Source organism: Gouania willdenowi, chromosome 21, assembly GCF_900634775.1.
Source record: "Gouania willdenowi chromosome 21, fGouWil2.1, whole genome shotgun sequence".
Classification (NCBI taxonomy): domain Eukaryota; kingdom Metazoa; phylum Chordata; class Actinopteri; order Blenniiformes; family Gobiesocidae; genus Gouania; species Gouania willdenowi.
In genome coordinates, this window is record NC_041064.1 from 13,487,074 (window position 1) to 13,559,162 (window position 72,089).

Below are 72,089 nucleotides of genomic sequence, written 5' to 3' on the forward strand. Positions count from 1 at the left end.
GTGTGAAAGTTAGGAAATTAAGCATTACTAGATTTAGGTTTTTAATGTTTTTTTTTCCTTCTTTAATTTATTTTTTCCCATTAAATCATTTTTTCGTTGTATCTCTTGCCACATATTTCATCTTTTTTTCAGCCAACAATTTAAACATAAATCCAGCACGTTCATTTTGTGTTCTTTATTTGTTTTTACAGAATATGGTATAAGTTTCATTTATTTTAAAAAGTTTTCGGAATAAGTGAAGCCCTGCATGTTAATAGTATCTATAAGTTTTATGATAAGATTGGATCGTGTGCACAGGTTGTGTTAAAGCAGTGGTTCATATCCGTGAGATCCAGCTCACATTTCTCTGTCTGCAATGGAGAACTTGAACGAGGAAAGCTGCAAGTTTATTACCAAGGACAATAGACGTCCGATGGCCGCCTTCAAAAGGCCTGAACGACCCGCAGTCTGAGGATCCTCAATTTAGCTCCTCACACCCTAAACACGAAGGACGAAGAGCAGTAAATGGCACTAAAAGGAAACACTGAAAACTCTCCTTATCGCCTAAATGTTTGGATGAAATTGTCTGGGATTTCAGGCTCTAGTCTGGAGGCTCAAGTTCACAAAGATGAGCAGGTATGGGAGACATTCTTCAGCTTTATGAACTTGAAGCCGTGACCTGCACGCGGCACATGTAGACTAATATCTCTATAAATGTGTTAAATACGAAAAACAAAATCATATATTCTATGATTAGGTTGAGCTCTGCAGTTATTGATAGGATTTCAAACACAATAACGTAATATATAGTGCAGGAATCAACGGAATAAACAGTGTAAGGTGGTTTAAATTCATCTGCTCGCATTTAAAATGTGTATTTCTCACGTGCCACTGTGTGCACGTGCGTGAATCAAGAAAGGATGAACTGAGGTGATCTTAATTCATTAAAATATATATTTAAAGCTGTTCTAAACAACTGCATTGATATAATTTAAGCTCCAAATACTCTGCACGAAGATTATACAAACAATTAAAATAAAAAAAATTAAAATAAATAACCCATGTGCAACTATTCTATTTGCAGGTTTATGCATTAATACCGCTTTTAGAGTATTTAAAAAAAACAAAAAAAAAAACAATTGAGATTATTCATTATAATAATATTGTACTTTTTATCAAAGCACTGTTACCGTTTTAGTCTTTCTAACAAAGCATATTTTGTATATTCTAAACAAAATGCATTGGGTTTGATATCATGTCTCAGGATTTGCTCAATAATATGACCGTTTTTGCATTAAAAACATCAATTTTAATAATCAGAAACGTGATCCTAACATTTGTCAGAGCATTGCATTGTCTGGAATCTTTTAATGACAATATAGTTCTTAAATATAGATACATTTCTTTCTGTTTGGAAATAAAGTGTTACCAAATTACTAAAAAAAAAAAAAAAAAAAAAAAAAAAAAAAGATGTGCTTTCTGTGCTTCTTTACAATGTCGCCAAATATAATCATGTATCCCAAATTTAAAAAAAAAAAACAAAAAAAAAAACACGGTTGGAATCTACGAAAAACATTGATTTTAAGAGCAGCACAAACATATAGTGCCACGTATAATCATAACAAATAAAAAAAATGCAGTATTACACTAATAAAAGCCATACATTTCTATACATTCTTCTTATTTAAACCCTGATGTGGTCCATCTGTTCTGGTCTATTCGTTTGACCCCAGCCTATAAGTTTTATATACATCACCTTCCAAGCGCAACGTGTAATAGAGGGATTTATTTTTTATATGTGTAAGAAGCAGAACGGACTCAGTGCTTTACTCCTGGAAGCACTGACAGCAGCTGCTACGTGTCTGCCCTCCATAAGCTTATGATCTGAACAATAACAAACTACTCACTGCTTAGACTTATTTATCTGTGAAACGTTCAAGAAAACTGCCCACAGTGCGGATATTTAACAACAGATTCACAATAATCTGATTCATGTATAGGAACATTCCACAATGGAAAATGAAAGTCGAGAATAAAGTCAAAGGGATTTGGTCATTAACTTATTTCTTATGTTGGCATCAAATTAGAAATATTTGGTGAATATATGATGTTATTTTATTGGAATAAAATAAATAAAAAAATAAAATAAATGTTTATTTTCTTTTTTTAAAGGGGGATTTATTATTACTACACCTTTCTGCTTATATACAAAATACAATTGTACTTTGAAAAGAGGATCCCTTGCTATTATCAGTTCATTTATTAAAAAATATTGCAGTATTTTGTCTCCCTGACTCATAATAGCACTTTAAGATCAATTGTTGCAGAAAGATAATGAATATTATAATTAGTAGGAAGAAGATTAACAGTTTTTTTTATTTATCTCAAGGCTGCTTTTAACCACATTATTTCTGAATAAGGTCGTACAGAGAAACCCACGTTACCTCACTTACTTACCAAGGCTTAACCTCCTCATAGAGCGAGTTAAAACGTTAGACAGGGAAACATAAGCACTACTTCTTCTTTCTTTTTCTTTTTTTTGCTTTAAACTGCACGAAATATTCAAGTCAAGGTTCCACAGGTTCCGACCGTCAAATCGTCCAATTGTGTGTCAGAATTGTATGAAGTGTAAAATAAATAAATAATTAAAAATGACACACAACAAAAGGTAGAAAAGGACATTAATTGAAGTAAAATGGGACATCATGTTCTGGATCACTGTTGCAAAACATTTTCTCTATTTTTTCCCACCTTTTTAAAAAAAAAAAATTAAAAAAAAATATTTATTTTGTTGATTATCATCAAAATGTGACCATTAAATTGTTGAAAATGACAGAATATTTTTACATTTACTCTTAAACATTTACAGTTTTTGCATATTAGTTTACACCAAAGCATTAGATAAACATATATGTTGAATCTGAAACCCTGTTTAAATGACTTTAACATGCTCATATATATCTTAATAGTAAGACTATATCAAACTTGACCCGTACAATCCATTTGAATGAAAACAACACAGAGATGTGAGTTTGAATCGTAGCCAAACGTGCATTGTAGGTTAAAATGCTTCTCTGGGTTTCTCTTAATGCAGCATCACATCTCAATGAGCCCCATGTGCCTGAATAAAAAGGCTGACCATCAGGGTATATGTGATGATTTCGTCATTGCAGGGATTAAAACAGTTGGATGGAATAATTTCACCACCCACTCCACAACAAAATATGTATTTAAGGAGTTTGTTTTTTTTTCTCCCTTTGCAGTATATTGGCAGCAAGGGTGGGGCGGAACAACAGAGTTTGCATATCACGTGACCCTGTATTAACAAATCAACAATTACCTTGCCTGTGTTTTTCAGGAGTTGCTAAAAAGGCTTGTAAGACGCGTTTGCAGAGAGCTCTAATGGAAATGTGTGAGCGGAATCCTTTGAATCCTGCTTATGTTGGCTCATTGCTCAATTTTGCGCCACCGGATTCGCTTTATTTCTCCAACTTGCGCAGCAATGGAGCCCACATACCCGGACTGCATCAGCTGCCATACAATAGGAGAGAGGTGTGCACGCTCCCGTGGACTTCTTCAAGTTCGTGCGCGTCCGGGACTGCGGCGCAGCCACAGAGCCGCGCCTTTGGAGGCTACTGTCCGCCGTTTTTATCCAACTCAGTATCGATAAATACCAACCCCACCGGCGGCTACATTAAGGAGAATCTGGAGGAGAACGCGCGGTGCTTTCAGGGGAAGAGTGAGGAGGCAGGGCGGCAGGAAGGAGGCTACGCCGGGGAGCTCGGTGCGCGCCCCGGGTACTCGGTTCTACACAACCGGCCTCAAAGTTCTGCTGGGCATTGCGATCCGGATTCTGCTGGTTCTATGAGTGTAAACGGACCAAAACAAGAGCAGAATTCTAGTCATACATCACCAAGTGTCACATGCTCCCGGACGACTTTTGATCAAGGTTAATTAACTAATAATATATATGTTCTTTTTTTTCTTCTTTTTTTAATATTATTTTCATTAAAGTGGCTGTATAGTTACAAAATATTGTTTTGTATGAAAACCTTACAGTTAGTTTAACTAAAACGAGAGTGTCTTTTCACATTTAATCTCCTGTTGCGTCAGTATTGTTCTGTTTTTACATTTTTTTTTGTGGTTCACCATGTGTTTTTTGACTAATGTGATACAGTTGAACCACATTTCCTACCCACCCCCTCTGCTATTTCAACATCTAAAGCTAAATTTGTGGTTCACAAAATTAATTTTCACCAAATTTTGCTTTTGATTGCTTTTTGCCTTATTCATACGATCATGGGTGGCACACTTTCTCCACAATATTGACTTTTTTTTTCTATTTTCAGGAATACTGTTTGAACTGTTCTTATATTTAGCATAAATACAGGGACAAACTATTAATCACCACCATAATTACCTTTATATCGTTTAAGTTTCTGATATCTATGAATGCTATGCATTCTTAGGGTTAGGGTTAGGGTTCTGTGCCACAATTTACTGACGATATATGAGCTCAATTTTTGTAGTAGGAACAGAACAAGGCAAAATGTTTTTTTTTTCATAATATTGTGAACCACTCATATTTGGTGTTCCATTAATACAATGTGTTTGACCTCCCTCCAGGTGCTCCATGGTGCTCCTCCCAGGTGAGGACCAGAAAGAAGAGAAAGCCCTACACTAAGCTACAGCTGGCTGAACTTGAGAATGAATTCATGATGAATGAGTTCATCAACAGACAGAAACGCAAAGATTTGTCCAACAGACTTGATTTGAGCGACCAACAAGTTAAAATATGGTTTCAGAACCGCAGGATGAAGAAGAAGCGGCTGATGATGAGGGAACAAGCTTTCTCAGCTTACTGATGGTGACCTTTGGACTTGATCATGACCAGGAGCAGGACTGGAGATGCTGCGTGACGTGTTTCTATATGAAATAGCTGTGTATGACTTGTATGATACACGTTATTTTTTATTTTGTGGCAGTGCACCAGCACAGGTTTCTAAACATATCATTTTTATGCAAAAAAAGAAAAAGAAAAAAGACAAAATCATGACGTGCCAGACTGATAAACCTTGTTTGTTTACGCATTGACCGCACGTTGGTATTTTTTTGATTTTTTTAAGAAGTTTTTTCTTTGAAGGGTCTTTTTTTTATTAAACAGTGTACGATGTACAATGAAAATATGTCGAGCTTTACATTTCCTTTAATTTTTTAACTTTTTTTTTTTTTTTTTTTTGTAATAAGTATGTAATTGTTGACCACATCCGCCGGATATAAAAAGGCTTATCCAGTCTCCAAACGTTCATCTGTAAAATAACTCGTTTCATTCATGGGTTAGCACACTTTTTTTTTTACATAAAAGTTGTTTAGATTCAACGACTTTTGATGTTATAATGACATTTGAAAAAACAAAACAAAACAAAAAAACAACAAAAAATTTGACCAGAACCCAGTTATTGCTCTTTGATTTTCACATCAAAGACAAATAGAAACCAGTATAAAATGTGTTATTTATAGTTTTTACCCTGAAGAGCCAATTTGATGTTTGCGGAGGGTTCAAATATGTGCAAAATGTACAGATATTCATCAGAAATGCATGCACCAAATGCATTTGTCATTTAAGTAATGTTTCCCCTCTTTTATTGTACAAATCATACAACACGTATTGACTATGTTCACAAAGGAGAGCGAGGTTCTACTTTGATTAACCCTAAAATGGGGAATTGTGGATGTGCAAAAAAAAAAAAAAAAAAAAAAAAAAGTTATATAGCCTTTATGAAAAAATAACATTTAAAAAAATAATAATGAATCACGTGTAATTTAAAAACAAATCTGAAACTTGGATTGTCATTTTCCAACCATATTGTTACCAAAAGCAGAACTTCATCTGTGTAATCTTGTTTGCATATTGACTCACAGATTATTCTAAATATACATATATTTAAATGAATGTGTATTTTTACTGTGTTTTGTTTTGTGTGAAAAAAAAAAAGTATAATTGTGAGAATTTCTGTTGGGTTGTGAAAATTAGGCCCACTTACATGTTATACACGAATTTAAAAAAAAAAAAAAAAAAAAGAAGAAAGGAAATATACATGATTAAGATATTTGCATTTGTAAATAAAGATGTTTTTAAACAATTTGAATGTTTTCTTTTTATGTCAGTGTTTTTTAAAAAGCACATTTCTCTTTAGGCGCATCATAAAGAATTTTTGGACTTCTAATTTAGTTTAAAGCACAATAATGTGCGTATGTTAAAGGCTTTTTCCACTGAAGTTCAACTGTTTCTCACTGCAGTGTCTGTGCACTGAGCTGTTTATACCTCTACACGCTATAAACAGCTCTAGGTTACAAACTCCAGTGCTCTTAGAAATAAACACATTTTTAAACACGGGGCGTTTCTGTCTTTTGCTACAAATGTCCCCTCTTTTATATCTGTGCAAGTTCTGAACAAAATTTTATTAAAAAAAAAAAAAAAAAAAAAAAAAAAAAAACACCATGTGTTGGAGAGATAATATTCTAGATCTGATATTCAGTCCTGTCTGCACATTTCATTTCCTCACTATAGTTATTTTGCAGATGTTAGTGCTGTGGATAACTCTAACCGAGCCACTGTTTATATTTACCAAGCACTTAGCAGGTTGTGGTTAAAAGTGACCGCAGTGAGGGTTATAGGTCACAAGTGGCCAGTCTAAGTTTAGAAAAAAATTACCAGCAATGAATTGGAGAGGATGGTGCAATCTCACTATCTCATTATCAGGTCGTCATCATTGCAACACTAAAGCTTATAAATATTTCTGTAAGTCTGTCATGACTGTTTAAATCAGAAAACAACTCAAATGAGATTTATATTCACCACATTAAAGCAATTTTAGTTTGTTTTTCTTAGTTTTCACTCCTATGCTGCGGCCCTCCTGAGTCTTACGATACTGTGTCTTTAAAGGACGCAACACGTTTCACTGGCATTAGCTTTCATTGCTCCAAAGGCTATTTTAAACGCCCACAAAGGCTTTTCTCTGCCCGATACGCTGCATTTTCCTATAGGGTTTGTTGTTTTATTGGTTTACAGCCGATGTGCGTCACGTAGCTGCGGCTTTTCATGGTGGAGCCAAAACAAAGTTAAGGTCAAGTTAGTAGACTATGTATTCCCTATAGTTCTGAAAAAAAGTGTCGGAAAAGAACGAATTATTTATCATCTATTGAATGTGAACATATTCGATGTTATTATTCTACAATTTACAGTCATCTGATATAGTCAATGTAGTGCGTATAGAAAAAACGGTAGTTTTGTATTTTTGGAAATATTTTCGTCTAGCAATCACTCTTTCAAAAAGACTATAATAATAATAATAATAATAATAATAATAATAATAATAATAATAATAATAATAATAATAATAATAATAATAACAACATTTTTCACACATTTTACTTTTTCATTTTTTCCAAATTATATTTTTGTGCACTATTTTAGATTTTTTTTAAATTTATTTCATTTATTGTTTATTTAACAGTGACCATGTGCAATTGTCAACTGCACCACAGTTAGCAAATAGCTCATTTACATCTGCAGTTCCTGGTAAACAAGAAAAAACGAGGTAGATACAAGGTTAAAAAAACAACAAAAAAAAAAAAAAAAAAAAAAGAAAAGAAAAAAGGAGAGCACATAGTAACAATTGACAGACAGAATAAAGCACAATTGCACAATGAAGTTATAAGTGCTATAAAATCTATTTCATCATACATTTTTTTTATGAATAACAATGCAATCTAAATAAAATAATAATAAATATGTATACTTTTAATTGTTTAAGGCTTCGAATTTAGGGAACTACATCCCTGTAGCCTCGTGGGAATTAATCTGCATTTTAAAATAAAACCAAAATATAAGGTGAAACGTTGAAATCACTTAAAAAAAAATTTTTTTTTAATCAAATGTGAATGTCGTCTGTTCAGTATACATAATAACTGAGATCATATTGGCGTTATTCTCAAGCAAAAGGAGAAAAAAAACCGATTTTTTTTTGTGTGTGTTTGCTTTATTATTATTAGAACTTTTTGCAAACCTATAATGGCACGGGGAAAAAACAGTAGTTTAAGTGTGTGTGTATGCGGGGCGTTGGTACGGCACTATTTGACTTTGTTTTTATATCCTAGGAAGAGACAAAACACAAAGTAGCTTTTTTCGTAATAAAATGATTTGGCTGCGGCGTCGTTGTCAGATGGACATCAACTAGACCGAGGACGGTCAAAGCCATGCGGTTTTTGTTGTTTTGGACTTGGCAGTGCAGGCACAACTACACACACACACACACACACACATATATATATATCTATATATATATAAATATATACAAAACAGCCAAATAAGACACAGTATAGCCTTCATGTGTTATTTGGCTGTTTTTCTAAATGCATAATGAAAAATATCTACATTTCACTATACATTTAGGATTTAAAAGCACCTATAATGAGGAATATTACAGCACAAATGTACAATAATCTCTGTAGCGCTGTGAATGTGAGCTGATTTGTGCAATTTATGTGTTGCACTGATGCAGGCCCTGCAGTTTATTTCCACCAATGAGTTTGTGCGTGTGTTAATTGTGCCCCAGCCATGAAGCACGGTGATTATACGCTTTGAGTCCCCAACATGTATTTGCATAAAACTCACTTTTCTTACAGGGCTTCAGGTGTAATCGTGCAGCATGATGTGCAGTACATATATATATATATATATATATATATATATATATATATATATATATATATATATATATATATATATATATATATATATATATATATAGTCAATGCGGCCAATTTTTTCCCCTCATCGAGCCTCTAATTATTGCATTGAGCCAGCTTTAATCATTCTAAACTGTTGCCATACCAACACTCACTGCGTTACATATCATTACACGATCATGTTGTGCACAACGTTCAATTAAATATTCCATGGATGCTTCACAAATTCCGGTTTTCCTAGTGCTGTTGGGCAAAGTATAGCCTGTAGAGGACTTCCCTCTGCATCCAGGGAGCCAATGGAGGCTCGTGCATGCGCTCACATGAGTTTCACCGGACAGTTTTTAATGACTGATATTGATGTATGGTAATTTCTTAGCTGGATCACATGACACAATTATCCCCAAGAATCGATCAAGATGTATTGCAGGTCTGCCTCCGTGGTGTGTTTTTCTTTTTTTCTTGTTTCTTCTTCTTCTTCTTCTTTCCCTCCCTGCACACGCCTGTGATGCTATACATGGACAAAGTTGCACAGAGTGGAGCTGCTAATGCTAATGCCTTCCCTCTGAGGCAGGGCAAAGGGAACCAGAGCTGGACATAATGACGGAATACGATGATCGCGCCTGTGCAGCGTCAAATATGTTCCTACCGAGCTGCACTTATTACGTTTCGACCCCTGATTTTACATCAGTCTCCTCCTTTTTACCGCAAACCACTTCGTGTCAGGTTAATTTCCCCTATTCACCCAACATCGGCCAAGTCCAACCTGTTCGAGAGGTCGCATTCAGGGATTACGGACTGGACCATCCCAAATGGCACTACAGGGGCAACTATGCGTCTTTCTACTCCACGGACGAGCTCATGCACCGGGACTTGATCCAGTCCTCCAGCAGCTCCAGCACCAGGGCGGATGTGAGATTCAAGAACGAGGGTTTGTACGGCCACCCCGGCGGAACCAGCTCGCCGTGCAGTTTTTTCACCGGTGCCGGTCGGAATGGGGTTCTACCGCAGGGCTTCGACCAGTTCTTTGACACACCACCTAATAACGCAGAGAAAGCCAATAACGCAGAGGTGTCCAAACAAAAGACAGAGTCTGCAAGTGCTCCCAGCAACAACCAGGCTTTAACCAAACTGGAGCAGCACAAAGCAGCTGATCCGACCGAGGAGGACGTGGATGAGGACGTGTCCTCCAACTGCGGGGAAAAGATCAACCCTCAGAGTAAGTATAATTGTGCAAATGAGAAGAAGAAGTGCAAAGAAATAAATCAACCTGTAGCAGACTGCACCGTGCATGTCCATCGTCCAGGGTTATGTGTCCTTTTATATGCATGCAAAAGATTTTATATCCCAATAAGATCTCCTTTACGGTTGTAAAGGTATTTACAATGGGGGAAACATGTCAGGTAACCAGTAAAAGGCTTGAATGTGCTCATGTAAAAAAAAAATCATATGGAGTTAAAGTTCTTGGACGTTAGTAAAAACATATATTTAAAAACTGGCTTCTCAGATTTGGTTTTAAAAAATGCTGTAGTGCGTGCTAAAATAATACGAGATTATAATACAAGCTTGTATTATATAATTTGTATTATCTGTCTTATAATTTCTATAATACAGAAATTATAATTTCAATTTCAATATGTTCTCTTTTTCACAAAATAACTAAAAAAAAAAGAGGAAAAACACAGAAACGACAGCACAATACACAAAAGGACAATATAAATATGAAAATAACGACGAAAATACATAAAATGAGGGGAAAAAAATACACATAAATAACCCAAAATAATACTACAAGATGGCAACAAACAAAATACAGAATGAAACCAAATAACAGAAAAACAAACCAAACCCACAACAAAAACACACAAATAATATAATTTTTGTAATCACAGCTTTGCGTATGGCAAATAAATAGTGTAAATAAATAAATCTATACAATCTCATATTTACATTTATTGTATACGAATTTAATCTGAGCAGTGTTTTAAATTAAATGGAAAGTATAGCAAACATGATGCAATATTGTGTGCGTGTGTGTGTGTGTGTGTGTGTGCGCGTGTGTGTGTGTGTGTGTGTACACTTTCAACTAAATATTTACATTTATATTTATTCAATTAATTAAATATATACCCACCATTCACTTAACCAGCACAACATTTATGTAACTTGCTCTTTTCCTTTATAGAAATTCATCTCCTTTGGTTCTTTCTCTGCAGGTTCATCCACCAAGTCCAGGAAGAAAAGGTGTCCTTACTCCAAATACCAGATCCGAGAACTTGAACGAGAGTTTTTCTTTAACGTGTACATTAACAAAGAGAAACGTCTGCAGTTGTCCCGGATGCTAAACCTGACCGACCGCCAGGTGAAGATCTGGTTTCAGAACAGAAGAATGAAAGAGAAAAAACTGAACCGTGATCGTCTGCAGTATTTCACTGGGAATCCTTTATTCTGATGATATACCTGACCTATGTGGTTGCGCTCGCGCACGCACGCACACACACACACACACACACACACACACACACACACACACACACACACACACACACACACACACACACACACACACACACACACACACACACACAATTAAAAAAGTGACTTCACACATATATATATATCTTTCATTTTTTTTTTTTTTTTTTTTTTTTACAAAACTTGGTATAGAAATCTGCAGTGCCATTATTCTACAGTAATAATTATATTTATTTGTATCCCCATTTGATTGCCAATGAATATATCAGTACATTTTCGAGCTGTGCTTTAAATCTATTTATATAAAATATATGTAGACATCTTCCATGTGTATGTATACATTTGCAAGGCGCATGTGCTTTATGTTGTGGTGTGAAATTAATAATAATAACATTAATAATAATAATAATAATAATAATAATAAAGCAGCTATGTTACATGCTGCTTATACTGTTCTGGGGGAGATCAAATATCACCAATAAGACCCTATAAACAGGCTTGACTTTGTCTTGACTTTGTAGTGAAAGTATCTGGTCCTTTGCAGACTTGTATGGTCCCGTTATTTCCTTTGCTTTGAAAAACTGGATTGTTTACTAAACCTTGAACCGTCTAGACAGTATAATAAAAGTAGCAGTAAATGTCTAAATAGGGGGCTATTGGACTTTGTTGTCCCAACCCCCAGACCACATGAGTACCGATTCTCCTTCCTGTCTTAAAGCAGTTTTTTAACTCCAGGCAAGAAGAACTCGGGACAATTCAGCAGATTTGACTCAAAAAAAATCACTGCTTATCTTATTTTCACACACTGGGATATTTGTGATGCTGATTAAATTAAGGTCTTGGACTATATTCTAACTGGGAAACCATCATCAGGCATGGATGAGTATGTTTTTTTTTCTTCTTCTTCTTCCCCACAAGTTTGTTTCCTATAAATAGCATCGAGACGCAGTAGTTGAGTTGGTTTCTTAATCTTCTTTGAATTTGATGTGATGGGAAGTGTCTCCTGAATGTGCCCCTTTTCCTGCTTCATTAGTTTAAATCCACCCCAAAGCTGTCTTTGCAAGTCATGTAATGTCTTAATGCGCGCTCTTTCCCAGTGTGGTGTTTTTTTTTTAATCTGTTATTTTGGGTTTTAGCAACAGGGGTGGCAAACTAAATAAACTCACCAACTGCAGACAAAAAAAAAAAACAAGAACAAAAAAAAAAAACAATCATTTTACTGATAATTCATGTGACGCAGTAGGTTATTAGTTGTCAGCAGTATAACAATAGCCTTTGTTTGTTCTTCTTTTAGGGAAAATTAAGTTTGCAGAGGGATTCATGCTGCTTTCATATGTGGTGGATCATACCTGCAGTTATTTCCCAGAAAGGCAGTTGGAAATGTAAGGTTTCATTAAGCTTTTATTTGGCTTGTCACGTACGTCCTGCAGTGAAATTGCGTTACCAACTGTGTAGGGTATTTCAGTCTGATTCTCCATGTATCCACATGAGGGCACACTTTCAGTGCAGGTGGAAAACGCACAGTTCAGCCAATTTAACACCCACTCACAGTCTGCCTCTGGGAGAATAATCATTTCACCACACAGCGTGTTCTTCACTTTAACTTTTACTCTAATTATTACTAATTATGGTAGATTAAATTACACACCCAAAAACGTCCTTTTGATGACTTTCTTATTTATATCAAAAGGTTTAAGAGAGAAGCCTGCGGCAGCTTCATTCTCGATTAAAACTGCGACCCCTGCTCATTTATAAGCATGCTTTTTTTTTATGTTCGCCCGTTCCTTCTTCTGTATCAGTGTTAGTGTTATTTCACATTATTTTTGAAACGCAATTTTGTGATTTCCCTTCATTACAGTCAACATTTTTGTTTTTTGTATTTGTAAAATCCAAATTTTAGTATCCTAAAGCAGTGACATTTTTCCTCAATGGGATTTCAAGCATTGTGGTGTTGGTATATATGTTTGATTTTTGTCTGATTTTTTATTTATTTTTTTTTATAGCTAATTATCATAAAGTTGTCGTTGCCAGATCATCTGTCTGTTTTCCACACACACACACACACACACACACAAAAACGTCACAATTTGAAACTTGTTATGTATTTGTTTTGTGTTTTGATTGTGGACATGAACGAATCACCACATTTTATTAAAAAAAAAAAAGAAAAAAAAAAAGGGAAAAAAAGTATACATATTTGCAAGTTCGATCATTACATTTAACGTGTATCAACGGACCAGTTTTTTTTTTTTTTTTTTTTGAAATTATTCACTACCAGGCAAGTGTTGTATATGTTTTGTTTGTATGTATATGTATGTATGAATTGTTGATTTTATCTAAACAATATACTCCCTACATTAAAATATTTGTTATCATGGTATATTAAATAATTCCAATTACCTTTGCGCATATATGCTATTATTAAAAAGATGTTTTAAAAAAAATGTTATTTGAGTCTGATGTCGTCTTTGAATATTTTAGTATATAGGATTTTTTCCTGTGCCCGTGCGATGATTTACATTATGTATTTACGCATTCATTTGCGTGTGTATTTACAGCCTCGTATAAATAGCGTTGAAGAAAAAAATAAAGTCGTCGCGTGGCTGATCACACTCACAGGAAACGGTCTTTGTCAGTTTGCCAAATCAAAATCGCGGATGTCTTCACATCCTTTTCCTTCTTTTTATTTATATTCATGCATGCGTTGTTTTCGTTATCATTTTCGGGGCCTTCTTTAAACTATTTGTGGCCTTTTTCGTATTTACAATTATTTGTCTCTATTTTGAATACCTATAAAAATTCGCTAGAATTATGTAAAACAGTTTAATGATAGCAGCCAATAATCTACGGACTCTGCCCGCAATTACAAGATAGTATAAAAATGTTATTTTAAACACATGTATAATAATAATAATAATAATAATAATAATAATAATAATAACGTGGCTTTATTATGAAAACAACAAGGAAAATGTAAATGATTTAAAATTTAGAATTGCTTCATGTCTTCATGATTTAATATTTATATTTAATAAAAATAAATATCCTTGTTCTCATTGTTTATTTATCGTCTTAGTGGCTCCCCTTGCAAATACACTGATCTACCTTTTTATTTTCTCTGTATCTTGCACACAAGAGTTGTCTTTTAATTTCCTTGTGTACAATATAATTTTATTCTAAAAACACAATTTGTACTAATATATACGTTAATTAATTCTAATCAATATTTGCGGCACCACATTGTTTTTGAGAAAACTCTTTCGAAATGTATTTGTGAAATTATAATTATTCATTAGTTAGTTAGTTAACTTTCCTTAAAAAATAAAATAAAAAATACGTTCAAAGGAAAAGAGGAAATTCCAGGCAAATATTTTTGTTAGTGCTTTTAAATAGTGGAGAGGAGTTTTTTTTTTTTTTTTTTTTAAAAATGAAAACAAAAATAAATAATTAGCAAATCTATTGATTATGGCGGGGTTACATGTTTTAATGCATTATGCGGCTGCTGTGTTTCACTTTAAAATACACACACACACACACACACACACACACACACACACACACACACACACACACACACACACACACACACACACACACACACACACACACACACACACACATACAGAGAGAGAGAGAGAGATTGAAATTGAGCACAATATCATATGTCAGGTGATTTTTTATTTTTATTTTTATTTAATACAAGTGTGAACTAGTTTGGATCATGACCACGGTGAAGTAGTTCTGATGGCATTGGGACATTTTTTGGACATCGGTCCTTTTTTTCTTTTTTCACCCATTTTTTTAAATCAATCAGCCATGAAATCCCGCGATGTTCCTCCGCCTACGCGACTTTTAGCAAAATCATTTTCAAGTCCGTGTCGTAGGTGTCGCTGTTGACCACGAGTCTATCCGCAGCAGGCGCGCGTGCAGGGGGGGAGAGGAGGCTGCGTCTCAAGGCCATTTTCAAATCTCATTGGTGGGTTTGTCATGTGGTCCGGAGGCATCCTGACTTACAGATTGTTTTTCCTAGATATGTCATCTTACAAAGGACATCTCTCTCCTCTAAAGAACTTAAGCCCCTAAAAAAAAAAAATGTCCTTTCCTGGTTCTGCTGCTGGCTCGTCTGCGGCAAACACGTTTTTAGTAGATTCTCTGATCGGTGCGTGCAGGACGGACAGCTTTTATTCCAACAGCAACATGTACAGCATGCCGCCCGGCTCAGAAATGGGAACTTACGGAATGCAAACCTGTGGACTCGTGCCGTCGTTTGGCAAAAGAGCTGGGGATGTCAACCACCAAAATATGGGCATTAATGTCCACTCGTATTTACCTCAAATAGAAAACTGGACCGACCCGAGCCGACCTTGCAGAATAGATCCGCCTAATCACCAGATGTCAAATTGTACATTTTCACAGAGCATAAAGGAAGAGAGTAACTGCTGCATGTACACCGATAAGAGAGTCCACAAAGTCAGCTCCTCAGATGCATATTCTAACATCATTCCTGAATCTGGTCCAGATGGTCCGGAGATCCCAGTTCCGGGCTATTTCAGACTGAGCCAAACTTATAATGCCAACGGGAAGCACCAGGACAACTACTGCCATGACCCGCCGAGTCCAAACCCGACCCTGATGCAGCTCAGCCGGGTCACACCAAAGCCTGCAACTGCGTCCTCCAACTTCCCAGAGGTGGAGAAGAAACCAGACGACGCCCCAGAGCACCCAGAAACCAGGAGAAGCCCGATCCCAGCAGCAGCAGCAGCAGCAGCAGCAGCAGCAGACAGCCCGGAGCCTAAGTGTGGCATGGCAGAGAAAGTGTGCACAGAAGCTTCTCCTGTGTCCAGTCCTGAGCTGCTGCCCCACAAGGAAGGGAAAGGTGGGTTATTATTGGCTACAATGAAAGGCTTTTTTATCGCATTGGGGCTGTGCTGAAAAGGCTCCAGCATAATAAAAAGCCAAGTATAAAACACAAACAACCCTAAAGTCGTAATGTTTAATGAGAGTCTTTCTCAGGTTGCAGTAATAGGCGAGCAGTCAATGGTTTTACCATGCAACACGCTGCTGCTGCTGCTGCTGCTAGTGCAAGCTTCACCCTTTTTATTTGATTTGCTCGTGTTTAATTCGGTGAGAATATGAGAATGTTTCTTACTCAGTCTGTTGCTTTATTTTGGTGGAGGGAATGAAAAGAAGACGCAATAATGTGTCAAACATCTGGTCTCCATTTTTGTGGTAAGTTGATGCAGCCTTTGTGAAATGGTGCAGTGGGTGCACAACAGTTTTTGTTTTAAACTCATTTCAATATAAGTGTAATATAAATTAATGTTCTTGATTATAGCAAGTTGGTTTGATTCAAATGCTTTTTCTTTTTTTTTTTTTCCTTTAAAGAAAAACTTTTTTTTTGTGTCTGTCTATATATGTATTAAACTTTGTCTATTTCACTTGAAATAACTTCTGGGTTTGAGGTAATTTGAATGTTTATTAGAAATGGCGCGTGTTCTAATTGTTCAATTCAATTCAATAGTCATATTTGACATGCATCAGCTGCCTATAGGTTCCCAAAGTGGGGTACGGATACCCCCAGGGGTACACAAATTGTCATAAGAGTACGCGAATAAAAATTGAAAAACAGAGGGGTAGATTTGTTTTTCCAAAAACAGAGATTTGTTCCTCACTAAAAATTGTCAGTCGGCTAATTAATTAAATAATGCAAAAAAAATAAACAATAATAATAATAAAAAAAAGTGATATATAAGATGTTTTCTTGTGTGGTTACAGATTATTATTATTGTATATTATTTCTCAACAGGATAGGTTAACTTCAGGGACAAATTTCACTCATAGGGCTACATTGTATATTATTATGTTGTTTTTTTTTTTCTTTTTTTTTTAGCAGATGATTCATGGATTGATTTGAAGTTTCTGGTGTTCTTTATATTCATGTCTCTGATTTGAATCTTTGCAGAATCGAAGAACGACTCGCTGACAAACAACTGGCTAACAGCGAAAAGTGGCAGAAAGAAAAGATGCCCATACACCAAGCACCAGACCTTGGAGTTGGAAAAGGAGTTTCTGTTCAATATGTACCTGACCAGAGAGCGCCGCCTAGAGATCAGCAGGAGCATCAACCTGACCGACAGGCAGGTCAAGATCTGGTTTCAAAACCGCAGGATGAAGCTGAAGAAAATGAACAGGGAAAACCGCATTCGTGAACTGACCTCAAACCTCACCTTTTCGTGAGCTTTGAATGCCATCACTCATACAGTTTGGTGCTTTGGTGCCATTAGACATGGATATCTGAACAAAACTGTGACACATGTACATTTATCTTATAGAAGCATGTACGTGTTCGTGCGTTGTTGTATCCCATATTTGTTTCATCACAGGGTAAAACGTTTTTGGTCTTAAATTATTGGTAAAAGATCACGAAAATTCACATAGCTGTAAAATAGAAAAAATAGCTGCATTTCAGGCGAAAAAAAAAAAAAAAAAAAGCACATTTGTTTGATGTATAAAGTTTGCTTTACAGTGAGTGCAGCAGGCCATCTGCTCAGTAGAAATGTAGATAATATAGAGTTTTGTGAGCTTTAAAGTGGCGAAAAGCCATGTTATTCTGTGAATCCATTGCATGTATGTAGCATGTATCGAAATAAATATATACACAAAGACGTTACATCTGTTGTACTGTAGACAAGACATGTCGCTAACTGTGTTTTTTGTTTTTCTAAATTACTGCAAAGCAACATTGTTCAAAACGGGATTTTATAAAGCAATAAAAGTCCAGTGCGAGTTTAAAACCACTCTGTTTAGATTGTATTATTTTTATTTTTATTCTTTTTTTAGTGTTTGTGTTGCATAAAGGATATTGTTATTAAAGCTTTTTATTTGTGTGCAAATGCTCTTTTATATTGTCAAAATTCAGGAAATTTCAGTTCGTGTGTTTGTTTGTCTAATGAGGAGCAGTGTATTTTAAAAAAATACATTTTATTTATTTACAAAAAAATAAACAAAAAAAAAAGGCTTTGAATCAAAGACAATTATTCACTCGTGGTTTGCATTTAAAGCATCATATTTGGACAAAAACAAATATAACACAAGTAATCCTTTTTTCACGAGTTCAGTATAAGAATAAAAACAACATAAAAAAAACAACATTCATTTAAAAAGTAACGTAATACTACGGTATGGATTAATAAGTGCGTAATAAGCTTGAAAGTGTAAAAATAATAATACTAAATGTGCGTATTTGTGCATGGGATACGCAGGAATTATGATTGACGTGAAATAAAAAGTGTCTAAAATTATAAAATCACATTACGTGTCGAAGTAGTGTGTATATTGAAAAGTAATTTGATTAATTGATTAAAAATACAATTCCATTGGAGTATTGTATTTGTACTTAAATAGTTTGGATTGTACGTTTTTGTGACTAAGCATTTATTTCAGAGTGCTTTTTAAAATATTTACATTTATTCAATTAAAAATTGGTCTAATATGATTATTTTCTTTTTTAAATAGATAAATGTAGCAGATTCATCCTAAATAACAAGAAAATTGGTTTACAACGTTTTGTCAAAACCTCGTGTAGTTTTCCTTAAGGCTATATTTCTTAAAAGATTAAAGTCAAATGGGATTTAACCTATATATTTGCGACTTGCAGTTTGCACACAGACGTAAGCACTTCACCAAAGCCTTCCTTTTTTTTTTTTTTTTTTTTGTTTTTTCCAAAATGACGGCACATATAATCACACGCACCTCGTAAAACCTTTATTGATGCATTATTGCGTTTCTTTTTAAATGAACAACATTTTTTGACAACAGTTATTTCCGGTTAAACTTTGAAGGAAATAAAAAGCGACACAGAAAATGTGTCCTTGCCAAAATAATAAGAATGGAAGAACGGAAACGGCGTCTGTTGGTTTTTTTTTTTTTTTTTTTTTTTTTTTTTTTTACAACATGTTATTATCTAATTTAAGAGGACTGTGTAAGTCTATAAAGCGTTTTACAAGCAGTGACTGTATCAGGACGATAATATAAGAGTTTTTTAAGGATTAGGATACAATAATCTAATCAGAGTGTTGATGCGTTGTATTATCCAGCAGACAGAAGAAAAAAACTGCACAAAGGCGATTTATTTAAGCGATGTTTTTTTTTTTTTTTTTTAATTATTGTCTATAGACACATCAGAATTGGCTTTTTTAATCATATGTGAAATGAAAAGCAGAATAAAATTTAAAAAAAAAGGAGAGCAGGGGCAGAATTGATTTACTCGCTGTATTGGTAAATATGACCACGTGATCCATGTAACCAATCCCTGTAGATGAAGCGCAGCAAAATACTAAGATTGTGCTCAGAGGAAGGCTTCCCGTAACAGTTCAACGCTTATTATATGACTAGGAAGGGATAAAAAAAAATGTCTTCCACTGGCACCCTTGGTAACTGCTATGTGGACGCTGTGATGGCCCAGGACCCGGAGGATGTTTACGGGGCTCGTTTTATCCAGGCTCCACACTCCATGACCTCTAGGCCGTCAGGTGCCGCGGACAACGGAGACTTTTCCTCGTGTAATTTCGCCTCCAAATCCGCTGTTTTCCCTTCGTCCTGGTCCTCGGTTCATCCTCAGGGGATTTATCACCCATACGTCCACCACCATCATCACCACCACCACCACCAGTCCCATCTGCCCACCTCGGATAGCAGATATGTCGGCGTGCGCTCCTGGATGGACCCTATCCCGAACCACGTTTCCTTCCCCGGGTTCCACTCCAGCAGCACCCGGCCGTACGGGACCAAACAGGAGGTTTTACCTGCAGCGAATAAGGCTCCAGAAGGCGAGTCAATGGAAGCCGAAGCTCGGACACTGTCTGGGGGTGAGTTTCCTCCCTGTGGAGGACCGGGGAGTCCAGAAAAGACGAGCAAAGAGCTGAGTGGCAGTGAGCTTTCCAGCCACAGCGAGCCCAAAGTCGAGAAACAACAACTTGACCCAAGTAAGTAAAGCAAATTCTTCCCCAAGTCACGATTTACAACCCCGAGAACTGTATGAGCATGGGTGTGTAAAACTGCAGGTTTTACTAACCTATAAAAGTGTCTCATACACTATACAGTGGCTCGGAAAGGGGGGAATATCCCGTCCTATAGTAGTTATACAGCAGATATTCTCATGTTTTCACTGGACACTCATCATATAAACACATGTTTTTTTTCTATTTTATACAATAGTTTACTTTATCTTTTGTTTTTATGACCCACCTCAGAAACCTTACAACGAAACGTTACTTTGTTAGCCCTGACGAATACATGCTTTTTAACGATTTTCCCATTATAATAAAGGATTATAGTATCTCTTTACTTATTTTGATATTTTTTATTTTGTTTTTTTTTTTCAAAATTTGGTGTGCCTGGTCTCCCCATTTTTTGACAAAAAATAAGTAAAAATAAAATAAGAATAACTGTATTAAGATTTTTATTTAATTTGATTAATTTACACTTTGTAAAAAAAAATGAAAAAAATAAATACAAAAGTCAAAAATGCCCACATGGTCATAATAATAATAATGATGATGATAATAATAATAATAATAATTTGATTTCTGTGATTTTCAGACAACCCTGCTGCAAACTGGATTCACGCACGCTCAACGAGAAAGAAGCGATGTCCTTACACTAAATATCAGACTCTGGAGCTGGAGAAGGAGTTTCTCTTCAACATGTATTTGACCAGAGACCGTCGCTATGAGGTGGCCCGCATCCTCAGCCTGACCGAGAGACAAGTGAAGATCTGGTTCCAGAACAGGAGGATGAAGATGAAGAAGATGAACAGAGAACGAGGAGGAAAAGAATAAAAGATCACTCCAGCAGCCATTCTCCTTTTTTAGGGGGTGAAAACACCTTTAACACTTCTTAGCCTTTACCTTTTCTTTTGGATGGAGCCTTTCGTAGCCGTGACTCTTTTTATTTTTTAGATACACTTTAATATGAAATGGCAGTATGGGGCTCCACCATGTGCAACGGATATTGTTCAATGTTTCCATTAGAACCCCACTTTTTTATTGTTTACATTTTACACGGACTTTAATGGAAACCTGCCTCGGTCTGTTCAGTGCTTTTTATATAGTTGTTAAGATTTTTGGAGTTTTAAATTGTATAAAAGGTTTTAACTGCTTTTGTTCTGACTGTCATGAGTATATATATATATATATATATATATATATATAATATAATATAAACACACACACACACACACACACACACACACACACACACACACACACACACACACACACACACACACACACACACACACACACACAGATAATACTCAATAAATTCAAAAAACACATAAAAAGCTATGTGAAATTAAATATATATATATTTTATACTTTTTAAATGCATTTTTCTTCTAAAAACCAATCGACACGTTCAGTCACTTTCAGACTCTGAATTTTTATACGTCTAATAAACCGTAGGTAGGAGGTGCTGCAGCGGAATTCCAATTTATTGTCCAACTTGTACGAACAATTACTTTAAAGCAGGAAGAAATGCGCACCAATAAAGCTATAGAAACGACTAGACGTCTGGCCTAAATTAGTTTACAGCCCTGGCCAGTAATTACAGTCTCTTTTGAAAAGCTCTCTTCTATAGGGTGTTTTTGCGTCTGTTGCTGACAAACAGAGACTATATAGACACTTTCCTGCAGGGTGTCTGCTCGATGGATTGTTTCAGAGGAAATGCACCATCACCTTAATGGTCACGTTTATTCATCAACTGCACTTCCTACTGATGGGAAAAAACCTTAACTTTGACTGGTGTGTGTGTGTGGGTGTGGGTGTGTGTGCACGTGTGTGTGGAGCTGGGCCTCATTTTCTATTGGTTTTCTGCAGGGTTTTACTCTAGATATTAACACTATAAAGGCTGTAAGATGGTTTTCTTCAACGTCACACCCTCAAACCAAACACCTGCTTTCTAATTCAATGAAGTTAAAGATAAAAACAAAACAAAAAGTCAATGCTTTTTTTTTTTTATTATTATTATTGCAGGTGTCTTTTGTAATTACCAGCATCGCTAGAGGGCGATGTTGTTCTTCAAGTCTACACAAGCTTAGCTCATAAACAGGCTGAAAAACGCAAAAAACAACAACGGTGGATGCACACTTTCCGGTTTAAAACGTGTTTTGCATTAAAAATACATGAATACTGTATTATTTATTATTTACCATTTGTAGGATAGAAAATCTGCTTTTTACTCATCATAAATGCTTATTGATCAACATTACACACACACACACACACACACACATACACACAAATATTCCCTGCATGTGGTTGGGGAAAAAAACCAAAAAAACAAAAACCTATTGATAACAGCAGCTTTAACCCATCTCACAGAAACTATTACTGTGTTTGAATTTAGAGTAAAGAGTCGGAATTCCCCCTAAACCTTCCATATCCTCTCCTTAACTATAACCAATTGATTTATTTTCTCATTTCCCTCAAGTACAGCAAAGTCTTTGTCCGACATCTTAAGCACCACTGAGAAAATCGATCAGATAGATCTATACATAGATAGATAGATAGATAGATAGATAGATAGATAGATAGATAGATAGATAGATAGATAGATAGATAGATAGATAGATAGATAGATAGATAGATAGATAGATAGATAGATAGTTTCATGTGTGCAACATTAAAAATACATTATGTGTTGACATTTTTTACAGTCTTTTCTCCTTGTTGCTGATCTTTTTTACGAACTGCTGAAGACTATCAGTAAAACGTTTAACTATTAAACACATGGCGCTGACAATATAAAAACACATTTGCTCTGTAAAGCTTCAAAGTCCTGGACTTTTATTACATTGTTTAAACAAGATTCCACTCTGTAAATGGGCGGCGGCTGCATCATGGAGTGTTAACAGGGAGATATATATATATATATATATATATATATATATATATATATATATATATATATATATATATATATATAGTATTCCATCCTGCAGCCATCTTTCCGTGCGCATGCAGACGTCATGTATGGATCATGTGCCTCTCCACATATAGGCTACACTGATCGGTGTCAGATGTAAAGAAAACGCGTAGATAAGATGAAGATGTGGACGTCAACGAGTAAGAAAGCAGTGTGTGTGTGGTTCCTAATGGGGTACAAACTGAGGCGTGCGGCCCAAAATGGATCATGAAACAAAAGGCTGAGTTTTAAGCATTTCTATACTTCACCAACATCCAACGTTTATTTTTAAATGATTTCTTTACTTTTCTTTATTAAACAAAGGTAAACAATTGTACCTATATATGCTAGTGTTTATCTTGTGCTTTGATTATACATGATCAAATATAGTAACTTGATGCTATTTTATCAAACTACTAATTTGAATCTAGGTTATTTTTCTTACTCTCGGCTGTCTAATTATATAAGCTTTATACCAAAATACGTTTTCGTTTACTGGGCTTTTATTTGTGAATTAGTATGCAAAAAAAGTTTACAATTTAATGTGCGGGATTGCAATTTACAATGAATTTACACACAATAGTGGAATATACCACATGAGAGCTCTACACTGAGCCTTTTGTGGCTTATTTAAAGTGAAAGGCCAAATATTTAAAGTGAAAGGCCAAATATACCTGGGACAGACATCACAAGGCATATAATAAAAAGGAATAAAAAAACAATTTTAGAAATGAAAAATTCATTTAATTTCACACGAAACTTTTAACAAAAACAGTTTAGGCCAACAGCAGAAATACAGAGATAAGTAATTTGTTGATTTTTATTCATTTTTATTTGAGAAAATTATAAATCTTCTTTATGTTTAAAAGATGCAAACTGATTTTGACAGCATTTTGATACGCCTGATATAAACTATTATTTTCTAACTCATATTTGCACCAAAGGGATGTAATAATGCAAGATATAGAAAAGATTTACACAATTACGACGTAGATGTTTGCCTTAGGCTGTTTATATTTATATTTTCCTTTTTTTTTTTTACTTTAAAAATGTGCTGCTATTTTCTGTGACATTAGGCTGTGTAAACGTGCAGCAGCACCACAGCCTTATCTCTCAGTCCTGTGGTGGCTATAAGCTTTTTATTATTCCTTTAGGTGCTGCAGCTGTGTGTAGCCTATCAACATTTACCACCACTGCTGTCTGCAATTAAACTACAGCCAACGACCCCTGCTCTCTGACTCATTCACGATACACATTCACACTAAGATTAAAAACCTGACTGGTTCTAAATGTCAGTTTTAAGCTGGATTATTATTATTTTTTTTTAAATATATATAAAATGATACCTTTCTTCTTATAGTAAATGGTGATTGTGAAATGCAATGATGGCTCCCTCTAGCTATAGAAAGCATAAAGAAAATGTGAGAAAATATGAAATTTAAAGTAAAACATACTTATTTCACTCAAAAAAACAACAACTTTACAATCAAAATACATACGGACTCTATTGAGCAAATATCGAGATAACTGACTAAATAAGGGGTAAATGGAGGTTAAACTCATAATGATAATAAAAATAATAATAATAATAAATCTAACATGAATTAGAAATGACGACATGCACAAAAACACACACGTGCATGCCTCGACCAACACCGTGTTCCATGCACGTGTCCTCACAACAAAGCAAAAAACAAGCGTTTCTAATTTGGAACTAGAGTAGAAAATGTGATTATGTGAGTTTTAGATAATACGTCCAAATAAAAAGAGAGAGGTATTATTTTGTGGTGCAAAATGAACAGAATAAATAATAAAAACAATGTTAAAGTTTTGCCATTTAAACGTTTTTCTTCCATCTGTTTGTATAATTCGTTTAAACATATTCTGTCAAAAAAAAAAAAAAAAAAAAAAAAGAGCTTCAGGGCCTTTGAAGAGCACATTTGCAGAAAAACACACAAAAAAAGAAACAAATGTAACATTTTTATCGTCTTTATTGGGTTTTTGTTTTGATACAATTCATTTTTAAAAGCATATATTTTACGTTTATCTTTACATTAGAAGGAAATGATCAGTTTAAACACGTTTTTTTTTTGTGTGCATTAGTTGGCGTTGGGAAATCTTTTGAAGAATTGAGAGCAAACTGTTGTTTCACAGGTCCTCATTGGACAGAAGGGTGAAAGAAAGACCCGTTGTTTTCCAGAACATGGAGGGGCTTTCTGCCATTATGCGCAAAGATGGGGAGAGAGGTGCAGCAGTCGAAATTCCTTTTTTTGTGAGAGGGACAATTTACAACTTGGTAATAGACCTTTTTTATGTGCCTCCATCGCTTGTCATTGGATGGCACTGGTCATGTGTGAGAGGCAAACGTCTTCATGGCCCTTTTCCTGATTTCCCAGGCGATTTTTCTCCCCCCCCTGCACTGCACTCTCAGTCTATGGCGTTAAACCGATAAGCCACGGTTGGCTTTCCTTTAAAAAAAAAAAAAAAAAAAAAAAAAAAAATCACCATCCATTCGTTTTTATAAACGTGTGATGAGCTCATATTTTTCGGCACTGTGCAGTCCACCCTCTTGGATGTGAAGCTGCAACTTGAGCACTACTACTTGTACAGCAGTGATCCTCACACAGAAGAGGACAGAGCTGCAGAGCCTCCATCATGTCCCGCACAGGTAAAGCAGAGCAGAAAAGCAACATGGATTACCTCCCTGCTTTAGGTAAGATTCCTCTGGTGGTGCAGCAGCAGCGTTAAACGTGCTCTTGTGTGTTTGCATGTGAAGTCTGACAGCTTCCTGTTTCATTAGTCATGTAAATGAGTGGCGGGCTGATGGCACGCATGAATTCACGTGTTGCTGAGTGTGAGGATACAAATTACTTTTGATAATTGTGGATGAAAGACAAGATTTTTTTAAACGTGTTTGCTTAAATGATATATTTAGAATTTTAAAAATATATATATATATATGTATAAAGTGATTTAATAGTGTGACTAAATGTTCTAAATCCTCACACTTTTGATCTTATTCTGTACAAATCTATTGGAAGTGACTGATGCAGAAAACATGAGGAGGATGTCCGCGTACAATGGCCTTTTACGCAAACATTTCCTCTATATTGTGTCATTATGTCTCATTTTGTCAGTGGGGATTAGTACTAAAAAAAACCAAAAACTGGTAAACAAGATTTTTGAACATTTTTAGACACATTTCGATTCAAACAACGATGCTGACCCATTACTTTGATTTTAAAAAAAAATTAAAAATTAAAAAATAACAAAAAAACAAATCAAGCAATATCCGCAGAATAAATACACATTATTACACTTATTATGGGGATGGCAGAAAAAAAGCTAAATTTTCATAGCTGTTTTCAGCTGCGTTCAGTTGGGACCAACTGAACAAAGACAGTATTTCACAGTTGGCTGACAGGCAGCTGCGAAAGTATTTACAGCCTTTACTGCAATGCGGCAAAATGGAGCCTGAGTGGAAGAGAAGGCGCACATAGAAGCCACTGGAAATTAGACATGCTATCTTTGTGTTGTTGGAATGAAATGCACACAGTTTAAACAATGTTCTGCTTTTAGAAAAATAAAAAATAGAGCATTTGACCACATGGGCCTATCCTAAAATAACAGTTTTCACATTTATTCAAACGAATTCTCACACATTTCAACGTTGTTACTCAAATTATTTTGCATTTGTGGATCAAAGTTTTTTTTTTCCAACTCAGATTTTGAAAAAAATATTAAACATTTAAATGGTACTGCTGCATTTGCCCTATCTCCTTATCTGACTGTATCAGATTCCTATTTAGCAAATCAAATTAATTGATTATCTATTTGCATATTTAGATATATATTTAAATAATACATTCAAGAAAACGCTTTTAACATTTGGTTATGATCTTAAACACCTTTTAAGAAAGTTAGGAAAAAGCAAAATAAAAAAATAGTCACATTTACTGCAGTATTTTAATCATTACATTACATACTTTCATTCTATACCCAGTTATATAATCTACAAACCACATCATTAATCGATGAAATACCAAAAATGCAGTGATCACATCCTCACACAGTGCTTATAAAACTATGGGTTAACGGAAGTTTTTGTCTTATTCATTATAAGGCTGTGGTTACTGTGCCAACAGGAGGCGCTGTTGTCCCACTCTCCGCCTCACTGCTCCATATCTCTGGCTTTTTGTTGACAGGTTGGGGAGCATTGTTATTGGCTAAGTTGGAAATCACGTGATATTTTCAGTTTTTTTTTTTTTTTTTTTCAAAAACAAGATTTTAAAGACTTCCCTTGGTCATTTTGTTGAGTTTATCTTCTGTTGTCAACGTTGATCAAAGATTGTGGGGGGGGGGGGGGGGGGGGGGGTCATTGTGTAAATATGCAGCCATTTAAATGTGCTCATATAATATTGAAATTGTGAAGATAAATTCGTTTATTTTATTTTATTTGTTTGATTTGTCCCTGTGACTTAATGATAAATGTTGTCATTATTACACAATATATAAATGAATATTCAACGATTCAACACAGGGTTGCAGGTAAGCCTGGATGTGCAGCAGCATGCATGATGTGAAGCTATAGCAAACAATAAAAATGAGGTGTCACTTCAAACCATATCCGCAAGGTAATGTCGTTTTATGAGAACATGTATGTATAAAGAAACGACAAGCTTCTGATTTGACAACCACCCATCCATCATATACTGTACCTGTTTGAACATGGTAGCCTTAACCAAACCTCAAACATATTTATCTCCAATCAAGATGGGTCAAAAGGGGGGAGAGGGAGGAGCCACGGGGCAGGGGCTCTCTGTGATTGGTCCAGCTGGGTAAATGACATTAGTCTTAATGTGGCAGGTTGACTGGGGTGAGAAATGTATTTGAGGACAAATAAAGTGAAGCATGTGGTGCACTTTAGAGGTCAGTTAGAGGATTTTCAGTGTAAAGAGTTATAAAATTCCTAAAAACATTCAAGGTATAAATAGGCCATGGAAAAAAAAAAACAACAAACAAACAAACAAAAAAAAAACAACCCTTGATAATAGGAATAAAGTCTAAAATGAAGGTTATATAAAACACATAAACCCCCTCCAGCCTTCTCACATATTCGCAGTAAACTATATATATTCCCAGTTTCTATTTCTACCATTCTCCTTCAGTGAACCTTTACCTCGTAATCTGCATTATTGAGCAAGTGCAACTTGCAGGATTATTTATGGTTCCGCGCGCGGATGTGAATGGCTGTGAGGAAACACGTGATGCCATTAAAGTTTGTTTTATGGCCTGGGACTTGACAAGCCAAAATATAATTCTCATTGTGTTTTAGTAAGGGCGTCCAGAGGGGCAGGAATAGCGCTTCATTTGACATGGAGCTGCACTCTCGGACTGACTTGTCCTCCTCCTCCTGTTCCTGTGTGGATGTGGATGTGGATAAGTTCGTGTCCCGGTGCGCCATGTGTTGCGGTCTGTGCGGTAAGCTGCGTTTTATCATCGTGCCCGTGCCCGGGCGTGTGATGTCACATGCGTAATATGCTTTCAGGCTGCGTGGTTCCCTGCCTCTCAGAGCTTCAGCATCAGTGTGTGTGTGTGTGCCTGTGTGTGTGCTGCTATAGCTGTCAGAAATCTCTGTTCTTTCTTCTTATATATATATAAAAAAAACTTGGCTTGTTTACAATTTTTCAACGTTTAAAATATGTCATTTATGCTTTATAAGTTATATATTTGTGGCTATGTCAGTGTTTACTTGTGTGTTTTCTGAATCCAACCTGTTGTGTGAGATTAATTGTAGAGTTTTGGTCACAGTGTTTTTTTTTATATTTGTGCCAATTTACTTTCATTCTGTTGCCCACATAGTGTTTATTGGACACATCATTTGAACACATTACAAATGCTTTTACTACTCGCGGCCTATAGCTATATCTGCAGGCCTTTGAATTATTAATATAGACATCCATGAATATAAAGTCTATCTAATAGCAGCAATACGTTATGTACAATGGATTTTCTTTTCTTTTTTTTTTCTTCTTTTTTTTAGCTGTTGTCAAATCCTGGGAATGATTTTCAGAATTGACAAAAAGCAACCCCCTGATTTTTTTGTTTCGCTTTTAATAATGTGGGGAAAAAAAGGCACATTTCCCTGAATTTTAGACAATAAAAGCTCGAAATTGTAACCAAAGAAGCTTCTCCTCTGACCGCAAAGCCTTTAGTTTAACACAAGCTGTCAGGAAACGCTGACTTTATTTTTCTTTTGTTTGTGAATCTCGGCTTTGACCCGTCTGAAGTACGAGCAGGGGAAGGTGAAAGGCAGGTCAGGCCGTCTAATAACGGATCCATAGAGAAAGGTTCATTTTAAACACAGCTAAAAATACATTTTTGCTTGCAGCAAAAACGAATAATCTTGTTTTAATTTAGACAAATTGAGATCAGCTTTAATATTTACATTTTTCGTTTAATAAAAAAGAAAAACAGCAGTGTTTTTTTCACTTAGAGCCTGAAGTCCTTTTTTTTCACATTTAACATTTTAGAAACAAATGAATAATAATAATAATAATAATAATAATAATAATAATAATAATAATAATAATAATAATAATAATAATAATAATAATAGGTCGATATTTTTTAATATTAATAGAAAAAGACTGACTGGTGTGTGTTTTTATTAAAATATTCCAACATGCACATCTAATAACCTCTATAATAACTAAATAAACGTCAAATAAATAAAAATGATGACATAGGCTACAAACGAGAAACCATTTTATTGAAATTTTTTTTTTATCCTGAATCCGTTTCATGCTGCAGCTGCTCTACTTTTCATTTTTCTTAAGTAACCGTTCATTTCTCTCTTTTTTATTCGATTTGACAAAGATTTCTAAGTGTGCAGTGGTCGCCGTGGTGGATGGCTAATGGGAATTGGTAAACTTTTGCACCCTTTGAGCTGTCAGCAGAAACGAAAATAATTAAACTTTGGGGATAAGTTTGTAAATGGTTTGGTCTGACCTCAGTGGCCTCCAGCGTCATCTTTTGGTAAATGGTGATAGGAAGGGTGACATTAGCAGGCCTCAGTCCTGCTACAATTTATTGATGTCTTAATGATTTTTTTCTTTGGACTAATCGTAAATACAAATAAAAAATGTACAATATTAATAATGGGGATACAATTGTAGTAATTCTATGTGATTTTGTGAACTTGGGCTGAAAAAGAAATAATGAAATTTATAGAGCTCTGTTATAGCTGATATTTTTGTGTCTTTTATTGACAGAATGGCTGAAAAAAAGGTTTAAAATGTTGTTGTTTTTTTTGACAAGCTGAGACTGAAAGAGCTCTGAGTCTGCTGTCTTTTTTTTTTTTTTTTTTTTTACAGAGGATGACAATTCAAGTATTAAACAACATTATAAATGTGGACGGGAACTAGTGCATCCTTTATTTTTGTTTTCATTTTAGTTTCCTAAATTGTTGCCAGGCAGCATACAATCACATTTAAATCAGATTTAACCATGTTGTTTTGATGCTGACAATCAGTTTTTTTTTGTTTCTGACAAGAAGCACGTGCTGATATAACGAACCGCCACTGACGTCATCAAATCTGCAGTGTTGCAACTATTAGAAAACTTTGTAAATTAAATTCAGTTAATCAATATGTGCAGTCTGTATCAGCTATCTCTTAGGTTTCAGACATGAGTTGTCTGTCTGTCTGTGTTCTAATGCAGCTTTGCCTCTTTTTCTATTGATGTGTTGATGTCTCAGTTTTTAATGTGTTTTTGTCTGAAAGCTGCCACTAAAAAAAAAAAAAAAAACAGTTGTGGTGATGAGTTTTGGAATGGAATCACCTTCCCGTCGTCTATATATACCCTGTAGAACCGAATTTGTGTGATCAAGTCTCAGTCACAGATTTGATTCTAGGGGAGTATATGGTCGATGAACAAACTTCGACTCCAAACATGTGATTCCCAACATGTGCCAGTGCAGTTTATGGCTTTTAAAAATACAAATAAAATAATGAAGATGAAATCAAGAAGGTGTGTGTGATGCATTTATAGAATCAAAGCATGGATTTAGCTGTAGCTGATCCCCTCATGGGTCATGTGTGTTCCATATATACATTATTGATTCCCAGAGGCTGCAGCCACTGGCCAATGGGCTCCTGAGGCAGTTGTGTCAAAGAAAAGAAGAGAACAGATGAAGGGATGAGATTCGTGTAACTTTTGGATGACCCCTCCTTGACAAAGACAGTGTCCATCAATTGTCCTCAGTCATTATTCGCTGCCTTTATGCCAAAGGGCTTTTTCAAGCTTTTGTTTGTATCTCTGTTGCACACCATGCCTCCAAGTTAGAGCACACAAACTGATGTATTCAATAGTTTCAGATTAATACATGCATTTTATATATATTTTGTTTGTTTATCATGTTTCTAAACAAAACAAAGTAAGCCACAATGAGTAATCTTTTTTTTTTTTTTTTTTTTTGATATACTGATATATGGTTTCAGATTAAAACTGATAATATTTTCACATCATTTTTTGATTGTTTATCATATTTAGAAACAAAACAACGTTAACCCCATTGAGTATGCTTTTACATACATACTGATATATTCAATGGTTACAGATTAAAAATAATAATATATGATTTTTATAATTTTTTTAAAGTTTTTTTTTATTATGAGTCTAAACAAAACAAAGTAAACCACAATGAGTAACCTTTGTTTTTTTTTTTTTTTGAATATATTGATAGAGTGAATGGTTTCAGATTATAACTAACAATACATGCATTTAGTTTTTTTTTTTTGTTTGTTTATTATGTTTCTAAACAAAACAAAGAAAAACCCATTGAGTAATCTTGTTCTATATAATGATATTTTCAATGGTTTCAGATTATAACTAATAATACATGCATTTTTAATACAGTTTTGTTTGTTTACCATGTTTCTAAACAAAACAAAGTAAACCACAATGAATAATCTTTTTAAATACACTGATACATTCAGTGGTTTCAGATTATAACTAGTAATAGTACATGCAATTTATATAGTTTTTATTTTTATTTTTTTGTTTATCATGTTTCTAAACGATACAAAGTAAACCCCCATTTTTTTTTTTTAACAGTTGCTTTGTGTTTCCAAATGTCCACGTGTGTTTTAAGACAACAACTGTTGTGTTTAATCTCCAGACTATGATTTGTGTTGGTTTTGTTGTGAGGTTAGAGCGCATTTAGTTGTGTGTTTACTCGTGTTTGGACCAGCATCACCTCTATTGGCCAATCCGGTCACATGGTTCGCTAACTTTATTCAGTTGACACCAAGTAGGAGGGCTTTATGGAGGGAGGAAAAAAAGACAACTCGAGAAAAATTAGTATTTTCTACCTTCAGAAATTAATGGCCATGAGTTCGTATATGGTGAACTCTAAATATGTGGATCCAAAATTTCCTCCTTGCGAGGAATATTCGCAAAATAATTATATTCCAGAGCAGAGCTCGGACTACTTCAGCCCATCGCAGGACAACACAGACTTTCAACAACATCCAGGGATCTACCCACGGTCAAACTACACGGAGCAGCCCTTCAGTTGTACCACTGTGCAGGACACCACGGTGCAGCCTGCACGGGGTCATGCCCACGACAGATCCACCCAACCGGGCCACTTCAGCGCGCAGGGCGAGCAGGGGCCCCCGGTCCAAATCACCGGACCTCGGACTTGTGGACAGCAGCAAAACACAAAGACCCAGAATGGGATTCAAACCAAGCAGCCTGCAGTAGTTTACCCCTGGATGAAGAAAGTTCACGTAACTACTGGTGAGATTTCCCCCTCTTCTTCTTTATACGCTCCGGCTGAGGCTTGTAGTTTAGAAATCAGTCAGTGGAATATTTATAGGAGTCTTTGGGAGGCCTCACCAATTACACAAGTCATAAATTTTTATTGCTCAGGAAATAGGCCACTACCTAAGCGCCTGGAAGCTCCTGAAAACAGATATTGACCGCCTGTAATGGTCTTAAATCTGCTGCAAATCTGCTTAAATTCACTTTTAATCTACACTCATTTCCTGGAGTCGCTGTTCGGGAGAATTCTCTTTTTTTAAAGTTTGACTGCACTTCCCTGTGTTGTTGTTGCCTCTTGCTCTTCCATGCACACATTATGTGACCTCCTCCATCGTTTTCTCTCCCCTCCAGTGAACCCGGATTACACAGGACCTGAACCCAAAAGGTCCAGAACAGCTTACACCCGGCAGCAGGTCCTGGAGCTAGAGAAGGAGTTTCATTTTAACAGGTATCTGACCAGGCGGCGGCGGATCGAGATTGCACACACTCTTTGTCTCTCCGAAAGGCAGATCAAAATCTGGTTTCAGAACAGACGGATGAAATGGAAGAAGGACCACAAGCTACCAAACACTAAAGGCAGATCCACACCAGCCTCCAGTCATCTGCAAAGCCTCCAGAAGGACAACCACACTGATATCACAGCGTTGTAAGACCACAGAAACGTGTCCATGGCATCAGTTATTTATATATATATGTGTAAAAGGACTAAGGTTGCATCTGACTTTTGCATGGACTGATGTGGTTTTTAGCCTTTGATTTCATTTTTTTTTATTTCTAATTTATCAAAACGATCCAAACAGTGTTGACCTAAGAGTGACGTCTACAAAATTCTACCAATATTCATAGGTGAGATATGCAAATTGAGCCTTTTCCAACATAAAAAAAAAGAAGAAAAAAAAAGAAATGTTATTTTTGGACATCACTTTCTATAAAGACTAATAACCAACGGATTTAAAACACGCATTGTGATCCTCTGTTGTGGATTCACGCAGATTTCAATTCAACTCAACACGAGGAGGCCAATCTTCCGAATTACACTCACTTCAGTATTATTTCATTATTTTTTTTTAAACAGTTAATCAAGTAAACGCAAAATACATGAAGGAAATAATTTTTTTTTTGGCATATTTGACACTCAACCTTGTAACCTCAGCTTTATTTTTTTGCAAAGTGCGGATTTTTTTCACCCCGCACACACACACACACACACACACACACACAAATCACACTCACACACACATCACACTCGCGTTTATTGTGCTTTGTATGTTTTAACTTATTTTGTAAAAAAAAAAAAAAAAAAAAAAAAAAAAGAAAGAAAGAGAAAAAACCTTTGTAATTTTGTTTTCCTAAAAAAAAATAAAAAAAATAAAAAATTATTCCCACACGTAAGACATTCCAGTCGGAGTGCCCTTATAAATCTCCTCTGACATCTTTGTAAACATTGTACATTTTCAGAGGTAAACTCTCATGCTCTTTGAATCTCTCCTATGAAACGATAATTTCTCCTGCATGGCATCAAAAATGAAGTTGGATATTTCTCACTTGGAAATAATCAAATCGAACAAACTATTTAGGAGTATAATATTATTATTTCTTTCATCCTTGATGCATTTTTTTTACGCCACTATTTATTTGTTTAATAAAAAAAAAGTGTACATTTTCGTATAGCACATGATTTGATGAGAAATTTCGTTAAAATCTTTATTCTTCTGAAATAAGTTGGAACTCTTGTGCATTATTAGCATGGCTTTATGTGAAGTTTTTTTCTTTTTTAGTTACAATGGGAAGCTATTCAGTTTTTCATTTGGCACCAAGCAAACGGAGCGAGGCTTTCAGATCACGTTTCAAGAAGACATTTCTTGGTTTTTTTTTTTTTTTTTTAACTGTCATTGTCCTCGGACAAAAAACCCAGAAGCTCTCCCAGTATGAGAAGGTCTTCTCTGTGAAGTCTTCGCGATGAGGGGAGTTTGAAAAGGTATTTTTCAAGCGAAGGTCGTACAAAAGCAGCAGTGGCAGGTTCATCCAAGGGACACATTTCAGCCGCGAGGACTGACCCCAGCACCCCTGACCCGCCGGACAAGCAGCATTTTCCCTCCCAGGCGCTCTTTGCTTGACTTTTTTTCCCCCCCTCAGAACTGTTACAATTTTATTTAATTTGATTTTCAAAAAGCTCTCACTTCACCTCAAACTTCCCTATAATATGAAACCTGCTTTAACAGTATTTAAATAAGAAGTGATCAAACTCCTGAAGCGCATCTGCCTCCTCATGTCAATATATGCAAGTCTCCTGGTTTTATTTTTGTACATGCTTTTTACCTTGTACTGTGCATTGAGATGTGAGTATATTGGGCAAAAATAAAGATTTTTACTGAATATACATGGAATTATTTGTCTAACACTCTACATTTGCGTTCGTTTCTTTACCTTATATTTCTAATACGGGGGGGATTTTTTTTTTCTTCAGTTTTCTGCTCCTTAAAAAAAAAAAACTCCAACAATTTTATTTGCGTTATGTTGTTGCTTATGTTTGTTAAATTCTGGATATATTACTATATATAAGTAGAAAACCCAGTGTGTGTGTGTGTGTGTGTGTTTTAAATGTTTAGAAGCATGCTGTGCCATTTGGACTTTCAGCCCCCCTTTAAAAAAAAAAAAAAAAAAAAAAAACATTCTCAAATGGACCAAATGTGCACTGCTTGGGCAAATAAACCCTGTTGGTCCGAAATGTAGTGCAGACTTTCCCATTTGCTTACATTACTGAGAATAATGGTTTAAAAATGACAAAAAGGGTTTAAAAATGTTAAAAAGTAGGAACAAAAAACAAAAAATCATTTTTGGGGAGGTACGGCATAACTTCAGTCACTGCCGCTTTGTGAAGAAGCAAAAAACAAAACCAAAAAAATAAAAATAAAACTGCACCTAAACATGCTGTTATCCCTTTGTGACCAATGCCATTAACGCTGTGATGAAATTTGTAACCATTCACATCGAAAAAGCATCAGATGTGTATTTTACCCACACATTTAATGTTAATTTAATTCAAGATAATTCAACAGAGGGATTTATTCCAATATTATAATATTCAACATAGTATTTTAATGTTAGATTACATCCTTTATTGCAGTGAATCAAATTAATGCCTAAAATAAACCATGTTACCATTTTATACATTACAATAGCTTTTGTACCCCAGCCCCCCCCCCCCCCCCCCCCCCCCCCACCACCACCACCACCAACACCACCACACACCCACACACAAAGACACCACCACCATCCAAAAAGAATCTTCATAGCAGATGATATTGATTTTATTGAAGATGACCCATTGTTGCAATGATCACGCCCACCTCACACTACAGTATCAACTTTGATATAAACAAAGTGAATGAAAACACGATAAGAAATGTTGCCTCTTTTTCCCCCTTCTTTTTATCTAATGAGCAGATGTGTGGCTTATACTGTAGATTAAATGGGATGTACAATGTCAGACAGATTTCATATTATGGTAAAAAGAAATAATGAATGTCATTTGCCACTGACAAAAAAAGATCTGCACAAAAATGGTAAAAAGTGGAATGAATGGGGGTTGTGGAGTATAAGAGATGGAGGGGGAAGGGAGGGGGGGCTCATGCAATCCCATATATTAAATATTAAATGTAACCCCATATAGGATTTGATTTTTTTTTTTTATTTGTGTTTATTCTTATTCATGTTTTGATATTTCACATATTGGTGGCATCCCATTCTGTAAAAGCGCATGAGTTTAGTGGGCATCACTTATCAGCTACTGTATATATACACAGGCTTGTAGCCACACTGACCTACATGTCTGAACAGCAATAAATGGGAGCCAAAGGCAGTGCCACATTCAATGACACTGCACCCAGTGCAGGAATACAACGTCGTCGCTCTCCATCCGGCCATATTTGATTTCCAGCTGTTTTTTCGCGGAAGCCTCTCCGAGCCAGACAAACCCCCCTTAAGATGTATTAAAGTGCGCTGTCTGCATTCAGAGATATAATCCAGAGACTATACCATTCTGCTCTCCATTCCCCGACCACGTGATTGTCTAAATAATTAATGCAGCACGTCCCCCTAGAAACACGGCGTCGTCATTAATCGCAAGGACTCTATCAGACTTGAAAACTGAAGAGATCCCCCAAGAAAATAATATCCGTTTCCGAGCTCAACTGTAGTACCTGCACTTTAGCATCACAGCAGAACCGATGGATGTTTGGGTAGGTAAATATTTCAGCTTTCTTTCTCTCCACCTTTTGCTGCTGCTGCTATAGATGACGTGATATTTGATAAATTGCTGCACTTTGATGTGTGCGCAAACAGCGCTGTTTTGACTGTGGCTATAGCCGCTTTACGCATGTCCTTTTCCCCCTTTTTTAATATTTCTGCTCGTGCAGGCTTTGAGGCTTTTTCTGCGGCATGCATTGCATCCTGAAATGGATTGATAGGAGTAATGGTAAAAACTAAATGTCAGTGACGCGTATTTATGGATGCTCGCTCTGGGAGACGCTGATTTCGGACACATAAACTATACATCCATGCAGCCTGTCCCCTTTAACGGGGCTCATTCGTTTCCTATATTTAGGTGTTTATTTTAGATTTCTACACGTTTGCATGGTAAATCATTAGTTTTTTTTGTTTTATTTTATTGCTTTTGAAATCTGAACTGTGTATTTTTACTGGTTAATAAATGTGTGGATTAATCTTTTCTGGTGAGAGTTTGGAGAATTGATGCATTCGGTTTGTTTGGGAGAAAGTGAGGTTTATTTCCATTGCTTCCTGACATGGTGGATGATCTGATTTTGATTTCTTAGAAGTCATGGAAGTTTGGGGTCGGCTGACAGTTGAGCCTCCTTGTAAATCATTCCCTAGTAATTCCTGAAAGGGTGCGAGGCTGTTGGGGGGGTCGGGCGAAAACTGTAAATCTTTCACTTTTATTACCCTGTGAACATATGCTGCGACGCTACTTCAGCCTTTTGCATCGTTTCTTCTTCTTCTTCTTTGGAACGAAAAACCTCTCTCTGCGGCTACAAAATTCCCTTTTTTAAATCCCTTTTTTATGCATTCACTCACCAGTCATCGGGCTTGAACGCTTTTATAAATCCTGTGAAGATTGCTTTGGAAAAAAATAAAAATAAATAGAAATACACAGTAGTATGGGTTTCAGCCGCGTGTAAATGGCAAAACAAGATGACAAAATGTTTTATTTAAATACAATGAATTTTCATTGTCTGCACACATTTAATTTTATACATATTTTTTTCCCCTCCAGTGCTTATTTAATTTTGGTGCTATAAGTAGTATACATGCAGCACAAGCTTGAGAAATTATATATATAGGCTATGGCATCACATGATGAGCCATATTTACATTTATAGCTGTGGTGCATGTTTGCGTCATGGGCTATTTTTGAATGTTTTTATTGTGAAAGCTTGAATAAAATAAAAAAAATAAATAAAATCTATTAAAATAGCCAAGTACAACATTATTTATTTCATATTGTGCATCGATGCTTTGGCAGCAATGCAAGGAGACTATATGAGAAGGTGTAAATATCCATTATCAGTTGCCCTTCCAAAAAAAAAAAAAAAAAAAAAAAAAAAAAAACCTGCACACATCAACTACAGAGTTCCAATTGAGGAGGGGAGATAAAAAAGAAAGAGGTAGAGGGAGATTTCCACATTCACACAGTGCAGATGAGGAAATAAACGCCACCCTTTATCAAAATGGATTGGTGAGGTAAGGCTGTGCCTGGAGAAGAGGACAATCACGTGAACAAATATTCCTGTATCCTAAAGGCAGCTCCATGTATTTGTCATCATAAAGCTTCCGAAACACCAAAATTCCCAATGTTTCCTCCAAATCTGCACAGGCCTTATCCCCGTTTCTGATATTCTGTGTAATACAGCGGCTGATGATTGATTGCCAGGGACTTTTTTTTCTTTCCTTCTTTCTTTCTGGAATAAGGATCTTGTTGGCTTTTTATTGGTAGCTGAATGCGAGTCCTTCCATTCTTTCGGGAATACTGTCTCCAATGGTATATGGAAATGTCTGAAAAACAGCAAGATCAGGTTTAGGACAGCATTTGTCTCAAGACAAAGGGTGAAGGATTTATTCTGGAGAGCTCAACGTGCAAAACGACCGTGCATCTTCTTCTTTTTTTAATTTTTTTTGGTAATTTTTTTTAATGATGAATTGATTCACAGGTAAGCAATTGCATGGCTTGAAAACAACCTTTAACCACGGGTTAATATAATGCAAGGGTATATATCTGTTTCAATCCAGCCATGAAGGCGATGCTCGTTAATGTCGATCTTTTACCGACAACACCGCGGGTTTGGAGCCCACAGCAACCTCGGATATACACAAATATGCTATTTTACAGGAAAACAAAGGGTTGAAACCCAATCGACAGGCTCCCTTTTGGTTGATTTGGACCAAAAAGCAGCTCTGATGAAGAAGCAGGGGAGAAACTTTTCTTTTTTTGACTCCTTGATCGTAAATCACATTAATTTGTTGTCTTATCGTCACACCGGCGATCGTTGTGATTTATGTGGTTTCAACTGTATAAGGCTTTGTTAAGCTGCAATGTTATATTATACACAAATTCAAATAGGATGTTTTTTTTTTTTTGAAAGATTATTTAGATCATATTTGAATTAAAACATTTCTATATATATGGAAACATTTTTGCGTTTAACCTGATTTTAGTTTTTTCGTTTTTCAAGTCATTTTTCTTTCTTTAATGTTTATTATAGTTGAACAAATAGCAGGCCTCACACTGTAAGAGATTACAATTTCGACAAATTTCTTTTTTTTGTGCTCAACTTCTGCTTAATGTTGATTTTAGGTTTAGTTTCTGTTTAATTATAATAATCACTGGAAAATTTAAGTAATTGTATTTATTACAATTAATATTATTATTTTTTAAATAAAATAAAAATAAAATAAACTATTTTGATGCATAAAAAGCGGTATAGGTATAAGTTTTATGCACTTATATACTATATTGTGCCTTTTCACACAAATAAAGGTCAATAATCTTTATTGATGACCTATTTTTTAACTTAATAAATATATTTTTTCCAACGTGTAGCCTTGCATTAAAACAAACCGTGGCGCAGCTTTAAGCAACGACCGAGTCACATAATAAAAACCCTCCACTTGAAGTCTGAGCCATTGTGTGGAGCAAACTTACCGTAACAGCGCGTAGGCGAAAAACACAGCCGTGTGAAAGGGGGATCATGTCTGTTACTAGTTCAGCTCTGTGTGCTTAAAGCCACTCCAGGCGAAGAATATTGACCAGATTTCACAAAAAAACACTAAATCCACTTGAAGATATTTTACATCCACATATATCATGGGTATATCAAAGCTATCAGACATATGTTTGGACAAGAAAAGATAAAAAAAGCGGATTTCCTGAAGTAGATATAACATTTCCAAACGCAGGGTTTGTGCTTTGGTCCCAGTGGAGCTACTCGTTACCGAGCAGAAGCTGCTTTGACTTTAGTTCAGACTTGGTTCTACTTCCAACCAAACTCCTCGTTGTTCATTAAACTTCGGCTTAAGGCTGAATGACCCTAAGGTCACCTAAAAAGCTTATGACTGCTAAATATTTGCCCTGGTCCTTTGTATAAAAGTGCACATGTAGGACTTTTTCTGTCCGAGAGGTGTGACTTAAGAAAGTCATCATTATTGTTCGTCCTATTAAGATTTTATTCCATTTATTTATATTAATTTATTTTCTATTATTTACATTCAGTGAAATATGAAGAACCAAATATTTTTCTTGAAAAAATAAAATTAAAAATATATGTTTGAATAAACGAAAATGTGTAAAAACTTGGGAAATAAGTATTCATGTTGTAGTGTTTTCTTAACTTTGTTTTTCACAAATCGTATATTTGATACAAACAAACAATCAAACGAAACAAAACAGAAAAAACATCTATAAAGAAAACATTTTTTTGGATTTTAAAAAAAAACATTTGTTTGCATCGTCTAAAGATGACAATAACATGGTCAACACATCAATGTATCAAATAAATAAAATGCCCCTCCAAATTAAATAGTTTTCCGTGTTCTAGGTCACCATTAAGATGGGCTTGGATGAAACAAAATGAAATAAAATAAAGTAAATAATAATTTCTCTCTGTGTCTTCTGCAGGTCAAAATGAAGGTCTTGGTGAATGCTTGAAGGGTGTAAATACAAGCTGCAAAAATTTCGGTAAGTATCTGTTTTTTTTATTTTATTTTAATAGTGGACACTAGCAAATGCTCGTGCACGCTCATATTGTTTCACATGGAGGCAAAGGAAAAAAAAGTGACATGAAGAATGGCCTCAACTTTATCCTTTACTCGCAATAAATTACACAGACCGACAATAGCTTTAGCATTCAACATTTGTCTGCAACATTGTTAGGCAAATTAATAAGAAAAATAAATAAAAGACTAAAACAACCAATAAAATGTAAATTGTAGGATTAAGAAAATAAATACATAAATAAAAAAAATAAAAAAAATAAATAAAAAATCACCGTTTAATCCAAGGAATCCTTTATAACAAGATGCACCATCTCCAAAGCTCTATATCCCGTGTTTCCTATAAAGGAGAACCTCTCAGTGTGTGTCCTCTGTGTGTTTGGCTGCACGCTTGCAGGCATCGTTTATAAACTGAGCCTCTGCCCGGGAGAAGCCGCCGACTATGAAATTCTTTCCCTTGTCTTCCACCTACGCGTAGTTTTACACTTCTGAGGGCTCCAAGTCGTGGCCAGTGTTTTGCTTTTCATTCCTCTCTCAGGCCGTTTACAACCATAACATTTGTGGTCATAAATTTTGCTGCGGTCCACACTGACAGGTGCAATTGTTATGCACGGCGCAGACTTGCACCTCCTGAAGCCACCAACGTATACAGTAAAGACACACTCAATGAAATCTGCAGGTTTCTGTTTAAATATTTCAATTTGTTCAAATAAATGTTTTCTAATTATTTGAGAATTTTTTTCTTTTTAAACAATTTTCAAATTTGACGAAATTGTTTTTTATTCTATATATAGATACATTTCTCAAAGTGTGGATGAAACGTCAAATTGATTTACCACCCACCAAAATTCATGCCTCCCTTTCTCCACCTCTCACAGCCACCCATATTTCTTTTTTATTCCTCCTATTTCCTCATTTTTTTTTTTTTTTTTTTTTTTTTAAACAACACTATACGTGGTGTTTATCTTTTTAGGATGTGCGTAAAAACCAAACCAAATGCGTACGCGCGGCTTGAACAAATGCACAACCTGCCCTTTTTTTTTTTTTTTTTTTTTTTTTTCTCAGACCATGTGATTATAGTGAAAAGGGTATTGTGTGTATTTGTGCTCCAAATGCTGAATCAGCTTTTTGTGAGGGACACTAAAGCCTCCAGGAGGGTCTTTTTTAGTCCAAGTTAAACTTTAACAGTTTTCTAGCAGAACGGAGTCCAACCATAGAGGTTAAAGCATTGTTTGATGCTTCAGGGACAGTTGGTAGGGTCTGATTTTGGGGGGTGTCAAACTCATTTTATGTTTAGGGACCAAATATGAACCAGTTTGAAGTGGGCCGCAGATTTTAGGTTGGGGAGAAAAAACTATTTTTTAACATCAATTGTGCAATAGTTTTTTAATATCAATCCCAGAGAAAACATGAATTATTGTGAAAATTTTCACCTCATAAATTCACAATTTCTGTAATTTAGAGGGAATTTGTGGATACTGCCATATTTGTGAAAAAAATTGAGAGTTCTTTCCACAATTTGCAATTAAATAAATGACTACTATCATATACGTGAATATTGTAGAGTTTTATTAAATTGGTGAATTTGTTAATTTACACAATAATTCTCTGTCGGGCCGAATTTGATGCTCTCCAGGGCCGAATTTGGCCCCCGGGCCTTGAGTTTGACACATGTGGTCTGATTGAATAAACCCAACTCAGCCAATGCTGCATATGTGTGTGTGTGTGTGTGTTTGTTTGTTTTTGGTGAATATGAACAGAGTTTTGAGTAGAAAAAAATAAAAGTATGTATATTGTGTTTATAGATCACAGACTGGACCAACGGTGGGGATCACCAATCACGTGAATAAAACAACACCCATGCCATTGGATAAGGCTGCACTAGAGCTTGTTGACTAAATCCACTAAAATGCAGAAAGCGACCTACTACGATAACTCTGGACTTTTTGGAGGCTACTCATACCCCAAACCGGACGCTTATAGCTACGGCCCTGCACACCAGTCCTACCCCACTGCAAGCATCGAGGCGGACTACCAGGGCTCCGTGTGTCCCATTCAGACCTCTGCAGTCCGGCCACCGGCCCTCAAAGACAATGACCTGAACGGGGACTGTATGCGTCAAAGCAGCGCGCAAAGCACCAACAGCAGCAGTAGCAGCAGCAGCAGCAGCAGCAGCAGCCAGGCGGGTGGGATCACAGAGCAGCAGGCTGTACCACCACTGTCCGTATCCTCCCCCAGCTCTAACAGCTCGGCCTCCCACAAGAAGAAATCCCCCTCCAGCAGTGCCTCTGGTGCTGGGAACCCGGCCCTTACCAAGCAGATCTTCCCCTGGATGAAGGAGACCCGTCACAACTCAAAGCAGAAGAGCACCAACTGTGCCCCTGCAGGTAGGCACTGTAAAGATGGCGCGTGATGTGCGTGCGTGTGGATGTCAGAATCACAATCAGAACGTTTTTATTCGCCAAGTACAGTTTAAAAACATTTAACAGAAAAAGAACCAAAAACAAACCAGGAAACAATAATAATAATAATGATAAATATATCCAGTGCTACAGGTATTATAGTTATAGAGGTGGTTATGGGGGTTGCGTGCGTTTGGGCCTTTTGTGTGCATGCTTCCTTGTTCCTAGACTGTGGATCATGATGCTGCACTTGTTTGACAGGTGGCAGTGAGGTGAGTGATGAGAAGAGCCCATCAGGACCAGCCTCCAAACGGGTCAGAACTGCGTACACCAGCGCGCAGCTGGTGGAGCTGGAGAAGGAGTTTCACTTTAACCGCTACCTGTGTCGCCCTCGGAGGGTGGAGATGGCCAATCTGTTGAACCTCACCGAGCGCCAAATCAAGATCTGGTTCCAGAACAGGAGGATGAAGTACAAAAAGGACCAGAAGTCCAAAGGACTGGCGCACTCCCCCCTGGGACACTCCCCGGACAGAAGCCCACCGCTGAGTGGCCCAAATCACATTGGATATTCTGGGCAGCTCCAAAACGTGAACGGCCTCAGCTATGACGCGCCCTCGCCCCCATCCTTCGCCAAACCCCAGCAAAACATGTACGGCTTGGCTGCATACACAGCACCCTTGGGTGGCTGCATCCCGCAGCAGAAGAGGTACCCGGGCTCGGAGTACGAACACCACGGCATGCAGAACAACGGCAGCTTTGCCAGTGCCAATTTGCAAGGCAGTCCCGTTTACGTGGGTGGGAATTTTGTTGATTCCATGCCAGCCTCTGGGCCCATGTTCAACCTCGGCCACCTCCCCCACCCCTCATCCACCAGTGTGGACTACAGCTGTGCCGCTCAGATCCCAGGAAACCACCACCATGGACCCTGTGATCCCCATCCCACCTACACAGACCTCACCTCTCACCAAGCGTCTCAGGGAAGGATTCAGGAAGCGCCGAAACTGACGCATTTGTAACATGTGATTCCCAATGTGTGCGTGCGTGCGTGCGTGTGTGCCAAAATTATGTCGCGCTCTTTTTTTTTTTTATTACCTCACTAGTCTAATAACTACACTCCAAGCGAGTCGTGTGTATTATTACAGTATTATTGATATTACTATTAATGCTATTGTGTAATTATTTTCTAAATGATGCGGCTTTGTCCATTCCTTTTGAATACGGGGATGCGCAGAGGCACACTAGCCTGGTTGTTAGTAGTTTTCATTTTTATTGTATTTTATTTTATTTTTTTTAATTATTATTTCAATTTCCAGTGCAATACGCAATAATTATTATTATTTTTGTCTGAATAGTCCATGCGGTTACTTGAAGGTAAGTCTCGTAGATCAAAAGTAGAACCTCATTATTAGAGTGGAGGATTTTAGGGAATTTTTCGTCCTATTTATTTAATAATCATTTATTATTATTTTTTTACATTATCTTTTGTACTAGCCAATAGCACTATTTATAATTTAATTTGTATTGCACATTATTTATCGTTTATACGCGAGTATTTATAAGATTGTTGTGTGGACAGATCAGTGCACTTGGAAAATGTTGGTAAAACAGGGTTTGTAAAATGCTATGACTCCCAGTGTATTGTTGGAATAAGAGCATTTCTAATTGTAAATCTAAAAGGGAAAAATGGGGCATTTTATAGCGTATAAGCACCCACTATATGTCCATGGTTAATCTTGTGACAAACCTTAAGCAAAACGTAGACTATCGAAGTATCAGATGTCACACACACACACACACACACACACACACACACACACACACACACACACACACACACACACACACACACACACACACACACACACACACACACACACACACACACACACACACACACACACACACACACACACACACACACACACACACACACACACACACACACACACTTTTGTGTATCCCATTGCTATTTTTTGATTTATCTTCCATTGTTATATCTTTCAGTTGGATACCCATAAATTTATGAAACCTTAATGATACTGAAATGTTATATTTTGTGTTTAACATTTTGTAAATAAAGTGCTTAAACTTGTGTTTTTATGGTATTTTCTTGGTTTGTTTTGGATAAAATAGATTTTTTTTTTTTTTTTTTAAGGATATACAGCTCATTATTTTTAACTGATCATTCAGCTGCTGCCAGTGGAAACTGTCAGGTAACAGTGCAGAGGAGGGCTTATTGACTCACATTTCCCACTGTACAGCCCAAGGAAGGGAGAGACAATCAATAATTAGGCACCGGGATATCTAAAACTCATCAGACGGCTCTATGCTTCCAATGCAAAGTGCATTTCAGCGGAATGAAAGGCTCTGGAGATTATTGATGTTTTATTGGTATGAGGGAAGTGAGTCTGTGGGCTCATTGCATCTTCCACATGTCACTTACCATTTTTCAGCTTCGGCCACATGATTACCTTCCAGTGTGCTCGGACAGGAAAATAAGCTCAATTTTCCTATGTGTAGACCTGAGCCTAATCGCAAGCTGTTTAATTGATTGGTGCACAATGAGATGCCCCATGAAGAGGCCTCATATAAAATATTATCCTTTAGTCTGTTGGTAAAGACAGACACAATTAACATTGACAATAAAACCTGGAGAGGAAAACACTGCTGCTCTGATGTTGGTTGGGATTCAATGTGTGTGTGTATGTGTGTGTGTGTGTATGTGTGTGTGGGGGGGGTGTTCATCCTTTATTGCTCCTGGAGAGCCATTTCAAAGCTCATTAATCAAAAACTCGTCGCTTTCAGACTCCTCGCTGATCCCTCCTTCTAGTGAACAAAGCATTTGCATTCCAGATCCAAGTAACACATTTCTAACCGAGCAAGCTGATCCTTAATGGTGGGGGAGAGAGAAGAGCCAGAGAGGGGGGGGAAAAAAAAAAAAACCCAACCATGCTCGCAATACCATGATCTATCTTCTGATTTCAGAAAGCATGAAGGGGAATGAAGCTCTGTAGACATCATCAGGATCCCAAGACTGAGCATGCAGGGTATATAACAATCAAAAACGATCTCAGAAATAGTGTAAACATTGGGGAAAATGAGCAAGATTTTATTTTTCAGAATAAATTTCATTCTGGGCTGAAAGTCAATAGAAAAGGCTACAAATCATTTTAACGATGGGAGGATTCCTGCCATCTCCCTCTCATTTAATCTCATATTTAGGAGAGGCAATAAACCTAAATAGTAAATTTATTGGGAATAACAGTGTTATAGGATGGTTATTGAGATATTTACAACTATGGCTGCTAAAGAAAACAGACCAAGAGAATTACATTAGAAAAGCAAAGTATAACAGTCCAAAATATAGAATTAAAATACGCTTAAAAAGCCATAAAATTGATTTAAGTGCTACATTTTCTACACAGAGCATGCCTATGGCGGCACAATGCAGGCAGTGCATACACCCACACTGAACCTTTCATAATTCACTACGCTGCTAGTGTCAATCCCATATTTACTGCAATATATGTGTACATGCATCCACCATTATGAATATTCAATAATAATAAATATTATTGCCTGTCAAGTACTTAAGCAAAAAAAAAAAAAAAAGAAAAAAAAAGAAAAATGTTTAAAATGGCCAATCCATTAATAATGATAACATAATTCCTATTCACGTGGTATACTTTAAATCTAATATGTTTATACACATTTGATATTGCACTTAGCAGAATTGATCTAATCATGCACTTAATACATCATTCCCTTTTTGGCTTCTCTTTTCACCCTATCTTTCCTTCTTTCACATCAACAATCATCCAGCGGTTTATTAAAACAATGTAATTAACATTAGCAATTACAAAAAATGTCCAAACAAGCAGATTGTTCACCATTTTTAATGTTTTACAAAGTTTTTCATTAGCCTATGTTGTGTCTTACAGGACACATAATGGAACATAATTCATAATAAAAATATATCATAGTGAAATTATTATTACATAAGTTTAATTCAGCACACTTAGATGCATAATTATTTTTTTTTCTTGTATGCTGCTGCTTCTGAGAAACAAATGTCCTTCCTATGGTAACATGAAAATGACAATAAAAAACATTGAACGTTCATTAAAAACTGAGAAATACACATTTCACATTTTAATGGTACAAAACAGGCAAAACAGCAAAAATATTTGGATAAAATTCAACAATTTAAAAGCTTTGTGGTATGAAAACTCATCCATGAACATGCACAATATTTGCCACCTTCAACAAAACCAGTAAACAAAAGCTATAATAGTGCATGAGCTTACTACACACCTGAAGATTTAGAGGGTGTTGCAAACTGGTCAAAGTTCCCAGAAGGACACTTAAATAATTGATGTCTTATTGCATAAAAATGCATAAAGTCAGTGAAATAGAAAGCAGGCAGTGCAGCCCGGTCCTCGCTCCTGATTGGATGGAAACCAAGTAGGCCACGCCCCCTCAGTGGAGGTGGAGATTGACGTTTGGAGAAGTAGTGAGGGGTGTAATACACCGGACACGCTATTAATGAGAACTAAAAAGTACACACAGCTAAAACTTATCTTGATTTAGGACAATGTATTTCCGCCTTTTGATTGGTGGAGTTAATTTAAAGGCTGTGCTGTGCTTGTTTGGAGTCTTTTTCCATCAGCTTTTACTTCAGGGAGAAGACGTTTACCGGCTTCTTCTTCTTCATCTGTTTTTTTTTTTTTTTGTGTTGTTAGCGGATTTTTCTTCTTCTAGTGTTTTATTATAATGACGTAAGCAGGGGCGTCCAAGTCACCTCGGAAAAAAGTTGACTTCCTTTAAAGCTGGGCTGCACTGACTCCTCAACACTTAAGGTTTGTTTTTATTTATTTATTGCAGCTTTTCTTGTCTTTGAACGAAGTATAGAAGATAAAAACATATTTAATCACACCTGTTTGCCACTTTTTCTTTTCTTTTTCGCACCGACCTTTATGGAGTACAAAGAGGAGGATGAAGACTGCATTTCAAACTGGAATGAGTTTCTCATAAATATCTGTTAAGTTCTCTTATTTAATTTATTTTAATTCTGTTATTACTATTTTATTTAATATATATATATATATATATATATATATATATATATATATATATATATATATATATATATATATATATATATATATAGTGTGTGTGTGCTAAGTTTGTTTTTGAGGAGCCAGTAAAGGATGTGAATTAGGTGTTGAAGGTTTGCTTTTCATCACAGCCTTTTTTCCTTTTTTTCTGTAATGCAGTACATTTTTTAATAATGCACAACGTTTTCCACCAGAACTAGAGGACTGGAGATATTGTATTAAAACGTATTTCTAGTTTGTACAGTGTATTTAGCCAAAAATCAATATATATTAACTGTATTTATTCACACGTGGTAGGTCTTTGTGAATGTTTTCAATGCCATTAGTGATGAATTAATGCCAGTATGTATTTTCAATGCGCTATTATGTCATGTTTCATGCTGCTAAATTAATTTTCCTTGCACTGTTTGATATAGTCTGCAACAAGCCCATAATGTGATTTCAGTAATAAATGAACCAATTTACATCAAAATTGTGTGTTTTTCTTTTTTATTCATTTTGTTACACATTTTTACAGACAGTAAAGGTAGAAAAGTTGTATCTATTTTGATGTCCTTTAAGCATAAAATGACAACTTAGATTTACATGTTTTGGTCACGTCTGAGTGTATATTTTATGATCCAATAAACTGATTTTCAACATGCTTCCTACAGCAGGACGTTGTTTGTGTTGGTGGTTGGTATTCTGTGGTGTCAGACAGCAGGAGGAAGGAAAAGTGATCTCCATCCTCACACCCTGGCCATCTGTAAACAGTGACAAAGGATGTGAATGTCAGAGGACACTGATGTCACAGGTTCTTCTTTTTGCGGCCTCAGCTGTCACTAAGTATTTACCACTCTGAGAGGTGACTGGGCAGTGGGAGCAGATGGGCTTATTCCAAGGGGGAGGGCGTTTAGCTCCAGTTTGGCAACAATAAAGTCAACCCTATAGAAAAATAGGCACAGTCATTTAGGATTATTTTCTCATATATACAGTAGGTCTGTTTTGTTGCTTCAACTGCATCACCCTTATCATTTATATGAGGATATATTTGGTCACAAATCCCAGAAAAATTAAATTAATTCGATTGATCTGATAGACCACGTGTCAAACTCACGGCTTAGGGGCCAAATCCGGCCCATTGGAGCATCCGATTTGGCCCGCAGGAGGATGTAAAAACAACAGAAAACATGAATCATTGTATAAATGAAACTAAACACTCCTGGTGCTCATATTGCATGATTGCAGTCATTTTTTGTGTAAAACTGCTGAAAAAACTCCAAATTCTTACAGAAGACTTACATTTTCCTCAAATTATTACATATTTCCTTTAATTAAATAGAACTTCGTCACAAAATCTGGGAAATTTAAAGTGAAGATTTTGTTGGAACTGATATCTGTCACTAATTGCTAGAATATTGTTGATTTCTTAGATATTTTGTATTTTACGTATGTGTAGAAGTGCAAACTAGTGCGAAATTTACTCATTTCCCCGCATAAAATCTGTGGCCCCTGATCTAAAATGAGTTAGTCTAACCGGCTAAATTCCAAAAATGACTTCTGTAACTTTCCTTTGCTGCATGGATTTGAGAAAAACATGAAACCTAATAAAAATACAACCACATGCTTTAAACTTTGCAGTAACACATTGAGATTTTCATCATGTTTGATTCATTTTAAACACAGACTGTTGGCCTGCTGTGAATCTCAGTAGCTGAGGAACCTCCCTGCATGCATCCTGCCCATTCTCACAGAAACTGATGTGCATGGATTTATCGCAGCTCTTATGTGTTAGTGATATTGATATAATTGTAAGTATAATAAATGACCCTCTCCTCTTGGTATGATTTAGAGGGCTCGGCCCAAGCGTTATTCTCCTCCTTCCTCGTGTGAGAGATAGCGAAGTGATGTGAGGAAACCTGAAGTGATTCATACATTACCCAAGCATTGACTGCAATCCTCCAGTAGTCCATATCAAAAAGTACGAGCTTCCATATACTCTTTTTTGATGCTCATATGGATTTCCTTCTTGGCATTTTATGTATGAAATTATGAGTGAATAAATTGCATCTTCATTTATCTTGGAAAAAAAACCTACTGTGCTGACTGCGATGCTCAGCTCTCAGCGCTTTACATAATTATATTAGTCTTCTTCTACTCTTGGAAATTGATTACCCAAGAAAATGAACCTGGCTTTGCTATAAATTACACCTATGGATCATAAGAAATGTGTTATTTTGTTTAAAATAGTACCTAATATAATTAGAGCTCTAATTCATGGCAAGCTACAAGTGTGCCTATTACAGTAACAGGGTTTGGAATTTAATCTGTCTGCTGGATAAAGAATGATGCTGTGCGGTTTTCATTTGTAATCCAAGACACATTATTCCAGTCTGTGACTTTTAGATATGAAAGATGGATTATGAAATGAGTAACTGAAGTATATTCCCAAGTTTTTGCTTTTAAAGTTCGTTCAAAGAAGTCCAGATATCTGTTCCTTTTAACTTTGAATGCTAAATTCTGCTATGCAGGTGTGTCGTTGATGTGATGCTTGAAACTTAAACAGAGAGGCTTCTTCACTGCAGGAAACCAAAGGATATACACAGAGGAATTTTAACACTGCAAGATAAATCATTTAATGTTGTAGAAATCTAGATTTATATCTCAAAGCTACGGTGCTAGCATGGGAACAAAGTCTATAAAAGATCAGATCTAGGCAAATTCTAAAGTGCTCCTTTTTGCCAGAATCGAAGCGTTTCCAATCAAAGTCTAGAGCGATTAGGGTGGGATGGGAACACAAACCGATCCAAATCCACAGTGATAAGAATTATTAGTTGTTTTCCAACCATTCAATAGATGTCCAGGGGCTATACTGATGTGAAGACACCCTACGACACAAAAATCGACTGCTGTGATTTCGAACTAGGGGTACATTTTTTTCACCCAAAAATAGTTCCACTCTGCAAATAACAGACTGTGATACAACTGAAGTCACAGCAACAAGTGAAGCCATATTTTCTAATTCTTGAGTTAAATGGATTAAACACTTAGTGGCCAGACCTGACGCAGGAAAGAGTTCAAGAGACGGCTGATGACGCACATTAACACCACATGATAAAGCTTTTTGCCCCAAAAATGAATACAAATTCCACAATTTAAGGTTAGCCACTCACGGGAAGTGATTAAAAAAAAAGAGAATATAGGGAAAAAACAATCCTCTGTATGTCAGATATATCAGAAATTGAATGCTTGAATGATTCTATTTAAAATGATGAGACCAGTAATGCATAGCTCAAAACATACCCAGGACTCAGTTTTGGGGCTCTATGCAATTGCATAGTCTGCATATAGCCAGAAACGGCACTGCCTATCATAGTTCTGTGTATAAGTAGAATTAATTGATGTTATTAATGTTCAAAATTAGTGCAAAGGTTGTGAATCTCACACTAGTTTTCCAATAAAAAAAAGTTTGGTTGAAAAGATGCTGCATAAAACCTTTACATAAACATCACTTACTCATTCTAAATATATCTTCTTATTTTACATTTACTTGCTGGTAATTATACCTTTTGGTTATTGACAGCGTTCAGCAAGAGACCACTAGTGATGACACTGAAGCAGTTCGCCTAACGCTTGAGCTCCAGCACTCATTTTAACCTTAAACTGTCAAATCTATGAAATGGAAATTCATTTTTGTTAAGTGACATTTCAGTTCATGCTGTCTCTTTAATCATTGCGATAGGATATATGAGTTACGGCCATATTTAATTCCTAAAAGTTAACCTTGTACCTCAATTTATCTTAAAGCCTTTTGACTTTCTCCTTTTTCGACCACATTAACACTTTGAATGTTTTCATTTATTATAAAGGAAATTTAAGTCAAGCTTTTGTTTAATACAATATTTACCAATGTATCAACTACAAAAAACGTGCAAGTTTCACTTCACTCAAGAAGCAATATGCAAAATCCCATGAAATGAGGCTTATGTGGAACCAGAGAAAAGTCATTCGATCATAGCGTTCATGGAAGATCTCAGACCAGAAGAATGCAGTCCTCTGTAAGAAAAGCTGAGCTAAAGGGGAGAAAAAAGAAGTCTTTAAGAGACATATTTTGTATATTTACAGTGTGAGATTTGCTTTGGCTCTGACTAATTACAAACCAGAACAAAACCACTGACCAGTTCAATTGCTTATTTGGCCACAGACAGACAAAGCTTTAATTTCAACCCATAGTTCTGTATCTATCTCATTTATCCAGAAAGTCCCAGTCCTTGACAAAGATACACATAATCTAAGCAAAGTGCTACAAAAACCTATTGGCAAGTGGCAAACCTGCAAATAGAAGAATATATCATTTTTAGGCCTGGCTACTGGATTCAAAATGCCCTCACTTTGTTGTTCTTGTTGTTGTGTACACTAGTTAAAATCACCACTCCTCGGTTATTCGTGAACGGATCGGGCTGAAATTTGGTAGGTGTAATCTATGGATGTGTAAGCATTGACACATGTAGCCTGATTTTTGATCTGGGGCCCAGGCGTGCCCAAGGGGCCGCACATACCAATATATACTGTAAATGGGGCCAATTACCCTGTACATGTCACGGGAGAGCATTACTACTCCTCCGTTAGTTCTTGCTTGTTTGGTATGAATACTCTGAAGAACATGATGAGACGCTCTGACGCTTTTTTTTTTTTTTTTTTTTTCTTTTTTCCGATAATTTCAAAATTTATGGGAACATACTGTAGTCGTGGGATCTATAATTTCAAAGGTAATTCAACGTAGATTACAATTATGGCTCACACAATTCGATTAGGGGCCCCACCCCACTTTTTTCGGCAATTTCCATTAAAGTTGTTTTCTCATTTATTTGTGAGTTAAATATTGCGACAGTTGGCGGTCCCGAATCATTGATACCAATATATAAATGGGGCCCATTACTCTGTACGTGCCACACGGGTGCCAGGGACTGATATCTCGGGAACGTGGTATGTGCTATTCATTCTGCGGGCCTGGCCGTAGTTCATCCAAACTTGTTAAAAGCTATCCTGGGTTACAGGAAGTTCCTAGTGTATCTAAAAGTGGAAAGTGATGCAGAGCGTTAAGCTTTTAGGCTCCTACCATCTCCCAGGCTTAGTTTAAAACCTATCTTTTGGCAAAAGTGTATAATTAGGACCAGTTCCGTTATTTAATTCCTCTGCTCTCCTGGCTCCATCCTGTCCCACTTGTCCTGGGATCAGGTTGAGGGTTCGGGACTACGCCCAGTCCGACAGCTTGTGGTGTCTGATGCAGTCTCATCACCCACTTCTTTGTCCCTGCACTGACTCTCTATCTATAGCCCTATACTGAAGTGGATTCTCCACCATGAGCCTTTCTCACTCTTTAGGTATACTCTCTTCTTCATTCTCCTCTTTAGATTAATCCATCCTCAATTTCTGTATCTGGCACACCAAAATAGATTAAATAGGTCTTTAAACTGATTACATTTAAATGTCAAGGTTGTATCATGCCTTTCCTTTTGCAGTCTGTGCTTTCTTCTCTCTTTTTGTCTTTCTTTTTCAGGTTTCCAGTGTTGGACCCAATTTGTTGTTTGCAGTTCAACCAGTTTATGATACTGGTTGCTGGTCAGATGCGGACACAGGTTTTTGGGGAACAGATCGGTCTGGGATTCAAAGGTAAAACAGGCTTTCACTGTGTGTGCCTCAGTGAATACAATGCTCCATGCTCTCAGGGATTTGTATGTTGCTGATAGCGGTAGTCATAACAGTAGCAGAACAGAGACCTTGGTGAATGCTTTAGGTTTGTGCTGATATCTGGCCTGCTTAGGGCAGTTGGACCAGAAATGATCAGGATATATTCTCTAATCACATATCATATAGTCTGATGTTCTTTTTCTCTTTATGCTGTTCTTTTCGCCTCTTCCAGTCTTCTCAACCAAACCAGTCCAACAGACGGTTGCCACCTCTGAGTCTGGTTCTGATGGAGATTTCTTTCTCTTCAATGGAGCTTTTCCTCTTCAATGCTAAAGCTTGCCGATGTGGTTTTTTCCCCCATTAAAACAAAGAATTATATTTTGTGATGACTGCCTTGAGATGACTAATTGCATTTGGTGCTATAAACAACTTTCAACTGAATGGGAATGGAATAGCCAAACGTGTATCCATCTGTATAACATTCATAGCCTTTAGTCTAAACATCTTATACACTCAAATGTGTGAAATGTGCCATTTTGTGAAGCAGAATCTATACACGACCAACTTACCTGAATGTAAAGGCATGCACATATACTTTATACCTCTATTGTTCTCTTCTCCTAGAGGCCTCTGCATTACAATTTAAATTCCATGAGCAGTGTGGCAGCTTGCTAGGGTTAAGTAATTCTACACCATTGAGAAAGACATTTGATTTCATTTGTAGTGTGTCTTGCAGCGGGTGGAGGTGAGCCCACCTTTGGCTGCAGGAGGAGTGAAGCGGCACACATATCTAGTGCTGGGAGACACAAAATTGACAATGCATTTATCTTTGAATAATGTAAATGTCCTGAGAATACGGTGGCAGTGGTCCTAGTGTATCCACTAAGGGCACAGGGCTGTCAGACACTCCGCTCTCTGGTCTTGCTGCAGCATAATGTGGCCTCCGTCTCCCCTGGAGCATCCAGTAGTTCTGCTTTTTCTCTGCCTCGGGCTCACATTCTTGCTTCAGCACGCTGCACTAGATCCCCACCTAATTTACACTCAAGTTGGAGAGGGAGTTAATGCAGCAAAGCCTGCCAAGAAGAATTTTATCAGCGCTTCACTCTCTTTTTAAAGGTGAAGTAGTTAAGGCAGAGGTGAAATGATAATGCTACTCCTATCCACAGCATCATCTTTTGATCTAGTTTCTGTAAATATTAACTTCAAAGCGTGAACGATCATAGACCTGTGAGAGGACAGTAAGTATTTCTACCGTTTGAGTACTAGCCTCTATTATGTTGAGTAGTTGGCAAAACATAAATGGCCCCATGAATAGTGTGAGTTATTGTTTTTAGGAAATGTGCAGCTAAGAGACTAAAACGTGTTTTGTTGAGAATGGATGGCTCCTGGAAGCCTGACGGTGCTGTTCAGTGAGGCAAAGTGCCAGTAAATTGTTTGTCTTCTGCAGAGCAGCCCTACAATTCTTCTGGGAACCAATAGCATTGTGTTTGCCAAAGAGAATAATGATAGATGGGATACAATCAAACTAGAGGATTTTTGTGAGGCAACTTGAATACCAGGCACAATCTAAATATGGGTCTTCTGGAACATTGCCATTGCTAGCCCTTTGATTTGAAAGGCATAGATGGCCGAGCCTGTTTGATTTTGTAGAGATATTTTGAATTTTTTGTTAATTGTAGATGATGTTTATCGTCATTTCATACCTGGTTCATAATGGTTTGGCTATGTTGAGCTTCGGCGAGAAGCAACAGTGTTTAACCCTCTGTGTTGATCATAGGCTGATAATTGCTGTGGTTGTGTGACGTAAATTTAGACGTGTAATCTTATTCCGCTAACAGGAGCATGTCCCCATCTGTTCTCTCTGTGGAGTGCACAGACAATACATTTCCCAGAGCCACACCTTCCCATTTGCTGGAGCGGAGCTTTCCCGGTTATTTCTAAGGTTACAAGCAGCAGAAGTGACTCCAATCACTCCACCATTTGCTCACAGATCTCTCAAAGGAGCTAGTTAGTCCTAAAAGCACAACTAGATAAGATTAATGTTTTTTGCTGGATAGTATTCAAACATATGTCCTTGTCTTTGCAGCATTTTATATATTATTTGTTGCTGAAGTTACACAGGATCAAGCAGGAAAAGATGAGCGCCATTGTCATTGGAGTGTGATTTGTTGCAAGCCCAGCCTTGCCAACTGTGAGGCACTGAGGTGTGACCACAGAGATGCCTAATGTGTCCCGCTGCCTCAGGGCCAGCCAGTCAATTACACAACAATGTCTACCCTGAGCAACAACATGTGCTTGCTAAGGCAGGCAGACCTCAGAACAATTTACTTTGATAGGCCCACAACAGTCCATATATAATGAATAGTGTTGGGAACGTTACTTTTAAAAATGCAATTAGTTATAGTTACTCAATACTTGTTCCAAAAAGTAACTGAATTAGTAATTGAATTACTCTATAATAAAAGTAACTCATTACCAAGGAAAGTAACTATTTGCATTACTTTTTTTTTAAAAAAAAAAAGTTGCTATCTGTTAAATAATTCAGATTTTTTAGATGCGTGTGTTGTGAGGTGCTTTATTAAATTTGAGTTGCTTATAACAGTTGTCGACAAAATCTTCGCTCCTGGATGAAACGCACACTTCACATGCACATTCTTGACTTTGACCACAATTAATTTAAAGTAGTGTTTATAGCGCCACCTTAAAAATGCCAACTTTTCATTGGACTGCTCAACGCTCGCCATCTCTGCTGATTCATCGAATCTGTAAAAAACTAAAAATATTTCCCATGGAAATAGAAAAACAGGACAACTTTTATTAACTTATTTTTTATCTCATCAATTCAGAAAAACTCAAACTTTTTTTCTTCTTCAGTGAACGCAAAAAGCTTTTGTACAACTGCATGATTTGGTCAGAATCTGTGCCTATAGAAACCTATTGAGGTCCTGGCAACAAATATTTGTAAGCAGTTTGTACTAAAAGAGCCTGATCTTAAATAGTTTGGATCTCGCCTGGTTATGAGGACCATATGTGAGAAACTCCAAGCGAGTCTTCGTTCAAAGAAAGCCTGCCTATCCTTTGTGAAGCTCTTTATCGTGTGGATGCAGATGTGCTTTCTGTTGGAACCTTGCACCTCATCCATTACGCTCAGCCTGCCAGAGAGATAGTGGAGAGTGAATCCATTCAAAAGGATCATGACAGAGCCTGCTGCTCAACTGAACTTTCAGTGAACTAGGCTCAACGACGGGGTCCATGCATCAAAAAATAAGTCATTTTTCTTTGCTGCACTGGCCTGTGTTTCATACAGATTGCTCCTATCAACACATCCAGCATCCTCGTGTATCAATCTGTCCATCTGATAGTGATTTGAGCACTGTATCAGTCTCGGAAGATTCGATAGTGAATCAGAGAAAACTGGGACTACTGTGAATATCTTTTTGTTCAGTCAAGATTTTACTGTTCAATCTGTGCACATAACAAAATGAGATACAGTGTATGGATAGTTTTAGTCACAAGAGCAAGGCGAGAGGACAATAACGCCTAACATTGCAACCCTTGGAAGTTAAGAATGAAATAAATGTTATTTCTTAAAGTTGATATCCGGAGTTCCTGAGAAAGTTATGTTTATGTATGATTCTCTTGAAATGCGAAGAAATACCGAACTAGTATTTTACTATGGTCTACTGCCGGTGGTCATTCATATACATTAATATATATAAGTCCCTCCTTCGTCCTATAGACCCTCTAAAAAATGGAAACAATCGCAGAGTGTGCCCAGCCAATAGGCTTTAACTTCCTGTTTTTGAGACTGTCACTCAAAGTGAATGCGGAACTGTGTACGTAAACAAGGCCGTGCGTCATAACAGCAAACAGGTAAATATGATTTTGGCTCTTTTCTGACCCATAAACCAACTGTATGTCAATGTGACCCGATGCAACCTTGTTATGTTCCGCAATGCAGAAAAGTAGAGGCGTGGCTTCTGGTAGATTGGGAGCGGCAGGGGGAGGAAGTGAGGCTGTTTAGGGCGGAACATTCTCAGAAACTCTGGATATCAGCTTCAATCTAAATTATTTCTCTAATCTTCTCTTAGGTGTTTGCTTATTGGTGAAATAATTCATCTTAGTCCATTGATTGATGCATGTGGATAACTGACAGTTGTCCAAGGAATAATGGAAAATTTGGTTCTCCTTGAAGAAACGAAACGAATCAACCAGAACTTCTGAAGTTTATTTTGTGCAGCCAGTTAACACTAAATACTGTATGTTTTATATTCAATCTGCCCAGGTGTGGAGCTTTGTACAAGACCTAAAGTAGATGAGAATAGGGAAGGTGATTATGACTTTAGAAAAGTTGAAGTCACTCAACGGGAAAGGAGCAATAGGAAGCTTCAAATTTTATTTTCTTGAAGCATTAGTATTCTCAATCAGTGGTAATTTTGTATCATAGTTTTTTTAAGTGACAATGACTCGACTATTGTCAGGTTCTGTTTGTGTCAGTTGTGAAGAACAAAGGCAAGGCCTGATTGGCTGCTCAAAGTGTTTAAAGTTTAGCAGTTATGGGTGCTATTGGAAAAAAAGATGGAAGAAATGTGTCAAAAAATGGGGAAACCAGGCACTCCAAATTTGAAAAAAAAAAAAAAAATCAATAATTTGGAATAAGCTTTTAAAAAGTATTGATTATAATGGCTAAATCATGAAAAAGCCAACATGTTTCCACCAAGCATGGTGTTCATCAGGGCTATTAAACATTTGTGGTGGTTGTCACACCTATATATAAGCTTCAGCCAAGGTGAGACTCCTCCCACCAGTCTCACTCACTGGTATCATGTATTGGCCACTCCCACACCTTGTGATGGGAGCCAATCACAGACTCAGACAGAACAATGGCAGGGAGAAACAGGTGAGGTCATTTAACTAATCAGCAACACATGAAAGAGAGAACAAAAAGCTGAAAAACAATAAAAATCAGACAACCCAACATATATTACAAAAATCGTGATATGTCAAAATCATCATTTAAGCCAGGAAATCATAAAGAGTCCAACTGATGGATCTGGAAAGCTTTCCTTAGATTAAGCTTCTGGATTTTATCTCTTCTAATCATAGGGTTAACATGGTCAATACCCACAATGTGCAGTAAAGAATCATTGGCATTCTGGTATTTATTAAAGTGGATGGCCAAACTCATTTTAGTTCAGGGGCCAAATATGGACCAGATTATAGGCAGGAAAACAAGTGATTTCAACATTATTGTGGCTAGTTTTCACTTCCACACATGAATGATATTTAAAGTATATAAGGCATGACAACATCCAAGCAATAAGTTACAGATATCAGTCACTGCAGAGTCTTCACCTGAATTTTCTTAATTTTGTGACCAATTTTTTATATAAAATTTGGGGACATTTTGTGGAATAACTTGAGGAAAAATTAAGAGCTGGAAAATTGTGAGTGTCGTTGAATTTTGGTAATTGGAGGGGCTGAGATAGCTACAACTGAATTAACTAGAAATTTACACATCAGGTCATGTTTTCTCCTTTTTTTACTTTTTCCTGCAGACCAAGTCAGATTCTCAAAAGGGCCAGATTTGGTCCCAGGCCTTGAGTTTGACACGTGCTATAGGGTTATCTTGGGCTGTGTCCGAACAGTCCCTCCTATCTCCTTTCCTATCCACTGTTCTTCAACCTCTGCAAGTATTTAAGTAGTGGCCATGATTAAAGAGCGATCAAATTTTCTGCAGAAAGGAGGCGTGGCAGTAGGATTATTACATCACCTAGTGGAAGTGCGTCTGATCGTCAAAACAAACGTGATCACCTTTTCCTAACTCCTCTCCTAACACCTTGGATGACATCACGGGGTTAAGGAAAAGTGGATAGGAAAGGAGATCGGAGGGACTATTTGGAAGTTGCATATTTATGCTCAGCTAGTCGATCCCTTTTTTATGGAAGCCCGTTTCCGCCACTAAAAAAAAAAAAAAATCACCAAGGAAAGTCATAATTATGGGAAACAAAGTCATAATTACGAGATTAAAAGTCATAATTATGAGAAATAAAGTCATTGTTATGAGATAGAAAGTCATAATTATGGGAAACAAAGTCATAATTATGAGATAGAAAGTCATAATTATGAGAAATAAAGTCATAATTATGAGATAGAAAGTCATAATTATGAGAAAAAAAGTCATATTTATGAGATACTTAAACACATTCACAGCAGCTTGTTCATGTGGTGAGCTGACACTGAGAGATGGCTGATAAGACTAGCAAAGAATACTTTAGACGGGGCTTTACAAATGATGAAATACTCTGCTTGCAAATTCACATAGAAATATGCATAATTATGACTTTACTAACTCATAATTATGACTTTACTAACTCATAATTATGACTTTCTTTCTCATAATTATGACTTTACTAACTCATAATTATGACTTTCTTTCTCATAATTAGGACTTTACTAACTCATAATTATGACTTTCTTTCTCATAATTATGACTTTCCTTGGTGATTTTTTTTAATTTTTTTTAGTGGCGGAAACGGGCTTCCATACACTTTTTGTACATCCAGTGTAGAAAAAAACCTCTTTTAGTTGCAGTGTTTAGCTCTTGTGGACCTCTTTTTGTTTTTCTGAGTCTCTGTTTATTCTGTTTTTAAATCTAGTTGCGTGTTTTAACTCTGGTCTTTGGGTTCCCAGGTGTTCCTGCTGGTGTCTCCACCTCCCAGTGACACCAGTGTGTTTGGGTTGTGAGTGATTCGCTGCCTCGTGTTTTGCACCCAGGTGTGGCTTGTTCACTCACTAAGTAGCTGACTGCTTGGACACAGAATGATTGACATGTTACCAACAACTATATCAAAAGATGCTCATATTTTCATCAACTAAAAGAAACTAAAATATAATTTAATCAAATGGATCCTGTCTGTGTATACTTAAAAACATTAATACCATCCCATATCAGGTTGATGAATGGTAATTGTGTTTTTAAAAACTACTTGTGCTATATATTTTAGTTGAATACATCTGTAACAGATTTAGTTGACTAAAATAATATTATTTAGTTGACCAAAACTGGAACTAAAAGAGTCCTGACGACTTAATTCTGACTAAAACTAGTTGCATTTTAGTCAAAAGCATATGACTAAAACAAAATAAAAATTTGCTGTCAAAATGAACACTGATAACCACACAATTCTATACAAAGGAATGCGTTTAGAATACCTTTAGAATACTTCTGCAAGCATGTAGAGCAGTGATTCTCACCTGGTGGGTCGAGGACCTGTGGGTGGGTCGCAGACAGCTGGTCAAAAGTAAATAAATACTTAAAGCGGAAATCCAGAGGACGTCCTGATGTCCCGCCCTAAACAGCTCCAGTTCCACCCCCCGCCTCTGCAATCTACCAGAAGCCACGCCTCTACTTTTATGCATGCGCATCGCGGAACATATCAAGGTGGCATTGATATAGGTCTATGGGTCAGGTAAGAGCTAAAATCATATTTACCTGTTTGCTGTTGTGACGCGCGGCCTTGTTTCCGTGCACAGTACCGTATTCACTTTGATTGACAGTCGCAAAAACAGGAAGTTGAAGCCTATTGGCTGGGCGCACTCGGCAATCGTTTCCATTTGTATAGGGGTCTATAGGACGAAGGAGGGACTTATATACATTAATTGTATATGAATGACCGCCGGCAGTAGACCATAGTAAAATACTAGTTAGGCATTTTTTCACATTTCAAAACAATCATATATGAACAAAGATTTCTCAGAAACTTCAGATATCAGCTTTAATGTCTCTCACGTTGGACTGGTCTTTTAATTTGAAATTGACGCTTCCTTTGACAGACATGCTATGAAATACATGGCAACACAGGAAAATATATGAAATTGTGTTTTAAAAAAGACGATATATGTGTGTTTTCAACAGCTATTTTTGAAAAACTAAATTTGGTTGATTGAATTCTAAAAAAAGTGGGTCGCGAATGAATGTCCCAGAGAGAACCCCTGATGTATACAACATGCCAATGTCACATGAAAGGTTTGATTATTCAATTTGATTTGATTCATTTAGGTTTGATTCGATGGAGGATTTTTTTCTACGACATATATGAAGTTAAATTAAATTAAATTATTATCATTCAATATTACTATGGGCTGTATTATATGATACAATGTAACATAAATGCTAACTTAATGTTCCCATTTCCTAATTATCTGGTTTCTCCGCATTGATGCGTTTTGGTCTTCCTATTACAGTTCACTGTGTGATGGTTAGCTTTATTAAAAATGCTGACACAGGTCATAAGCTGCAGTACAAACAAAAGGTTGTTTTGTTTTGTTTTTTTCACTCTGTGACTGTGGCACTTTGGACCTTGGTTTGCTATATGAAAAGTCACTGGACACAATTTAATTTGTGTCAGCAGTCAGGGTCCACAGCCACAATGGATTTCTTTTATACTTTAGCCTCTGACTTTCCATCTGTAGGAGCTGGAAACCCAGTTTTCAGTGTGAAACCCCTTCTCTCCTCCACCCTCTGCCTCTGCCCTTAAGGTGCGTTCCATCCACATAGAAAATGAAGTTATATCTGAACTTCGACCAATAGTCTTGCTAGCCCAGGGGTTGAGCTCGCCTTGGAAAGACCAGGCAGCACTACACGAGGATACAAAGGTCCATCAATCTCCATCTATTCTACACAATGCCTCCTTACATAACCATCCCAACTGCTTCATTTAAAACACAAATCCGGGCTCATTATTTTTGAAAATACGACATTATGCTATTCATGAAGTTTTCTTGAATTCTTTATAGATTGTAATTGTTGCCCTAAATGAAAACACATAGTAACAACAACCTCGATTTGTGCAGAAATAAAGATAACAACCCCCCCCTAGTGAAATAGTCTTGGGACTTCCTGTTTGAACCGCCACGTGCTGAAGGCCTGGATCCTGGATTTGATCCAAAGGCTGTGAGTCGAGCTCTCTAATGAAAAATGTGCTGCTGACAAACTGTGTGCAGTAAGTCTCATAAATGTGACTGTTGCCGCTCCTAATGGCATGCAGCAGAGCAGTGTGTTCACGGCTCTTTTTCTTTCCATGAGTGACAGCACTTTAGTCAGGTCTGACTGACAGCAAAATGAATGGCATCATTTTATCCTTGGGAAGTGCTGACTTTGACTTCTACTGTCCTGGGTTCCATAAATGGGACTTTTTTTAATAATTTTATTTATTTATTTATTTATTTTCCTAATGTGTCTCATGTACACAACTGTGAACACATTTGATTAGTCTAACAGAGAATCACAATTGTAATTGTAACTAGAATTCAAAACTCTGAATCTAATTCTAGTTCTAGTCCCAATTCATTTTTAATTATACCGTCTCAATTTATAACTCCAATTTTAATTCAAATTCTAGTCGTAGTTCCAGTTAAAATGATTGTAATTGTAATTACGAGATAACGCTAACGCTAACTCTAAATCTAATAAATATAATTTTAGTTTAAGTTCCAATTCATTTTCATTTACCATTTAATCCAATTCTAGTTATAATTTAAATTAAAAGTAACATAATTATAATAGTTTTAGTTCTAGTTTATAGTTTTACTTTTAATTCTAATTCTAATTGTAGTTGCAGTTCCAATTGAAATTTTAAGTCTAATTCTATGTAAGTATGCAATTAGTAAACTTTATTTATAGAGCGCTTTTCACAGACTAAAGTCACAAAGTGCATGCTTTACATCAAAACAACACAAAAGGTGAAAAACAAACAATAATATTAAAAACAAACGTGTACATAACCAAACAAAAAAGCCATATATACATAATTAACCATAAGCCTGTCTGAACATGTTTTTAACAGTTTTTTACATGTTTTAACAGATTTTTTAGATGTGTGTGTAATTCGATTGATTTCTTTTTAGGTTTTTTTTTTTTTATTTTACACATTTATGTTTAGTTATCTTTCTGATTTCATTAACTTTCCGTTTACTGATATTAAATTGATATAGTGAAAAAACTAACTTGTACTGGTTGTCAACACCGCAGCATGGCCAGCCGTGGGTTCCCTCTTTTGCTGTTCTATTTTTTCTTAAAAAACCAGCGGTAAACTCGAACGTTGTCCTTCAGCAGGTCACAGACATACAGTATTCACCTTCTATCTGTGTTTTTACTCTGTGTTCAGCCGTGTGTGAACCATGTGGTTGTGTCACTGCAGAGTCACCTAAGAGACGCTGCAGTGTTCTCGCAGATCATTTGTCGCAATTAAAATGTGATGAAATGCTTCGCTCTTTACTTTAGTGCCTTGAAACTCACGAATGAAGCATTGCACGTTGTAACATAGTCTAACGCTGCTCCATATATTGGTTATTTAAGTATGTTTGTTCAAATCAATTTCCAAATGGATTCCATTGTTGTCTTTCTGTAACCAGCTTTGCCTAACTGTGAACTTTCCTGTTCTTTGTGTGGTTTTCAACTCCATTGATGCCAAATGGATACATTAATTATTATTATTAATTATTATTTTTTCTTTCTAGGAACTTATCGATGAAGAAGTAAAGGAACAGCTCTATTAGCAACGCCACATAAAAAAACACTTTTAGACAAACTTGGTTTACTTCTGTTAGTGCATTGCTTATCTCTTAGAAAAACAGTAAAATGTAAACTAAATAAAATTGTATCATCTGCATTGTAAAAGAGCACATCATCCGTAGCTTAAGAAACATTGAAAAACAAATCTCTACTCGTAAAACACTTGATCTCACTTACAGTATATTTAGTGTCTGTATTCAAACATACAACAAATAATAGAGTTTTATTTGAAAACAGCAGCTCATACAATAGTTCCTCATAGTGTTTGAATTTCTTTACAATAAAAAACCTTCCTGCAGTCCCTCACTCACATGTATGATTATCCCATGATACCTTCAAGCGTTATGTTCACTGCATGAAAGGAAGTAAGTCCTGTTGCTATGGATACAGTCAGTGTAACGCTGACTGGCGAGTAGCCGCTGTGCGGGTTACAACCACACCAAACACGCATCAATGGTAACACAGCTCCGGTTTCATCAGATGTGATCAGGGTTTCACTACAAATCTGCTGTTGCTGCTGATTGGTGTCTCATACATATTTAAAGTGTAAAAAAACCAAAACATGAGGGGATGGGCAACTCTATTACAGTAGGGGCCACAAAAATGTGATTGTGTCTGATCTGGGGGCCACATTTTCAACATTCATGTCAGCATTTAGAATATTGACCAATCTGAGCAATAATACAGGGGGGAATTAAAAAGGATTTTGTCATCTTTTTCGTGTGTTTGTCGGGTTTTGTTATTTTTCGTGTTCTTGTTGCAATAAGGTATACTTTTCTGTCATTTTCTGCATTTTTGTTGTTCCTTTCTGTATTTTCCTGTCATTTTGTTGACCCTTCGTGTATCTTTGGAGCTATTCTGTAATGTGTTGTTGTTGTTTGTAGTCATTTTGCTTGTGTAAGTGGTTGTCGTGTCTGTCTTTGTTGTCGTTTTGCGTATTTTTTGGATGTTTTTGTGTACTTTTTGCATTTTGCTGTCGATTTGTGTGTTTTGGGAGTTATTTTGAGTATTATGTTGGGCTATATATTCCTTCCAATTTCTTAAAATACAATTTGTGGGGATTTGTTTTGGGGGCCGTACAAAATTAGACCAAGGGCCACATGTGGCCCCAGGGCCGCCAGTTGCCTATGTCTGAACTAGACAGTGAAAGATGCAGGATTATAATAAAATAAAAAAAAAAATAAAAACTTAAGAATTAATTTCTACATGCAATTTTAGAAATGTATAACTTCCTTATCCATGTAGTCTTTCACTTGCACTCACACCCTCAGTCCCTGTGTTCTTAAATCCAACCGTTTAACCTAAGATGATAAATTCAGATATGGGGGAATTTTTATGAGGCCCAAATTACAGGTGAGGGTCATTAGAGATGATAAAGAGTGATCCAATGAGCGTAATTCTCACCTTTCTCTAATATTAGGTAATTATTACCTTAGTGCCAAGTCGTTTTTTAATGTTCCTGTCTTACAGCTTATTAACACAGATTAGCTAAACTTAGCCTGACCTCAATATCTCTGTGTTGGAGCTTTTATTTGAAGAGGCGGACCTCCCCTGGGTGGATTTACGAGAGGTTAAAACACTTTTGTAGATTTTTGACCCCACACATGTCTACACTTAATCTATAGACATATTGAAGTTACACTTTAGGTGTTATTTCTGTTATAAAAACACTAATTCTGGTGGTTGTCTGTTGTTTATCAGGTGTTTGTAAATTGTGCGCAAAGAAAAGTTGACACTTTTGTACACATAATATATTATTTACCCTTAGATATTCCCACTGTTGAACAGAATTATGGAAAACTATCCCTTTGGGATTCTACTTTATGATTATTGGTTCAAATACCTCTGTGATCAATCGATAATAATGTGTGGTAATAAAAACAAGATAACTTTAGGTGTACACACACAAGTGAATAACTTTTTTATTTTTTAGAGCTCAAAATATACATTAAACCAGGGTTTTTCAACCATGTGGTCACCTGAAATGTCTAGTAATTGATAACATTTTTTACTGATTGTTCATATATTTTGTCATTATTATCAAATCATTGTTATTATTATTGAATTTTTATTATTTTACCACACACAATCTCAAACACAGGTGTTCTAAACTTTCACTTTCTCACTAATCCTGTATAACAAATGAAATGAGCAAAAAATAAATTCTAGAGAACAAAATGTCTCTGGGGTCGCGAGAAATGTGCCACGACCTGAAAAAGAATGGGAACCACTGCATTAAACACTTATAGTCAACAAACAACTACTTTAGTTGTTGTGAAATTGTTTTATAGAGGAACGGTTATGGTCATTTGTCTGTAAATTAAGCGTTTGCAGACAACTTCCTCTATCACACACTAACACTCTAGCATTTTGGTTGATTGGTTGATTGTAAACTGGAATATAAAGTTTCACGCTGTGCCGTATCTTGAAAATGAACATTGAAAATTGATCATCTGCACTCAATTAATCTGCATTCCACTATATTTTTAATCACTGGTGCTGTTTCAGGTGAACAAAAAGCACCTTCATAAACTGCACGGTGCTGTTTTCCCACACAGTGGCTGCAAAGAGGAGCTAAAATACAAACCCCAGGTTCTTTCATCTCACTTACTGTCAGTAAAGGTGAAGGGTAAAAAGCACAGAAATAATAAAACACTGCGACCACATTCTCTTTGTTTTGACAAAGTGCTCGTATGCATTCCGGTTTTCCTTTAACTCTGAGCGCGGGGGAAATTATAATGAATCTGTTAATGACAGTCGGGGCTGTCATAAGCTTGGGGAGTCCATAATAAATTGCTGTAATAAAAATTAAGATTGCATGCATCATTGAGGCCTTCAGAGGGTTTGTTTAATGTAGTTACAAAAATGGTAGCAGCTGATGTGGCGTCCACCGCTCTACCAGGAGAACGCTCATTTCTGAGTGACACCTAACCTGCTGTAGCTCAACCATAGCTGAGGGAGGTGAGCTGGAACCTAATGAGTTTTTCTGCATCCCATTTTAAGAAACACTGAACTCAATGTCCTAGTTTGTGCTTGTGAAAGGCAAATAATAATAATAATAATAATAATAATAATAATAATAATAATAATAATAATAATAATAGCTTGAAAACCCTTATGTAACCAGATCTCCAAAAAAACTGAGGCAAACAATTGCCTTAAATTTTTTTAAAGTTGATTAACTTAAATATCCACAAAGCTGCTGCTGTTTTTTAGTTATGCTTACTTATAAACAAATTTACCAGTTGTTCCATTTACAAAAAAAATAAATAGTTAAAGTAACTCAAAAACGTAGAACGTGTTACACCAACTTGACATAATTAAGTTTGTAGAACTTTTTCCATCGCTTTGAATATACACTACTTAATCTATTTAAGTACTGTACTTTGAATGTTCGGGTTTACAGTGTTCATTACACAGAAAATGGGCGTTTCATCATATTTTCAGGGACAAAACTTACCCCACAGGGTAAAAGTTACCCCACAGTTGGTGAAAAATCCGTAGATAAGCGTCGTCTGCATCTCACACTGTCGGGACCTCAGCCTATTTTCAATAGAAGAGGATTTCCTTGTCTTTGATGTCAGACAGAATTTCCTCAGTGTTCTTTGCCTTGATTGAGGAAAACCCTTGACTTCCGACCCTGGAGATCAAAGGACCAAACATTTGTCACACATTGAATTCATATGATTTTAAGTGAATATTCCTCCTTACAGAGCAGCTGATATTATAGAGGCTTTCTGTAACTAAATGTTATTTAAAATGTTCTATACTCTATAACAGCACTAAAACACTGACAGGTTCCTTTTCTAGTCAACTGGGATTCTGTCTCCAGTTTTCCCACTTTTGGCTGTTTTACCTTAAAATATTTTGGAAAAGAGAATGAACCATGTCTATTGTTGTGTTGTCGAGCACACAAAGGGGCCCTGACTTATGTTCAGCCTGCGGGCAAACTGGAACCTTGTACCTGTAGCCTGACACCAGCTGACACTTACCCGAGTCAACTTACAAAATCATTTTTTTTCTTTATGAATGATGCCACAAACAATGAACATATTTTTGGTCATGAAACTCCAACTGGGAGCGGTTTCATATCCGGCTAGATTAGAAGACATTTATGTTTCCTTCTGCACAGTATTTTGCCAATATTTCTGTCAAGAGATTCAACTATTCTGTTCTAAATGCTGCAGTTAAGGCCTCAAATCTGTTTATATACGAATGTATTACAATTTCATTTAATTAATATCTTAGATGAGGAATGTTTACCTTCTTTAGTATTATTGAGAAACACAATTTCGCACTTTCACTTCAGTCTTCTTAATTCTCTGAACCCCTGCATGGTTTTGGAATCATTCCTTCAGCACAGAATGTCATGGATTGAAGATGGTAGTGGGTCCTAATGCTGCGTTCAACACCAAACGCGTTTTGGGCGTCAAAATCGTGCCTCACGCCCGCAGTTGGACGCTTGTGCTCATTGAATCAGTACGCTTGTCACCAGCATTGAAGATGCTCTGGACGCGCGTGGGAAGAGAGCACGTTGAGTGCGTTTAGGGGAGGGGCTTCGCTGTTGCCGGTGGTGTTCATACAATGGATGATATTGTGGCGATCAGTTAAGTTCATAATTCACCCAGTAGTGTTGTGGTAGTCGAGACCAAATTTTAAAGGTCTCGGTCTCGTCCCGGACTCGAGCTACCCGGACTCGGGATTTTCCGTCAAGGCTGTCCGAGACCAGCACTAATTCCTGCTATTTTTAAACTTTTTTAGAATGTGATAATAACACGGAGAAGAACGGGATAAAACAATATTTTATTAATTCTTTAATCCACCCCGTATAATGACCGCAACCTTCCTTAATGTGACTGAGTGACGTGTGCGACACGTGTGTGTGTGTGTGTGTGTGTGTCTGGCTACGGTGCTAGTTTGGACCGTGGAGCGCAAGGGAGATATAAACTAATCACCAGTAAAAAATCCCATGACAATCACCATGACTAAATATTATCTCCCTGGTAAAGACAGTAGCTCTGACAACAGGTAAAATGATAAACTGGTGATATTACAGCCTGCGAATGCAGTACAGGGGACGCACTTACTCCGCCTCTGGGTCCTAGTGCCAGCCGACCGGTGAAGCCTGTTCCGTTTACTGAGGTCCGTGTGTGTTTATTAAGTCCGTGTGTGTCCGTGTGAAAGTCTGCATGTTTATGCCTCTGTCCATCCACTCTTTTCATTATATCCATGTCTTTTAAGGCTTTTATTACATAGAATAAAGTGAGTTTATTGCTGAACACGCCGCCTCCGACTCCCGTTCATTGGCTCTACATTATGGAGAGAGTGGCACGTTGTCGAAGGGCGCCTCGACACCGTTTCTGGATTCATTATAGCTGCGCTCAGACGAGAGTCGCTTTCAGCGATACTTCCGTCTCTATCTGGCCCAGTTTGACGAACTGCTGACCCACATTGGCACTCGCATCTCCTACCAGGACACCAACGACAGGCGCTCAATTCCACCAGATGAGCACTTGTCCATCTGTCTCCGGTTAGTGTTTTTTTTTTTCATTTTTCTGAATTTGTCACGGTTGGAGAAAGCTCCTGATTGATCAACGTGCCACAATATGCCCCAAATGTTCAACAATCCCAACTCTAGCGTTGGCTGTGCCGGACGGTGTCAAAAACTTGAAATCTCAAAACACGCAGCGTCCACCGCGTGTACAGCTTCAAAACGCGTCCACCATATGTTGTCTACGTAAACCTGACACTGTTGACGCGTTTGGTGTGAACTTGTCATTATTGATGCATTTTTAGAAAAGCTATTGACCTCCACTTTTCAGTGCAAATGCCTGTAAATTCCTGCTTCAGAAAACTTATGTGTTTAAATATGGATGCAAGAACAGCTTTAGCATTAGCTTCTGATGCAAGTAGCCCTTTCAGTTACATGTTATACAGAAAGTGATGAAAAATGTCAGAAAAAAAATCTTTCCCAGCCAGTAGATCGCCTTGACGTGTAGTAACATGTAAATATTTTCAATAGAAAGAGTAATTGTATCTATTAGACTATCTATTGGGTACTTGGCATATGTCTTTGTGACTGTGTTAATGTGGAGCTGCTTTTGTTTTGAAATCAAGAAATGTAACGATTTGAGTGATTTAAAATGTCGGGGTCTGTTTAGCCTTTTTAGTCTTTTTAGCCCTCTTTTAGTTGTTTCTGTGAGTCTTAGTTTCATTATGTGGCACTTGGAAGTATGAAACATTTTCTGACCTTACCTTTGCTGATGCTCTGGTAACTCAGGTGTTGGTCTCCCATCTTTTAAAAGCTGTCCTTTTTCCTTAAAAAAAGTTTCTCTATCATCTCTGGCGCTGTCATCCTGCCTGTAGTGTTATCCCGCCCACTAGCTAGAGAACGTAGCAGCAGCGGTCATATGGCATCTATTCTGTACTGTGAACTTACGTATAGCATTTAGCATAGCGCAGTTACGTCCAAAGGCAGCTCTCTACGCTGCCTTTGGACGTAAATGGTTGTCATCTTGGGGACCTGACTGCCCATGCGCAAACACGTAAAAACACGCAATGGGAACGGAGGCAGAGGAGCAACGTGCTTTTGGGAGGGGGTGTGGCCTTCCTCTGCCTTACAGCGTGAGACTGTGCAGCTGTTCCAGGAAATAGCGCTGTTTAGTAATTTGGGCTATGAAACGCACAAAATGCAGACACTTTCAAACTTATAGGTACTGTAGGCTATTGGAAATAGAAAAATAAATAGTTTATAATTATATTATAATTTAAACAAAAAATCAAAATATCAATTCACCCTTGGGTAGGCACTGCCTACCTTGCCTACCCTGACGGCACGTCACTGGTTGTGAGTGATTAGCTGCCTCATGTTTTGCACTCAGGTGTGGCTCGTTCACAATCAAGCCTCCCTCACTAATTAGCTGAGCTTTTGGACACAAAATGATTACTGGTTCATTGTCGATGTTTCCCTCTTTTTGTCTCCTGCTCCCAGTTTTCCTTGTGCCTCCTTGTGGTTCTTTTGGATTTGTTTTTTGTTAGTATTGC

General features: G+C 36.7%; 6 protein-coding genes across 9 annotated transcripts; all 6 read left to right on the forward strand.

Annotated features, from left to right (window-relative positions):
* The first annotated feature begins 3,367 nt into the window (after positions 1-3,367).
* Positions 3,368-4,844, forward strand: hoxd12a (homeobox D12a). The gene is made up of 2 exons (XM_028436751.1): positions 3,368-3,928; positions 4,606-4,844. The coding sequence occupies exons 1-2, from the start codon at positions 3,382-3,384 to the stop codon at positions 4,842-4,844; spliced, it is 786 nt and encodes a 261-aa protein (XP_028292552.1). The 5' UTR covers positions 3,368-3,381.
* A 4,483-nt stretch (positions 4,845-9,327) lies between these two features.
* Positions 9,328-11,179, forward strand: hoxd11a (homeobox D11a). The gene is made up of 2 exons (XM_028436556.1): positions 9,328-9,946; positions 10,944-11,179. The coding sequence occupies exons 1-2, from the start codon at positions 9,328-9,330 to the stop codon at positions 11,177-11,179; spliced, it is 855 nt and encodes a 284-aa protein (XP_028292357.1).
* Positions 11,180-15,152: 3,973 nt separating this feature from the next.
* hoxd10a (homeobox D10a) lies at positions 15,153-17,709 on the forward strand. Its single transcript, XM_028436362.1, has 2 exons — positions 15,153-16,078; positions 17,165-17,709. Exons 1-2 carry the CDS (start codon positions 15,295-15,297, stop codon positions 17,437-17,439), a joined length of 1,059 nt encoding a protein of 352 aa, XP_028292163.1. The 5' UTR covers positions 15,153-15,294; the 3' UTR covers positions 17,440-17,709.
* A 1,741-nt stretch (positions 17,710-19,450) lies between these two features.
* hoxd9a (homeobox D9a) lies at positions 19,451-21,360 on the forward strand. The gene is made up of 2 exons (XM_028436234.1): positions 19,451-20,186; positions 20,803-21,360. The coding sequence occupies exons 1-2, from the start codon at positions 19,613-19,615 to the stop codon at positions 21,039-21,041; spliced, it is 813 nt and encodes a 270-aa protein (XP_028292035.1). The 5' UTR covers positions 19,451-19,612; the 3' UTR covers positions 21,042-21,360.
* Positions 21,361-25,783: 4,423 nt separating this feature from the next.
* On the forward strand, positions 25,784-45,570 carry hoxd3a (homeobox D3a). Of its 4 annotated transcripts, XM_028435566.1 has the most exons (5): positions 25,796-25,879; positions 28,502-28,647; positions 41,186-41,245; positions 43,086-43,667; positions 43,944-45,570. In XM_028435566.1, the coding sequence occupies exons 4-5, from the start codon at positions 43,190-43,192 to the stop codon at positions 44,696-44,698; spliced, it is 1,233 nt and encodes a 410-aa protein (XP_028291367.1). In that variant the 5' UTR covers positions 25,796-25,879; positions 28,502-28,647; positions 41,186-41,245; positions 43,086-43,189; the 3' UTR covers positions 44,699-45,570. The 4 variants fall into 4 exon arrangements, with proteins under 4 accessions (XP_028291368.1, XP_028291367.1, XP_028291369.1 ...); XM_028435567.1 differs by lacking the exon at positions 28,502-28,647 and having other exon boundaries at positions 25,784-25,879; XM_028435568.1 differs by lacking the exons at positions 25,796-25,879; positions 28,502-28,647 and adding an exon at positions 36,646-37,235.
* On the forward strand, positions 32,238-43,125 carry hoxd4a (homeobox D4a). The gene is made up of 4 exons (XM_028435571.1): positions 32,238-32,970; positions 33,346-33,640; positions 41,186-41,245; positions 43,086-43,125. The coding sequence occupies exons 1-3, from the start codon at positions 32,493-32,495 to the stop codon at positions 41,193-41,195; spliced, it is 783 nt and encodes a 260-aa protein (XP_028291372.1). The 5' UTR covers positions 32,238-32,492; the 3' UTR covers positions 41,196-41,245; positions 43,086-43,125.
* Positions 45,571-72,089: the final 26,519 nt, after the last annotated feature.

Bases quoted from the DNA above. Each gene is read 5' to 3' on its own strand.
- hoxd12a (XM_028436751.1), top strand. From the start codon at position 3,382: ATGGAAATGTGTGAGCGGAATCCTTTGAATCCTGCTTATGTTGGCTCA. The intron at 3,929-4,605 runs GTTAATTAACTA...ACCTCCCTCCAG, and splicing joins CCGGACGACTTTTGATCAAG to GTGCTCCATGGTGCTCCTCC.
- hoxd11a (XM_028436556.1), top strand. From the start codon at position 9,328: ATGACGGAATACGATGATCGCGCCTGTGCAGCGTCAAATATGTTCCTA. The intron at 9,947-10,943 runs GTAAGTATAATT...CTTTCTCTGCAG, and splicing joins GGAAAAGATCAACCCTCAGA to GTTCATCCACCAAGTCCAGG.
- hoxd10a (XM_028436362.1), top strand. From the start codon at position 15,295: ATGTCCTTTCCTGGTTCTGCTGCTGGCTCGTCTGCGGCAAACACGTTT. The intron at 16,079-17,164 runs GTGGGTTATTAT...GAATCTTTGCAG, and splicing joins GCCCCACAAGGAAGGGAAAG to AATCGAAGAACGACTCGCTG.
- hoxd9a (XM_028436234.1), top strand. From the start codon at position 19,613: ATGTCTTCCACTGGCACCCTTGGTAACTGCTATGTGGACGCTGTGATG. The intron at 20,187-20,802 runs GTAAGTAAAGCA...TGTGATTTTCAG, and splicing joins GAAACAACAACTTGACCCAA to ACAACCCTGCTGCAAACTGG.
- hoxd4a (XM_028435571.1), top strand. From the start codon at position 32,493: ATGGAGGGAGGAAAAAAAGACAACTCGAGAAAAATTAGTATTTTCTAC. The intron at 32,971-33,345 runs GTGAGATTTCCC...TCTCCCCTCCAG, and splicing joins GAAAGTTCACGTAACTACTG to TGAACCCGGATTACACAGGA.
- hoxd3a (XM_028435567.1), top strand. From the start codon at position 43,190: ATGCAGAAAGCGACCTACTACGATAACTCTGGACTTTTTGGAGGCTAC. The intron at 43,668-43,943 runs GTAGGCACTGTA...CTTGTTTGACAG, and splicing joins CACCAACTGTGCCCCTGCAG to GTGGCAGTGAGGTGAGTGAT.